This window comes from Helianthus annuus, chromosome 8, assembly GCF_002127325.2.
Source record: "Helianthus annuus cultivar XRQ/B chromosome 8, HanXRQr2.0-SUNRISE, whole genome shotgun sequence".
In the NCBI taxonomy this organism is placed as follows: domain Eukaryota; kingdom Viridiplantae; phylum Streptophyta; class Magnoliopsida; order Asterales; family Asteraceae; genus Helianthus; species Helianthus annuus.
The window spans coordinates 90,960,192-91,032,280 of NC_035440.2; the positions used below are offsets into that span (position 1 = coordinate 90,960,192).

The 72,089-nt window shown below is 37.7% G+C and overlaps 3 protein-coding genes, 1 long non-coding RNA gene and 1 other non-coding gene across 9 annotated transcripts; 1 reads left to right on the forward strand and 4 right to left on the reverse strand.

The window, feature by feature from the left end:
• Nucleotides 1-8,398: 8,398 nt before the first annotated feature.
• LOC110873424 (CBS domain-containing protein CBSX3, mitochondrial) lies at nt 8,399-11,651 on the reverse strand. 4 transcript variants are annotated; one of them, XM_022122346.2, is made up of 6 exons: nt 11,492-11,651; nt 9,885-10,143; nt 9,690-9,771; nt 9,532-9,605; nt 9,381-9,441; nt 8,399-8,753 (listed from the first exon to the last, which is right to left on the reverse strand). In XM_022122346.2, exons 2-6 carry the CDS (start codon nt 10,137-10,139, stop codon nt 8,611-8,613), a joined length of 615 nt encoding a protein of 204 aa, XP_021978038.1. In that variant the 5' UTR covers nt 10,140-10,143; nt 11,492-11,651; the 3' UTR covers nt 8,399-8,610. The 4 variants fall into 4 exon arrangements, with proteins under 4 accessions (XP_021978038.1, XP_021978035.1, XP_021978036.1 ...); XM_022122343.2 differs by having other exon boundaries at nt 9,885-10,148; XM_022122344.2 differs by having other exon boundaries at nt 9,885-10,152; nt 11,492-11,641.
• Nucleotides 11,652-15,794: 4,143 nt separating this feature from the next.
• On the reverse strand, nt 15,795-17,509 carry LOC110871342 (glutathione S-transferase T3-like). Its single transcript, XM_022120153.1, has 2 exons — nt 16,726-17,509; nt 15,795-16,603 (listed from the first exon to the last, which is right to left on the reverse strand). Exons 1-2 carry the CDS (start codon nt 17,210-17,212, stop codon nt 15,828-15,830), a joined length of 1,263 nt encoding a protein of 420 aa, XP_021975845.1. The 5' UTR covers nt 17,213-17,509; the 3' UTR covers nt 15,795-15,827.
• Nucleotides 17,510-20,173: 2,664 nt separating this feature from the next.
• On the reverse strand, nt 20,174-20,246 carry TRNAV-UAC. The gene has a single exon. It is a non-coding gene; the product is annotated as a tRNA-Val (tRNA).
• A 4,485-nt stretch (nt 20,247-24,731) lies between these two features.
• On the forward strand, nt 24,732-30,173 carry LOC110873422. 2 transcript variants are annotated; one of them, XR_002555142.2, is made up of 10 exons: nt 24,732-24,864; nt 25,023-25,151; nt 25,222-25,326; nt 25,413-25,545; nt 25,883-26,295; nt 26,388-26,460; nt 26,831-26,969; nt 28,808-28,927; nt 29,024-29,319; nt 30,031-30,173. It is a non-coding gene; the product is annotated as an uncharacterized LOC110873422 (long non-coding RNA). The 2 variants fall into 2 exon arrangements; XR_002555143.2 differs by lacking the exon at nt 25,883-26,295.
• Nucleotides 30,174-33,300: 3,127 nt separating this feature from the next.
• On the reverse strand, nt 33,301-37,931 carry LOC110873421 (mitochondrial import receptor subunit TOM40-1). Its single transcript, XM_022122342.2, has 11 exons — nt 37,607-37,931; nt 36,827-36,908; nt 36,652-36,751; nt 36,460-36,555; nt 36,317-36,367; nt 36,101-36,166; nt 35,171-35,272; nt 35,024-35,092; nt 34,862-34,945; nt 34,554-34,649; nt 33,301-33,646 (listed from the first exon to the last, which is right to left on the reverse strand). The coding sequence occupies exons 1-11, from the start codon at nt 37,731-37,733 to the stop codon at nt 33,590-33,592; spliced, it is 930 nt and encodes a 309-aa protein (XP_021978034.1). The 5' UTR covers nt 37,734-37,931; the 3' UTR covers nt 33,301-33,589.
• Nucleotides 37,932-72,089: the final 34,158 nt, after the last annotated feature.

Consider the following 72,089-nt stretch of genomic DNA (forward strand, 5'->3'; position numbering starts at 1 on the left):
ATTCGGATCTGACAACCATCGGAGGCTTATACTGAAACAAGTGGTGTGGGGATCGTGATTGTTTTGAGACATCCTTTTGATTTTTGTGAAAACGAATAGTTGGTTGTAATTATGTGAGCTGATCTTTTTGTATTAAATTGATTGTTGAATCAAATTTAATGTGACCAAACTCTGATAGCAATTGTTAGGATCTGAGATTTAACTTATGTGTGTTTTTGTGTGTGAAACAGTGTCGTGTTGATGAAATATGTGACGTATAAACGGAAATGGTATGAAAGGAGCGGAATTAAACAAAAGCTTGGAAAGTTGTCACAATGTTTTCCAATTATAATCAAAAGATAGCAAAACACAAATATGACTATCAATCCCCTCAGCCTAATCACTATGCTTATGTTCCTACAAAAGGAATGGCAAGTGATAAAAGAGATCTCTAATGTGTGAGATCTATTTATACAAAATAAGAACACTTGTTAGCAATCAGGGCTGACATCACCCTGATAGCGACATCTGACATTCCTAATAGAAAAGATTCCTCAGATCTAACATCTGATTAATCATAACAACCTTTCCTTTCCTGAGACTCATAAACACTGATTTATAAACATTGTTCTATTGGTAATATATGTTCTTTAGACCCCTGTTTGTTGATTCTAAACATTTGTTCAAGCCCAAACAGATGTTTAATATTCTTCATCAGTGCTTTAACCTTCAACAGGGTTTTGGCCTTGAACGGACTTTTATATTTCTTCAGCAGAGCTTTTATGTCTTCAAACAGATCTTTGAGTCTTCAAGCAGATCTTTTGTTAGTGTTCAAGATTCACAGTCATTGGTAAGAGTTAATCTTCATTACTTGTATTTATTTCTTGATCATTATTGTATATTTTGGCTTTTGCAATCATTTCTTCTTTTACAAGTTCAACAGTCTGCTCATGGCGGGGCTCAAAGTCATGACCTCAAAGGGAGTAACAGCTTAACTTTAATGGACAATAGGGTAGTAAGGCACAAGCATGAATGAACAACATTTTGAGTTGGGCTTACTTAAATGTAAGTGATAAAACTTTGTGGTAGTGTTCGATTTGCATACTAGTTTTTTTGGGCTAAATTCCACAAGTAGTTAGTTTCCTCGGTTGTAAGGTCACCAAAGCGTTTCACTTTACGCCTTGCGCAAACAAGCACATGTGTTGCAATCATCTATTGTCCATTCATGGTGCGATGAACTTGGCAGGTTGGGTAGGTTGATAATGAGCCGACACGGGCTCAGGTCAAAAAGTGCGTGAGTCGAGCCGGCCCACAAATGGTTTTTTTCTTGACTTCTACAAAATTACTAAAGTGAATACAGGGTGACTTTTAACACTAATCTACTTAACTCGTTCAACTTGTTTTCAAATTAACTAATCATTATAAGTTCACTCATCTGACCCGTTTAGAGGCAATGAATAACTCAAATATCAAATATTAGCAACATAGTTTTCCTATATTTTAATATATGTAACATATGACGGTAGAGGTTCCTGTTAAAAAAGGTTTTTTTTGTGAGAAAGGTAAGAAAGAATCTACACCATTAGATCTTTGATCTAATGGTTGAGATCATAATGACAAAATTGTAAATAATGTTTACTATTAAACATATTAATTTTCTAGATTAAGGGTATATAGGTAAATTTAACATTTTTAAATTAAGAAACTAACATTAATGCACATGTAACTTCTCCCCGTCTTTTTTTTAAACGTCAATAACTTTTTATACGTAACTTTTTAAAAAAAAAATTTACACCATAATAACGAGCGTTTTTTTATCTTTAATATGAGTACCAAATTGCTATGCTTATATAGAGAAAAAATATGTTTCGATCAGATGTTTAGTCCATAAATAGTGTTATATACTTACTGAATGATGTTATATACTTACTGAAATCTGAATGGTGTTATATACTTACTGAAATCTGAATGGTGTTATATACTTACTGAATGGTGTTATATACTTGCTGAATGGTGTTATATACTTACTGAATGGTGTTATATACTTGCTGAATGGTGTTATATACTTTGGTGTTATATACTTGCTGAATGGTGTTATATACTTACTGAATGGTGTTATATACTTGCTGAATGGTGTTATATACTTGCTGAATGATGTTTATAGAGATCTTTTAAAAAAAATCCAGTTCCTATAATTAAGGTGGCAGTTATGGGAAGTTTTTAATTAATTGAATTAATGATAAAATTACTTGTTTACCCTTTTGAATTAATTTAGATTTAGGACACATGTTATCTCCACAATATTTCTCACATTTCTCACACTTTTAACCTTTTTTACAATAACCTTACCCAACATATGACATACTCATTGAAATAGTAATATGATTATTTAAGTTTTACCTTATCTATACTATATTATAATGCATGAGGGAGGGGTGTTTTAAGATACCCAAAAAATAAGAACTTTTCCCCCACTTTATTTATAGAAAGACCCCTAAAATGAGGGTAGTTTAGTCTTTTAAACACTATTTATTTTTTAGCCCCTACACTTGTTACACTTAAATCCCTGAGGTTTTAACAAAATTATAGATAATTAGTTACAATTCACCCATCTACAACAAACTTATAATTTTTTTACATATTCTTGACATATCTTATAAACTATACTGTTTAAAAAAAAAATCTAAAGATAGCATGACGACCTACACATTTTTGTCGACGTTTCGATAGCTGTCTTGTTTAATATCGATGCATAGATTAAAAGGTACAAGTCGATAATGCTTTAATGTACAAGTAATTAATACTTTTGATCTAATGCGCCTAATCTACAAAGATGTGTCCATCTATGCAAACAAAAACAAAAAGAATTAAAAGTACTGTAACATAAAATGAAGATATTATGTGTCACATTTTATTTTATTAAAACTGCATAATATCTGTACTTAGACATATCTTATAAAAACTTAAAACTAACTACAACAAACTTCCTAAATAAAGGGGTGATAAATCTAAAATTAAACCCTAATACACTTCTATAGTTACTACTATAAATACATAGTAGGACACCCTTATATCTATTGCTAAACAAAGTTAAAAAATGGATCCAACTCTGAATTCAATTGTTGCGAAAAGCCAAGCATGCGAGATTGAAAATTCTAAGGTCAGTTCTGTTATATTGCAACAGTGAATAATTGTTTTCTTTTATTTACTTTTATGTGAATGTTAACTTATTTGATTTTTCAGATTTAGTTGCATAATGAACATGCCAATTTAAACAACCCATTTGTGGAAAAAGCTTCTAAGGTATTGATTTTGCTGGTTTTTAAGTATTATTTTTGCGTATATCTTTCTTATTAACATGTTCGTTATGTTATTACATGTGTGTTTTATTGCAGGATGATGGTGATAAAAGTGTTGATATTATTTCTTATGGTGCAATGTTTAGTCCATATAAGTCCAATCTTCAACGTGAATTTAGTGAAGATATAATTTTAAGGTTTATTTAATCTTTTTTTAACTTTTGTATTCAATTTTTGTCCTTTTTAAGGATCGAAAGTTTGAGACTCAAAGGAAGAGATCCAAGAGACTCTCTGAATGGAAAAGGAGTGAGGTTATTAATTTAGACGATTCTAAGGACAATCACAAAGAAAAGGAATTAGAAGATACAGCCGATTTAAGCACAAACCAAAAAACCTGATTAAAAATACCTCGAGTGCCAATTCAGAAGCGGAACAGATTTCATGCAGTCTAATATGAAATCTATCGATTGTTTTTATGTTTTTTTTTTCATTTTCAACTGTTATGTTTGATCAAGACCTATGAATAAAGTTTATTTTATATTTGAACTTTAATTTTGGTGTTAATATAATGCAGTTATTGACCATATTAATAAAGTTCAAAATAAATTTAGTATCCTAAATTTACAAGTCAGCTAAACTTATATAAGTTAATATCCTAAAGTTGCAATAAATAGATATTACAGTTAGATATAGTCAAGATGAAATTATAAAATATTGCAGTTATTCTTGGATATTAATCTAATAATTATATTTCTAAACTAAAAAATAATAAAGTAATAAACTTTAAAGCTAAACAAAAAAAATTGAACTTACTATGATATAAAGTTAACAAAGATATAAACTCTTAACATCCTATTTTTTACAAAAAGTGTTTTTAAAATTCTTTTAAAAATATAAATTTTATATATATATATATATATATAAAGAAATTTAACAATTAAAGTTAAAGGTGTAAAACGTATTTACGAGTCAACTACTATTTTTATTTTTATAAAAACAAAACTTTTAAACTTAAAATTTATTAGATAAGTACCATGTGGATATTTAAAAAAGTTATGAACTTTAAAGAATAAAATTATAAACTTTATCATTTAACCAACAAAATAAACTTACTTTACAACTATAACAATTTATCTTTTATTTTTTGTCATTTGATTATCATTTTTTTCATAAAGGAAAAATTACAAGTTTTGTCCTTTATCTTTATACCACTTTCAAGCGGTGACCTTTTTAACGAATGTTGACAGGCGGTGTCCTTTACTAGGTATTTTGTTGCAAGTTTAGTCCTTTACACGCAACTCAGTTAAAAAAAAACCATGTTAATTGTTGGGTGTAAAGGACTAAACTTGCAACAAAATACCTAGGTAAAGGACTAAACTTGCAGCAAAATACCTAGTAAAGGACACTGTTTGTCAACAATTAACAGGGTTATTTAACTGAGTTGGATGTAAAGGACTAAACTTGCAACAAAATACCTAGTAAAGGACACCGCCTGTCAATATTTGTTAAAAAGGACACCGTTTGAAAAGTGGTATAAAGATAAAGGACAAAACTTGTAATTTTTCCTTTCATAAAAAACAAAACTTTACATGTGTAAAACAGTTTTTACTTTATTAATAAACAAAACATTTTGTTTTTATAGAAAAAAGTAATTCTTTTATAAACATTTTTTGTAACAAGTAATATAAATAAAATACTCCAGAAATTTACAATCTTTACTAAATAAATACTAAAATGTGTTGCAAATTTTTCGGAATTATAAGTTCAACTATATTGTTATAGATAATATTAGTCGGTTTCAAAAGAATTCTTTACCAACTTGACTAGATACATAGTAGATTGTGTTGCATATTTTTAGGGATTATAAGTTAAAAAGTAGACTCATATAGATAAGATTAGTTAGGAACTAAAAATTTGAACTTAGTATGATATAAAGTTAATAAAGATATAAACTCTTAACATCCTATTTATTATAAAAACATTTCTTGAAATTTTATAAAAATATAATTTTTTATATCTGTAAAAAACCGGAAATTAACAATTTAAGTTAAAACTCTAAAACGTACTTACGAGTCAAATACTATTTTTTAATTTTATAGAAACGAAAATTTTAAACTTAAAATTTATTGGATGAGTAGTATGTGGATATTTAAAAAAAGTTATGAACTTTAAAGAATAAAATTATACTTTATAATTTAACCAATTAAATAAACATACTTTACTGATATAACAACTTAATTTTTTTTGTCTTTTGATTATTAATTTTTATAAAAAAAAAAAGAAAAAAAAACTTTACATATGTGTAACACTAATGACATATATCCACCACAATAATGTTATCATAAATATTATACGAATAAGAAAACAATTAGAAACGATTGTCGCAATCCAAAAGGTCGCCCCGCCACATCGCGCGGGCACCCTACTAGTATATTAATATGACTACAAGTATATACAACTAGTTAGAAAAGATCACAAATGAAATGACAATCTAGATAACTTTTTTTTACCCTAAGATTTTAAGTAAAGATAGGAGCATCAATCTCAAAAGAATTCACCTAGTTGTATATTATTAAAAAGGTTCCATAGGTTCATCAAACATGGGTGATTGCAAAGGCAATAGTGATTGCCCAAATGAATAGAAAATTTGCACTCTCCAACGCCTTTATAATTTTTCAAACATTGTTCTATACAATATTCACGGTTACAACTTTCTCGGTTCAACACTGTTCTACACCCATCAACAAATGAAGATCCAACTGCGAAACAAACACAATATATGTTATTTGTTAAAAAAACATAAGATCCATAGGCTATCTATCTATATTGTTTTCCTAAGTTAGTTAATCCATAATTTTTCTAATTTCGCAATATTATTTTACAGTGAACAGTGGCGAAACTTGACCGCGGGGGGGGGGGGGGGGGGGGGGGGGGGGGGCGAAAACGTATATACCAAAAAATTTCTATAAAACCCGGGGGTCGAAAACGTATATACCCAAAAATTTCTATACGAAAACTACATATATAACGCTACTGAGCGAAAAGTTCGGGGGGTCGGGCGTCCCCTTCTATACTTCGCCCCTGATAGTGAAAGTATCAAACAGACTAACAAACCTGTAATTACAGAAATGAGTAGCAACAAGCAAGAGTAGGCAGACTTGCCCATGTTTACAATTTTTATTAAGTTTAAAATAATTTTTCTATGAAGATCAATGATGTTCAATTCGGTTAAATAGGGAAACTATGTCTCTTAATTTAATTCGTAGAGTAACAAAACCGCAGTGTGTTTAATTTAATGAATTAATTCAATGCAACAAAAAAAACTTCCCAATGTAATGTAACATCCCCAATGGAATAATTTCATATATGTCGTCTCACTATAGAACACACAAAATTTCATGTGTATTCAACTCAAATTCTGCGAGTGATCTCTAGATAAAGTGGTGGAAAGACTTGTATTTCTCTTGAGAGATGCAGGTTCAACTCCCACTTGGTGTAGAGTGAGGCACTGGTGGGCAATGATAGAAGAAAACCCTTGAGTCAAACGGGTTTTACCGATAATTTCACTGTCATGCCTACGAACGGGTGGGTTGCCGGGTTTTCCCCGGAATTGGTGGTGGACTCGGGTTACTCTCGAAGTACTCCGTTTGTCAAATAAATACCCCAAAAATGCTCGGGATTGATTCTGTTGGTCGTTCAAAAGAAAAAACGTAAAATTCTATATATCAAACTTATCACATATTATATGTAGCCAAACCAAATTCTTAAATATATCCTCTAAAATAATCAATAATATATCATATATATCCATTTAAAATAATCAAAATATATATCATATATATCCATTTTAACAAATTCCATAAAGACAATCCACGCTATAACAATATCTAAATTCCATAGTCTTCTCAATTTATCTAAATTGTCAAAGAAAATTCTCTTTATTTCATAATACTATCTGATTTTGCACTTGAAATCAACTACAATAAAAGTTTCACACTGTATAATCTATAATTTATGTCACTTTATACGTTCATTTTTACACTATAGTTTTCACAAATATGTCATCCAATTAGTTTTCATATTAACCACAACAAATATACACTTAAATAGAACATTCAAGAAGTTATTCATGCAAGTCAACCGGAAAAAATCAAGTTAATTGGAAAAGCCCCAAGTAATAAATGGAAAAAGCAGTAAAAGTTAAAAATAGTAAAAAAAAATAAAGTTTTAAGATTTTAAAGGGTAAACTTCTCATATTAATAAATGCTTTTTTTTAATTGGTTTGAATATATATGATATCTAGCAATTCTTTAGGTGAGAATGACATTCTGTGCATTACTAAAATTAGTGGCGAAGCTTGACAAGAAGACGGGGGGTCGAAAACGTATATACCCAAAAATTTCTATACGAAAACACACTACTGAGCGAAAAGTTCGGTGCCCCCCCCCCCCACCGCGGCCCCTCTTAAGCTGCGCCCCTGACTAAAATGACGCTTCTTGTCAATGACAGTACGTAAATCTTGGTTTTCGAGTTTCCGAACTAAATGGTGGTTGTGGTTGAGATGGTCAGAAATCGTCTTACATTTGTTGCATCGGAAAGTGTTGTAAAAACATAGGGTTAAATGGTGTTTGGGATTGACATTGAAATTGTTTGGGGTTAAATGGGTTCAGTTATTTAGCTGTGCACCATCCGGTTTTGACGAAAACTTTAAACTGAACCACTAATTACAACTTCGGAAAACGACAAACCAAACCAGCTAGGTCGGGTTGGTCAGCCGGACCGGCCAAATTTACCGGTTATTTGCTTAACCAGTTCAATTGGGCATGTTGCACTTTTAAAATTTTTATTAAAAAACTTTAATTTTTACTAAGTTTTGAAATGAATTAGATGGTTCATGATTATAATAAATTGAAAATAAGTATATAAATAAAAAATGTCAAACTGCTTGCTCGGTTTACATGATCCATGAATCGCCAAACCGCAAAAACCGAACATTTTGTATCTCAAAGCAACCAAACAGGCCGACTTGCTGCGGTTTGAACTGTTTGGTCAGTTTCAACAGTTTTCAAACACCCTAATTTGCACATAACTATAAAGACAATTGTCAACAGGAGAAACCATTTGAAATATAGAAGGAAAAAACAGTAAATAGCTTCAAGCATTTAAAAGGTTCGTTATTATCAGGTATCCCGAGTGACAACATCCTCGATAACAGCAGAAGAAACACGAAAACATCCAGAAAATATTTACACATACCTAAAATGACTACCTCGTTATTAAAACCGAAACATACCCTTCTGGTTAACCACTGTCTGCGGCTCATTAACCAGTTTTAGTAGCCGCCCTGTATGAATGCATTCAAACGGTTGAGTTCTTCTCGATGTTCGCTCACCACAGCACGAACCACGTCTCCTATGGAAACCATGCCCTGCATTCCCTTCTCATCGATCACTGGAATGTGCCTGATACGATTATCTGCCAAACCACAAGAAGTTGTTAAAATGTTCAGTCACAATATTAGATGTGTCAAAACGGGCGGGTTGTGTAGCGGGTCAAAGCATACCAAACAACATTTAAGAACGTAACCTCTCATTAAATGGGTCGATATTTGACGAAGTGACCAATAGATTAGATTATTTCCAATTGTTAAAAATGTTGGATATGCATAACTTTTTTATGATTATATAAAACAATACACATTTGTATTTTGAGCAATTATATTGATGAAGCGGCGGTGTTCACGTCAACAAAAAGTTTTCTACGTAACACATCGTTACATCGTCATAGGTAATGATTGCGTTACTAATCGGAGTTTTTAAAATTTCACAGATACGAATATTTTAAACATGTTCAGTGACGTAATATAAGAAAAATTGTTTTGAGGGATTTTTTATAAAATGAGAAGGTATGTTGGTTTTTCATCGTATTATCATATACCATATTATTATAATCATTATCTATTTAAAAGATTGTAGCCATCTGTATCTAATTCAAGCGGCTTTAGAAATGCTTGATTAATTCCGCTTGATGTGTTTTCTTTGTAGCTATTTTTTTCTATCTAATCCGTTTAACCCGTTTTCATATGAATGGGTTCTGATATACCTGTCATTAGCTGCATTGCTTTCAGAACTTTGGTGTCAGGCGTTACGGTAATAAGTTTGTTCTGCAACCAAAACCATACGCTGAAACTTTTTAACAAGCGGACAAAATATTTAACCGGTTATGTAGTATCAAAGTTTCACCATTTTTATACCTCTTCAGTCATGATATCTCCAACCTTAGTTGACTTTGATGATCTGCCTTGCACAATGATTTTCCTGAGATAATCTAGAAAACAGAGCCCGGTTAAGTAATAAACCTTGGATTATAGTATTTCGGTTAACAATTTTTTTCACTGTTTTCATTTTTTACCTCTTTCTGTGATAATTCCAGCAATAGACGATTTCTCGCCAGGTTTGACCACAACCAAAGCACCAACATTGTGTTGTGTCATCTGCAATACATGTTTCATTAGATCGTCGCATCAGATAAGAAACATTCAAGATTTAAAAAAAAAAAAAAAAAAAAACTTTTTTATGTGTGAAATCAAGAGTGACATCATCATACCGATTTGACAGCATCATACACAGAATCATCAGTGGTGCACCAGAGCCATGAGCCATCTGCACCTTTTCCCTTTGCTTGCAAGACATCTGAGATTTTGGTGCTTTCAAACCCTTGTTCTTCGATACGAGCTGCTGAAGTTGACTCATAGCGTGATATCAACAACGGTTTGAGCGGGTTCACTAGCCGAGCATGTTGCAAAACAGCATTCTTCACAATGCTTCCTTGTGATACGAACGCCCTAATTCCTCCTTGCATATTCCTTAACTATCTCAAAAAGATTATAAAAAAAGTCTTTCATCTATTAGTACAATGTATATCAATGTCAGATTAACTCTAAAGGAAATTAAGTCAATGGGATTAAAAATCACGATTTAACCCTCTAACAAACTAGTATTTTGAATCTTTAAAGAAAACTAAAAGTCAATGTGATTATAAAATCGTGATATAAGACCATGTGTAGTGGGAGGGGGAAGACCCTTGGGCGTTTTGCGCCATGCGGCGGTCCAGTCAGCACGTGGGCATTATGTTTAAAGGGGTGTAGTGGGGCTTGAAATCTTGCGGGGCATTATAATCTAATAGAATTAAATAAAAAATAAAAACACAAACCATAAAAAAATGCTATTGGCCAAAGATAAAGAAGAAGGCATGGAAAAAAGAACGCTCCAGAGGTTTTTTTTGAAAAAAAAAACGCCCAGGGGGCGGTCTAGGGGCGTTGTTGGGTGTTTTTTGGGGGAAAAACGCCAAAAAAAACCCCCACTACGGGTGGTCCAACCATCTAAGAAACTATGTTGACTATTGACTACACCTCACTGATAGATAACTATGGTGCACATAAAGGGACCATAGCTACACCACCTTTTTATCGCAATATAAACCACATCCATCGGTATACAACACGCGTTGTGAATCATTACACCCGTCAACATATACATTAAGAAAAAAAGAACAAGTAAGTTGTAAACTTCTAGTGCAGTTCAAAATTTAAATGGTCATTCTGTTTTTACATAAATTGAGTCATGTTCAAATCACTTCTATAAGTCCTTAGATCCAACTAAACAACAACAAAATAGTATGATCATAGCAGCTTCAATAGATCATGAAACCGCTCAACTATTAGTGAAATATTTTGTACCAAAACCAAAGATGTTCCAATAGTTATGCACTTCAAAAATAAACCAATCTTAAATCTATACTAGATTAAGATTAAGAGATATATCAAATTTCTCGCAATTATAGATAACGAAAAAAGCGAAACATCATAAACAACAGAATAGATAAAGCAACAACCGTACTACTTCACTGTTCTAAAATTTCAAAGATCTAAAATATAGCTTCATTCAAATTAACCACAGAGATTTAATATTTAACTGTATAAGGTCTACGATAACTAGATCTATTAATCATCATCTTCGTGAATCATGATTCCTCGAAGATCTAGGGTTCACATATATTCAATTCAAATAAACCCTAGAATCAACAACTGAATAAATGAAGCAACAAGTAACTGTACTACTTCACTGATTTCATAAGTTTATGAAGAAATATAGATGGAGAGATTAAAGCAGAATGCATGTACAGTAGAAGAAGAAGATGAAGTGATAATATACCTGATTGATTGATTGGAGCAGAGAAGAGAACACACACAGTAGCACACAGAGAGAGAGAAACAGGAGTGAGCACAAAAGGGAGGTTGGTTAAGTTAAATAAATACTAAAATGATAGATATTGGTTCACTTCAGGCAGCCCAAGGTTTATCCGTTTGTTGTTAGTATGTATTTATTTATTTATTTATTTAAATAACGACACTCTGTTACTCTGCATCTCATCTACACGTGTCTTACCATGCTCCTTCGCCTACATTTATCACTTTTTGTGATTACAAAATTACAAAGTTTTTTTTAACGACAAATTTAGATAAGTGACGGAATTACTGAAGTATTATCGTGTCATCAGCGAAATCATTCGATTATATCCATCTCCTTTAGGTAATAGTTTAATTCAGGAGTAAACCCAATAAATTTAGGAAAATCCTCTTGTGAGAATCAAACTTAGGACTTAATGGTCTCTAGGTTTTATCCCACTATCAAAAATGCCACTAGACTGTAATGCTATGGAAAAGAAGTACAAGTTTTAATTGCTAGATAATGCAGCTTGTAATTGTTAAGGGTTGTTTGGCAATTTCTGAATGGTTGCTGAGCCAGTAAGAGGCCTAAATTCTAAATCATTAAGTGCTAAACCAGTAAGAGTTTTGAACCATTAAGAGTCAGTATAATGCTTAACTGTTCAGAGACAAATGTCTGACCAATTCAGATTAGAGGTCTTAACCATTCAAACTTAGTATAATGCTTAACCATTCAGAGGCAAATGTATGAATCATTCAAACATCTGCTCACAAAACAAACAGTCTTAACCATTAAATGTTAAATCAGTAAGAGGTCTGAACTATTAAAATGTAAACAAACAGATTCTTCGTATAGCCATAAAGCGTTACTTCATTATTTGTAACTACTTTACACACAACATAATATACAAAAAGAATATTGGATGGGACTTTTTAAGTGGTGAAAGTTTTTTGTGGTGGATAAAAAAATGTGTAGTTTGATAGTATAAGTATGGAATGTGTGATTCTAATATAAATAAAGGTATCGATCTCTAAAAAAGTAAGATTGGTATCAATGTTTTAAAAAGTTACGTGCTGCTCTGTTGATTCATAAGCTAGAGTGGTTTAAAAATAAGATACCATTATAAATCATAAGTATATGAAATATGAGATAACTAGATTTAGAGTAAATTGTCAAAAAGGTCCCTGAGGTTTGGTCACTTTTGTCATTTTAGTCCAAAACTCAAACCTTTTTAATATGGGTCACTATTATTTCAATTTGGTTACCATTTTCATCCGAAAGCAAAATCTGGTCAGATTTTTCAGTTAACATCAAGCTTGTTTGTCTTTTTACTCCCTTTTAATGAAAGACAAAATGGTCAGATATTTTTAATTTGTTATAATAAAATGTTAAAAAATCATTTTGTCCTTCATTAAAAGAGAAGAAAAAGATAAAAAAGTTGGATGTTAACTCAAAAATTTGACCAGATTTTGATTTTGGATGAAAATGACAACAAAATTAAAACCACAAAAACCCAGATTTAAAAGTTTTGAGTTTTGAACCAAAATAACAAGAGTGATAAAACTTCAAGAACCATTTTTACAGTTTACTCTAGATTTAAGATAGAGTAAAAGTTAGTTATAGAAAAAGAAAAATTAAAGCAAAACAAATTATAAAACTTTAAAAAAAAAATGAGAAACCAAAGTTAACAAATTGGCAAGTAATATTACACCTTAGAAAATCTTCCAAAATTTATAGGCCTTGAACAAATACAAATTATGGGCCCCTAAAATATAATTTTTTTTAAAAGAATTTATAAAAAAAGTTTTAATTATATGAAAATGAATAAAAAAGTTGTGAAATCACCTGCATGTTGTGACGTGTTATTTTTATGTGGAAACGTAGATATAAATCACATCATACATGCATTCTAAGATCGAAATGTAGAAAGAAAACATGTTGTAATTGTATATTCAGAAAATAAGGAAAAGTTATGTCATAACTTTTAAAAATCGTAATTTAAGATCATGTAAAACCACCGTAACGGTCTATGCAAATTTATTTAGAAAGCACAAAATGGAAAGAAAAACAAAATAAGATTTTTTTGATAAAAAATTGAAACAAGAAAAGCTAATTGTAGATTAAATAATAGTTTAAAATTAATTTAAATAATCATTTTTTAACTAAATTTAGGAATTTTAATGATAATACTCATTTTCATTTAATGTAACTTGACAAAATTAGTCAATTAATGTCTTATGCATTTAATGCAGAGGTAACAAACCAAAAGAAAAACAAAACACAAGTAAACAAGAAGACTCTAGGATTAGAAATTGGGTCTTATTCTTGTTAAAGTGATATGCGAACCACCGAACCATGCACTTCATTATGTTATTTTCCAATTCGATACTTATATATATATATATATATATATATTATAAGTTGTTAAAGTTCAACAAAAAGTTTCGGTCTCTGAGCCCTCGCCCCCCATCCTCACCCCTTCCGGGCCGGCCCTGAGTAACAAACGCACTACTACCCGCAAACATCCTTACATTCATAGTCGCTAGCCCTCCTTTGTCTAGATCCAATGACGACGATGAAGTTATTCCGCCCAGTGCCCAGTGCCGATGTCACTCGTTACCTTGGTTAACCATAAACGTGTAGTTTGACCACAAACAGTCCAACTAATACAAACCAAAATAGTGAAAGACATTACCTATTACATATTACATATATATTAAAATTAGAATGGAATGAATAGTAACATCACTAACATATGAGAAAATGGTATCGGGTACCGGTATCAATACCTGATTTACTAAACCGGTGTATTTTTTGTACCGGTTCGGCACCGGTATTCACCTGTTTTTACCCTCAGATACCGGTGTCGTACCAGTACCGACCGGTATCGAACCATACTGTACCGTAACAGGTATATTCGGTACCGGTACCCACTTTTGGGATTTCGGTAACGGTATTTTCGGTACCGGTTGATACCGAGCTCATCAAATCCTGTAGCAACGCAGCAATGCGAGTAATTGCACCGTTTAGATTACTTTTCATACACACAGTAAGTAAATTGTATTTCGTTTGAATGAGGTTTTATATACACAACAACTTATTTTGCTTTCTTTTTTGTCTTTTTCTGTAATGAAAGAATTGTAGCATGTAAAATTAACTTGGATATTTAGAATATTGATGACCAAATCGTATCAAATCCTATAATCAAACCGGTATCGTATCGGTACCAAATTTACTATACCAAATCATTTTCGGTACCAATTTGGTACCCACCTTTTGGCATTTTCAGAATCGTTACTTTCGGTTCGACACCGATCTAGCACCATACCTATATTTATTGATTTTTACCTTCAAATACCATAGCGTAATGATTTTCCGGATCGGTACTTTCGGTGCCGTTACCGATACCGCGCTTATCCATATTTTAACGTGTTAGCGCCGTAATAACTGAACTGAAAACAAATGAATTTCCAACGTGTAGGACGTGTGAGTCCTATTATTATATATTGGGTTATTTAAAATCGTCTTTTTAGGACGGAGTGACTATCTTTACCACGTCATTTTTATTTATATTTTGATTTTCGGTATCTGCTTACCGTTGCTAACACGCCTTTTGTAGTCATTGATCCCCGCCACAACGCACGGGCGAAAAATCAACTAGTATCCTCAGTTTAACTAGTTTGGTTTTTTGTAACCATAAATAGTATTTGCAAAACTTAAAAGTTATTTTATAATGATGAACTATCAATAGAAATGATTCTATTTAATTTCAACATGAATTTTAAAATACACTAAACTTTGTGTTATTCAACTCATTATTCACTATACCATAATGCATACTTTGCTTGTAAACAATATACTTTTTTGTATATTTGGCTAAAAGTTTAAACTTTTAGCCATATAAAAAGAAGAGTGGATCAGATGAGGTACCAATTTAATAAGGTAAGTGGGGGCCACATGAATATAATTATCACACGAAAATTTAGGTTGATGAGGCTGGAAGGTATGGTTTGGCTCATCCCCACGGGGATGAGCCTCCACGTAGGCGCCACGTAGGAAGCTAGGATGGGATGAGCCAAAATGAAGATGGAGGGGGGTGGAGGATGGGGCCCCACCACCTAATTTTTTATTGTTTAATTTAATAACCAAGTTAATAAAGTTTATAAAATTTAAAAAACACAACATAAAACAACATAAATAATTTCATTTCATAACATAAAAAAAAATTACATTCCCTAAAAAAAAGAAACCAAAAATAAAAAAAAAAATTACATTTCCTAAAAAAAAAAAGAAACCGAATACAAAAAATAAACAATAAAATCTACGACGTCCATTTTTTTTTCACCTCTTCTTTCATCCTCCGATAAACCTCGCGTTCATCCTCCGGAACCGAGTCGAGATCCAATCGCATAATCCTAAAATCTTCCGCTCGAGCATAGTCGGACGACACGTTTTTCTTGTGAGAATACTTTTCGGCCGCGAACTGTTTGAACTCACGGAACTCGCTTATCAAGTCGTCCATTTTTGACGATGCCTTTTCGCCCCTACCTCCACTCGAGCCGCCACCTCCACTCGAGCCGCCACCTCCACTCGAGCCGGCCACTTTTCGCTTTGCGGCCGCTTCTTTTTTTGCTTTGTCCCTCCCGGGGGGACGTTCCGACTCGTGAACGGGCAAGACATCCTCGTCATCTTCCGGGTCGTCGTTTATGTCGATTTGACATCGAGCGGTGGAGCCTCCCGCACTATAACTTCCGGACTCGGAAGTTTTAGTGCGTTTGGCCGTTGCGGCCTCATTTGGAATCGGCTTCCATTTTTGTTCTTTACTTACAACTTTCCATGCTCGGAAGTGCGGGAAAGGCGTTGAATTTTCAGAGTCCCACTTGGCGATAGCAAGGTTAAGAATGTCCGCCTCGTTACTCCCGCTTGGAGGATTAAGGTAAATTTGGTTATAAATTTGATTAAAGGCGTTGACGACCTTGATCATTTTTCGCCACTTGGCCGAGACGGATTCGATATCACGAGCCGGACCATGCTCCATAATCGCGTTAAACCTCGCCGTTGTCTTCCTCCAAAAACTAGTACCCGATTGGTTGTTTCCTAAATTTTAAAAAAATAGTGCATTAGTAAAAAAAAAGAAACCGAAAATAAAAATAAAAAAATATAAACCGAAAATAAAAATAAAAAAATAGAAACCGAAAATAAAAATAAAAAAATTATACCGACTATCGGGCAAGTAGAAGCCTTAACATACGCCATAGCTAGCGCCTCCTCTTCTACTTTCGTCCAAGGTCTCCCACTTCGTTTCGGTTTTTCCGCGGTTTCGGGTTCAACAACCTTCTTTCCCTTCCCCTTGTTTTTTTTACGCGTGAGCTCTTGCGGTGGTGATTCGGGGACGACTTCTTCATCATCATCTTCAAGTTGAACCGGGGGTTGCGATTGCGATTGGAGTTGTTCAAACGTGTTGCGTTGCATGAATTGTTGGAGCGCTTGATATTGTTGAAGTTGTTGAAGTTGAGACATTTGTGAGAAGGCGTTGGGTGTTTGTTGAACTTGTTGGAAACCCGAAAACGGAAATTGCGAAGTCCCCCACGAAGGATCCATAGTCGGAGTGTAAGCGGGACTCGAAAAAAAATTAGGTTGGTTCGGATTGGGATTATTCGGGTTGGGGTTGTTTGGGTTGGGGTTGTTTGGGTTGAATGGATTCATGTTTGGTAGAGAATGGTATAAAAAATATAGAGTATTTTTTATAAAAAAGGATTAGAAATGGAGAAGAATGGGAGTAAAATGAGAGAAAATGGTATAAAATGGATTGGGATTATGGTATTTATTAAAAAGGAAATTGAATTTTTTTTTTTTTTTTTAAATCTAGCCGTTACCCAACGGCATTATTTTGGAGGATTGGGGCGGCACACCCGGCTGGAGCTCGCCGGTTGTGATGCTTGCCGGGCCAGGGGGGCGGTGTGGGGGTCCGGCGCCGGGCCAAGCCGGCCCCCATACCTTCTAGTCTAAAACATACCTTTCAATGAACATGATTTTGTACCGACCCGACCCGGCCACTACGCAAGAATTTGGTTTAATTTATTAGGGTGTAAGGGGTGCTCACCTAAGAGGTGAGTCCCCTCTCTTACGCCCAACCAATCCTCGCGTGCCACGTCAACTCCCCTCTTAAACTCCCCTAACACCCTAAATTGATGGCGGCACTCCCCTCTTAGGTGACTTGGTTTTTATTAAAAAAAAAAAAAAAAGATTTGATTGGACGCCGCCTTCCTCTCTCCTCCCTCTCTCTTCGGTGAATCACCACCGGTTTCACTCCCTCTCTCTTGGTCACCGATATGTTGGCGGTGCATCCCCGCTCGGCAAGTGACCTCACCGAAGGGGTCACCGAATTACACCCCGATCACCCTTAGTACCCCTCCAAACGAGCTGAACGAATATGAATATAGGCATGTTTGTGTTTGTTCATTTAACTTTAACCGAACACGAATACGAACATATAATTAAACACATTTTTTTATTCGTGTTCGTTTATTAAAAAACGGGCATGTTTGTGTTCGTTTATGTTCGTTCGTTTAAAGTCTAAACGAACAGTTCATGAAATAAACGAACACAAACGAACATAAACAAAAAAAAACTTAACTGAACATATTTAAATAAACATAAATTAACATGATTGAACAAACATAAACGAATACGTATGAACGTAACTGAACAAATATAAATAAACACAATTTAATATTAGTGAACACAAACAAACAAGTCTAATATATTACAATTAATCTGAAAACATATCTAAATTAGAGCTCATAGATACTAAAATTAAGTAGTTTTTAGATAAATATTCAGTTAGTGATCAATTACGATCTAAGAAAAAAAATAATATTTCATTATTTTATGAGTAAAGTCCTTTTTGAGTCCATGTGGTTTGTGCATTTTAACTATTTGAATCCAAAAATCAAACTTGTCTTGATTTGAGTCCATGTGGTTTGTATTTAACCTTTGAATCCAAAATGAAACCTCATCCAACCCTTTGAGTCCCTGTGGTTTGTATTTTTAACCTTTTGAATCCAACCCTTTTAGTCCATGATTTGGATGAGGTTTGCGTTTTGGATTCAAAGGGTTAAAAATACAAACCACAGGGACTCAAATTAAGAATTAAGAAATGTTTAGTTTTTGGATTCAAATAGTTAAAATGCACAAACCATAGGGACTCAAAAAGGACTTTACTCTTTTTTTATTACTAGAAAACTCAATAACTAATTAGTTATATTTATGTAAGTGGTTAGAAACCTAATATTTATATAAATATAACTATTTATGTATTTGCAAAAACATAAACGAACGTTCACATAAATGAACGAATGTTCACGAACATAAATGAACAAAACAAGGTGTGTTTATGTTCGTTCATTAAACTAAACGAACACAAATTTTTATTCGTGTTCGTTCATTTATTATATAAACGAAACTCTTGTCGAACAAATTTACAAACAGTTTATGAACGGTTCAGGTCTATTTATCAGGCTTCGATAACATGAAAAAGCAACTCATGTGTCTATATTCAATGATCTCAAACCCATCGAAAACTTTTATAATGATAAACTGTAAGATAATATTTATTTATTTAGTACGTATGGTGTATGATATTACTTTTAAAATGTATATTTATAAAAATAAAAATATTCGAGTAACAACTAAATATTTAAAATTATATCTGATAAGATAAAATATGAATTTTTAAACCATCAATAAACATGTTTTTCAAACTTTTAGCTTGTCGTTATTTGAATATAGATGTTCGTATGAATATTAACTCTTTTTTTAATGGAACGATGTGTCAATCACTGTGACACCGAACGTTGTGATTGACCGCCGCCAGCCCCTTGGCTTTTCCAGATGCGCGGAAACCCGACTTCCACCTGTCCGAAGGCACGACAGTGGAATAATCGGTAAAACCTCGCCTCTCATCCAAGACGAACCGGCACATTTCACCTGGATGCCGTAGAAAATAATGGGGATAGTGAGAGTCGAACCTGGGTCACAAGGAACACCAACTTTTTCCCCAACCACTCCACCACTACCTCATTGGCTGAATATTAAAACCGTGGGGTATGGTGGGGCGGGGGTTTGGGGCATGGGTTGACACGTGGCTTGGGGGGAAAATAAAAATATATACAAAAAAAAACGGGTATGTGGTTTCGGATACTTGGGCCGGATATCACTTGAGCTCATTTCCGTGGAATTTTTTTAAAACTAATCACATACATGTCGGGCTTCAGGTATACCCGTCCCATACTTTTTGGGTTTCTGATATACCCGTTAGACTCAGATTTTTTTGTCATCCCCATGTAAATTAAATCATTAGTTATGATGATAAGAACCATAGCAATAATTATATGATAATAATTACTATATTTTTACATTTTTAACTTTAGAATCAATGTTTTGAAACAGGTCTAGATCGGTCGATCTAATGACTGATTCTGACTCGAATTGGCTTAGCTTGTTCATAACCCCTAGTTATTCAATTAATTCACACTAAAATTTCAAAAGGAAAACAATAAACAAGTTTTGCTGACCCCCAAAACCAAAGAAATATAAACTGTTGCTGCCAGGGATCAAAAGAAAAACAATAACAAGTGTTTTGCCCAGAAATAAAAATAAATACAATGCTGCTGCCCGGGATCGAACCGGAGACCTTTTGCGTGTAAAGCAAACGTGATAACCACTACACCACAGCAACTAAGTTGCAACGTTTCGTGTTCTACTCATATTAATAAAAACTTTTATGTGTAATGGAATGAAATTTGTTTTGTATTTTCTTAATCAATGAAGTAGACGTATTCCATGGAAGAATTACCATAAATAAACAACATTCTTTCCTTACTTTAATATCAAAACTAGTATTAGGACCCCGCGTTCCTACGAAGACATAAAACCGTGAAAAAACTAACATGGAGATGTCGTGAATAAACTACTTCAACATCAAAACATACATTTATTCTACCCCTAAATTCAAAGTAAATTAAGATGAATAAGAACCAAAGAAAAGACCAGCAACCTAATTGCTCTTAAGGTTCATACATACTCTCTTTCCTCACCAGAGTAAATAATTGAAAATTGTTAATCGGTTTGCTGCCTTCTTGTAAGCTACAAAGTCTTTTTGATCGTCTTTTTTCATCCTTCCTCTTCTACAAACACTTAAGGTGTCACCATGGCCGGCCCTGGGGGTGGGCGGGGAGGACCACCGGTCAGCGCCTGATATTTTGAGAGGCACGTTTTTTATGAAAAAAACCCGATATGTATATGTAAAATATTTTTTTGAATCAGTTACATCCATACAAACACCAACATAGGCCCCCTTATGGTTTAGATTAGTTAGTAACCTCTTTGACATTAGGTTTAGACCTTTAGTGAGCCAAATACCCAATTTCGTTAAGGCCTATGGACACATTTTTTCAAACTCGAACAGGGTACACGAATTCTCAGAGTCGGTCCTGGGTGTCACTACAATTTTATTCATGGAAACCTTTTTATATTATGTATATCACATAATCTATCTACCAGAACAAAAGTGCCAAATTTGAAGTTCCAAATAATATTTTAAATACCATCACACTTTAAACTCATGAAAACCTTTTTAGCAGCTATTCAGTTTATCTATCTATTATACTAAATGAATTCTCTTAGGCCACAAGGGCTATTATTAGCCAATCATTTTGATGATGTGGACATGCTCTAAAGGCTGATAATTCCTTTTGAGCGGGATTTTGATTTCTCCTCTTTTTCATTCACACGGTCGTCCTTTTGAGTTTCCTTTTTTATTCTCCTATTTAATTGAAATTGAAGCTTCTTCTAAACAAGAACCCTATATCCCTCTGTATTGTGCTTCTCACGTACGTTTCTTCTTCGCACAATATCTCTCTCCTCAACCTTTTCCCTATCTTATTTTGAAAATCACAAAATTAGGTGTCTAAAGCAAGGATTGAAAGCATCGATTGAAGGCAACACAGTAAGTTATTTTCGATCCTTAATCTGATCCACATATGATTTTTTCATAACCCTAATTCTCAGCGAGGCAATTCTCATATATCTCTGATTCATCCTAAATCGTTACCCTCTGAACTGGATCTCGGTATGTTAAATTTTAATCTTATAATCCTACGTTTCTACAAAACCCTAATTGTGATATGTGCGATTTTCAGACCTTCTGATGCGTGGTTGAAAACCGGTGTTCGTTAATGCTTAAGTTGATGTTTTTACTTGACTTTTAATCGGGAATAGCCTACTTTTAATTAGATTTGTGTTTTGCAGGTTTAATGAAGTTTAAGGAGCTTTTCGGGAGCTTTACGGATCACCAGGTCGAAAACCGAAGCACCAGAACGCGTCATGGATCAACCGGGAGAGTTAGGAGCGGAAAACGGAGGATTCACAAAGGAGAGCCCGTCGCCGACGGGGTCCAGACCGTCGGCGACGCCTTCCAGATAAACCCGTAGGCACTTTTTTCCCGTAACCAGTCACTTAGCCCGTCGGAGGCATTTGTGCTTTTGGGGACCCGTCGGCGACGGGGTCAGGCCCGTCGGCGACGGGTGATGGTCTTTCAAAACGCGAAATTTGATGATTAAAGGGTTAATCTCGAATTTTATTGGCTCTCACTCATTGAATTCGGGGGTTACACTCTATTTTGAGTTTTGAACTTGATCTTGGAGCCTAATTCATCTACCACTTCATCTCCATTCTATCATCATCATTATCATCAATCTGAATCATCCACAATCACGAATCGATACAAACCCTAATCATCACCATCAATTCTTCCACCCATTATTCTTCACCAAACCTTCAACATCCATCATTGCTCCATCCAATCAAGCTTCAAAGATGAATCCTTCCGTGTTCCAAACATCCGGTGATCAAGCTTCTTCAACCATGAGCGGCTAATCATCTCGGTTTCACCCCGGTGTAGGTAGTTGTTAATTCTAGGGTTTCGAATTGTTCTTGTTTTAACTTAGTGACAATTTGTATTTGGTTTTTGAAACTTTTGACAATAGTATTACATTTGTTACGAATTCGTGAATTGTCGAGCGATGTTAAAAGTTATGACTTTGCGAAACGGTGATATGTAATTGTACATTGTCATTGTTAGGATTTACTTGTGTTGATTACAAAGTGTCTTTTTGTCCGTTCTTCGGAGCGTTGATAGTTAGTAGCACCTAAGTTACGGTACACTAAATCCGTTAATCAAATGCATTTGAGTTGAAACTAGAACTTGTAGAAATCCTAGGTTAATAATTACCGAAACCGGGCGTGAATCCTTTTTATTATTATTGTTCTAGCAACCAATTTTCTTGCAATTGTTAAGTAGTAATTGTTAATTAAGTAATTCAATTTTAGTAGTCCAAATTCACATCCTTCTTCTAAATAAAAATACAAAAATATTTGGCAAGCTTCATAATTGTGACAATTGTTTATAATTCATTCGAATCCATACACAAACCACATACTCTTCGTGGATCGACCCCTTACTACCACTAACACATTGTTAAGGGTAATCTGGGCTTATAAATATTATCTTTGACCGGAGCGCGACACTCCGATCACCTTCAAACTTCAAAGATCCAGAAAGAATTTGAGGGCTACGGTATGAATCGGATTCTGATCGTGTGAAAGGTAATCGTTTTTTGTTCAGATCTGGTTTTAGTTCATTGAATAAATTGCATGTTTCTAATACCCTAATTCCCTCAATCCGTATGATTAGTGTTATAAAACTTTTGTGATGTAGACAGTATGTTCGTTCGTTTGTTTATGTTCCGATTTTGTTTTGAAGTTCCAGTATGCTTTTCAATTTTTCTTTCTTTTGCTTATTATTTTTGCATTAACAATTACAATCTGGGCGTTTAGATCTTTAATCGGGGTGTCTAGGTCTTTATTTTGGTTTTTTGTTGTTATAAAGCAATGGTTTTGTTTCATTTTTTTCTCGATTGGCGTTGTCATCATTGTGGATTTTTTAATCGAGTTGTTCAATTGGGGGGGGGGGTTTAGATCTCTGCATCTGTTTTAGATTTTGTGTATAAGAATTGTTTTTGTCGGATTGTTCTGCTTGGATTAATGTCCGTCTGCGAATTTGCAACATTATTACTAAGGTTGGTGGTCGCAGGCGAGAGGTTTTGTGAATAGGGCTGGAAGTCACTGGTTAGAACATGATTTTTTTTATGAAATTAATTGGGTTTTTTCTTATGTTTTAATGAATTTGAGTTTTTGGTTCTTCATTGCTGATTCTTGGTTAAATTGAGTTTTTTTGTTTCACTTTCATAACCTCTTCAATGTCAGTTTAACCTCTTTTGTTTTAAATCATTAGTTTGTAAAACCCTATGTTTTTGTTATTGAGGAAGTTGGATAGGGAATTTGGTTATGTTGGTGTTTTATAACAGTTTTTTGGAGGTTTTGATCCTCTGCCGCATGATTCTTGGAGAGTGTGCATAGTGGTTTTAGTTTAACTTTCTTAATTTTGACTTTTGGTGTAGAGGAAGGTCAAGAATACATTTGAAACTTTTTTATATAACTAATGCAAATAGTGCTATCAGTTTAATCTATTTGTGTATTTTATTCTTTTAGTTAATTTTGCAAATTTTATCAATTGCCAAGTATACGTATTTAACTAAATGATATAAACCGCTAAGAAAATAAAAGGTTGAAATAGATAGAAGGGCAATGAAGACTGTTTTATTTGTTGTTATAGGTGCCAATGTTGTTGGTGCAGTTGTCTGTCGACTACATCTTCGTTCGAGTCTTAGGGTAGGGCAGATCGTATTGTGAACAGAAAACGAGATTGTATAGATATTAGGCTTAGGATCGCTTATATGACCCAATTAGAAGTTAGGACCGCTCGAACGACAGGATAATGGACCGCTCGAGTGACATTATGTTGGACCGCTCGAGTGGCAATTGTCTGGTTCACTCATATGGACTTGTCCATATAAGCGAACCCAAATGCTTATAAATAGGGGTTCATTTGAGCGGTTCATGTGTGTGTTTTTCAAGGTGTAACGGCGAAGCCCTGCTCGTTTGTCTCCAAGAACTTGTAAATTGGCAGATTATCAATAAAGGAGACATTAAGTAGTGAAATCAAGCTTTACGAAGACTAATTCAATGAATTCCGCCTCTGAATTAGTCTAAGTGCTCTTCTGAACAACTCGTCAGGTCAAAAAACATTCCTACAAATGTACATACTAAAAAATACTCTATGAAAAGGCATGGGCTTGAACTTCTTGAAACATGACCAGAGACGTTTGATGGAGATCACAAGAAACAAGCATGGCTTCAATGCAAATATGCATCCCTGGTGGTTCACGGTGAATGAGGTATAGTTAGCACCTGCTGAAACTTTTATATTTTATTTTAACTAAGTTTATTTATGAGTTGTTGTTTTCATTATAATAATAATAATAATAATAATAATAATAATAATAATAATAATAATAATAATAATTATTATTATTATTATTATTATTATTTACAGATTTTGCAGGTCTTAAGAGGCTTTGCTTGCAAACTATATGATTGTCCCTTCTTCCTTTGAGACTTTGGGCATATCATCCACCTGAACTTGAGGGATGAACATCTTCCACATAAGAATTTTATAGCCAAGGTATTTAATTTAAGACAACAAGAAAAAATGTTTTTGAAGACATTTGCTGAGTGTTGCCTATGTTTGTCAGATTGTTTTGGACAATAACATGTCAAAGATACAAAGAGTTATCAGTAAGATTGATGCCATCAATAATGATAGGACATGCTATCATGTTGCATCTACAAACACAAAGGTTAAAATAATGTGTGGTTATTGGAATTAGGCACAGTTTATGTTCTATCATATCTGGTTTCATAAAGTAAAATTTTTATTGTGTAGGATTTTTATAATTTGGTAGATGTATATCTGGATGCTGTTTTCTTTCCCAAATGTGTGGAGGACATTCAAACTTTTCAACAAGAGGGTTGGCATTATGAGTTGAACAACCCTGAAGAAGAAATAACTTATAAAGGTCAATATGATTTTCGCCAAGTAATCCTTAGTGATCTTGAGTTTTTAGTTTTTATTATAAATATATATTCTATTGTTATTTATATGATTACATGCTCGCATAGACTTCTCCTATTAATCAAATTCCTTTATTAAATGAGCTCAAATTAAATTTTTAGTTGGCTTGAACACATATAAACTCGGCTTGATATTAACTTGCTAAACCGAAGATTTTCGTTTTTAACTTTCATCAATTTCATAATACGTCTTATTTCAAACTGACTTCAAAATATAGTTCTATACAAATGGTTGAGCTGAGATCATTCTATTGTTTTATTTGAAAAGTTTTATTTCTACAGGAAACAATTGACGGATTCATGTATACGACTTAACTTTGCACATGATAAAGATTTACTTGGCACGTAGCTTTTAAGGAAACTTTTTGAACCAACTAACAAATTGGGCGGGTCGGGCAGGTGTGGGTCACCTGTTAAAGTGACTTTGGGTCAGAATGAGTTCAGGTCAATATGGTTTAGGATTAAAATGAGTTTGGGTTAAGACGGGCTCAGAGCAAAATGAGTTCGGTTCATTTAAAAAACTTATTAATTAAGATCGGGTAAACATGAGTTTGGAGCAAAATTAATTCGGGTCAAACAGGTAGTTTAAAAGAAAAACTTTCAAACTTTTGGAATCTCTTGAAAAAAGTAAAGACCGGAAAATAGTGCGCGTTGGGTAATGGTGAAACAGGTGGTTTGAGATACGGGTTAAAAAGGTGAGTCAACTCAGTTAACCTCTTACACCATTACCATTTATTATAGTTTTATAGTTGTTGAATACATGGTAACTGAGTTTGTGCTTATGCAGTCTAGAAACCACAAGGCATGTTTCAGTGATTATAATAACTCTCTACAAACGAACTGAATACATCATCTATTGGGTGAGTTGGTTTATTACATTTGCTATGTTTTTGTTTAGTTAAACGTATGATCTTCCGGTAGGTGTTAATTCGACCATTTACATGTGAATGGGTCTAATTTGGTTAGGTTTTACATCAGATGGGTCAAATAAAGGGTTAGTGAAAAGGGACAAACGAGTTTAACGTTGGCTCAAAGCCAGTATTTATTTCAAATAGGTCGAACAAAATAAATCTGAAAGGCAGCCATTGTAACGGGTCAAATGGGTTGAAAGTGGCTGAAAGTATGTTTTTAATGCAAACGCCCTTTTTCATTGTTTAATTCAAATATATAGATGATCATTGTAATTATATTGTTTCTGAAATCATACATATTGAAATAATTGTTTTGCAGATATCATCCCACATTATCAGCTAATCAGATGAAAGTGGCAACTGAGTTTGAGTATCATGGAGGTATGTCTTTCTAGGCATTTGTTTATCAAGCATTAATGATGAAGAGTGCACGTGTAGCTAAGGAAGTCGATCACAAGGTATTGCTTCTTTGTTCTGTGTGTAGTGATTTGTGTACACTTCGGATTTGGTTTGGGTAAAAAGGAAACTGGGTTGATTTGGGTAAAGATGAAATTTCATTTGGGTGTTTTTGGGTCCACTAAATTAAACAATGGCTCAATTTGGGTCTTCTAAAACGGATCAATACGGGCTATTCTTATAAAACCCGCTAACTTAAAACGGGTTCAAATGGGTTTGCACTACCCATGACCCATTTTGACATGACTCATTCACGATTCCATTTTGGCCAGAACCTGTTTTGACCCAAAACAATTTTGAAACCTTTAAAAACGGATTGTTTTGACCTGTTGGCTGACCTGACCCGACCCGACCTGACCTGTTGGTTGAGTTGAGCTATACTTGCTTCACCCCTGCAAAAGAACAATTAATCCATGCTATTTAATATTTATCATGCAACTTTTCGCCAAGTAATCCTTACCGATCTTGAGTTTTTAGTTTTTATTATAAATATATATTCTATTGTTATTTATATGATAACATGCTCGCATAGACTTCTACTATTAATAAAATTCCTTTATTAAATGACCTCAAATTTAAGTTTGAGTTGGCTTGAACACATATAAACTCGGCTCGATATTAACTTGCTAAACCGAAGATTTTCGTTTTTAACTTTCATCAATTTCATAAATACGTCTTATTTCAAACTGACTTCAAAATATAGTTCTATACAAATGGTTGAGCTGAGATAGTTCTGTTGTTTTATTTGAAAAGTTTTATTAAATTATCAGACATGTAAAAGTAAATCATCCTATCTTATTTAGTAATAATATTCAAAATATAGCTCTATATTACAGGACTAATTTGTCGTTCTAAAGATCGGAATCAAATACTAAAAAACTACATATAATTATATTTTCTGTTTTTGGTTATTATATTTTTGATGTAGTCCAACAACTGCAGTAGTTGGCATCTCCAATACCTTTGTTCCAAAGAATTTAGTTTGGAATATAATCAAATGAACCCCTTTCATACCACAACAAATGAAGATGATGGCTACAAGTAAAACCATTGATTGTAGAAAACTTAAAGTTAATTGTAGCAATTCATCAAACATCTGGTGTGCGGGTCATAATCATCAGAAATGATAATGAGAAATGATAATGATCTGCATATTATGAATAGTTTAAATTCTTGTGGATAGTTTTTTTAACCGTTTTGTTAGATCGTAATTATTTTCTTAGTTAAATATTTGGATCAGTAGTTTAATTTAATGATAAATATTTGGATTAGTAGGTGAATGCTTAAACTTATTGTACATAAATTACAATGATAAGTTCACGGGTTTGCTTGCTTATGGCTGGGAAGTTTTTAGCTCTAAAGAAAGCTTTATTATTCATATCAAGTTGTCTTCAAGAAACATGCATGCAACTCTAGCGGTAACGGACCTATGGGAATGGTGTATACTTTTTATTTAACATTTGGGTTTTAAAGCTACAATGACCATCTAATCTTATTAGTGATTATTTGTCAATGAGAACTATGTGGTTCTTTACATATTCATTCGTTTTTTTTTTTTTTTTTTTTTTTTTTTTTTTTTTGCAGTTTTGTTTAGGTTGGATTTAACAAAAAGGATACTTTAAAGTTGTTTTGTGAACCCAAATTTATTTGGATTAAAGTGGAATTCGGTTGAAGCATTCATCTATTCAGATTCAATGGACTGTTTTCCTATCTAAATTCCACATTTGATTGGAACTGAAACAAAAAAAATGTAACTTTATCCTACGAGTTTTTAAGAAGAGTAACTTTATCTCAGTTCCCATTGTTTATATTATGATGCTTATAAGGTTTTATCTTGCAGATTCCTTTATACAACACAAGTTCCACAGTATCTTGAGGGTGAGAATTACGTCTTTTCGGGCGGTCGTGAGGTCATCAATGTCTTCTCAATTCTTTGCATAATAGAGCATTTTTCGTACAGGTTAGTTTAAATTTAAAATAATATGTACGCTCTAGACGGCCTTGCATGTAATTTCAAATAATGTGGTGTTTGTGATGGTGATTTGATCTGTGACAGTTGTTCTCAATGAAAAGGACACGCTTTAGAGAAACAACAAGACATGGGTGTCGGAAATGTAGGTTTCGCTCCAGTGGTGATCGATTGTGAAGAAAGGTTGTTGCTTGGTCGGAGAAGAAGACTCAAAGGGTAACGCCTCTGCTTCTTTGGGCGTGAAGGATGGTTGACGTTGAGTTTTTTCGTATTGGAGCACGTCGGAGATGAGGGGGGCTTTGGCCGGATAAGAAAAAGGGTGGGGTGGCACAAGAATTTGTTGTTCTCTGAGTCTCAATTTCATCCCCAACAACTCAAAAAAGGTAGGAGGAAGCTTCATATTAAGATTCATCTTTATCTTTTACATTAATTAGCGTTCGTATTAGTTTAAGCGGAATGTCATCATTTGAAAAAAAAAAGAAGATTGAAATAACTACTTATACTGCATAAAGAAGTCTCAACATAATAAAGGGAAGCTGGTGATGTTATTAGTTGGGTTGACTAATATTGTTCCAAATAAATGTTTATAACTTATAATGTGTTTAGACCTTTGATAATTCAACCAAGAATGATTAAATTAGAAATTTTGAGTTTTATACATATTGGGTAGTAACAACTGGTAATGAACTCTAGAGTTGCTTTTAGGTGCCTTAGCAAAATCAAATAAGCCCCAGGTATAAATAAGAGTAATTAGATAATGTTTGGTGAAGAATTTGGTAAAAATAACCAAAAGAGAATTAATAATTGCTAGCTCAAACTAATAAAAATGAGAAAAAACCATATCGTTACAATGACAAGTCAAGATATGATGATAAAAGATAATATTTCTAATTGCTTTATTTGAACTCAGTGTGAGATTAATGTTTAACTTCTGCAGTTTTAGTCTATGAAACTCGCTACTGTTAATCCACGAATGGATTTTAGCCTTGAAGGACTCATGCAAAATATTTAAGACATATTTTAAGAAAATGTTAGTAGCATTTTTCCTATAAAAATATTTTATGATTATTCTAAAGGGGGTATATTTTAACCAGGCATTGAATTGCCCTTAAGACCTTCCTGTTCACTTGGCGCTGACATGGCAATGACTTATATTGTTAACCGATCGCAACTGGCAGTTATGCAAGGGGGATTTCTGGAGTTGAAAGTTCTTCAGATGCAGTAAGAACAGTTAATTCCAATTTGGTGTATATTAACAGAGGATTTAAAGATCCTGCCTCCTAGGAAATTTGTTTTTTTTATTTTAATAAGTTGTTTGTTTATTGTTTTCTAAGTTAGAATATTATTTACATAATCTTTGTTTCTTGACGAAGGTAACATGGTATAAGTTAAATGTAATGTAAGTTAGTTGATTTAATGGTAAATAATAATAAAACTTAGCGTTGCAACTTCGAATTAAGTGATTTTGTTTTGATCTCCCTGCATAAATTTAATTGTATGTTCTTGACATATAATGTACAAGTACAACGCTATGCCGGTACCGTATCCATATCGTAATGAAACGTACCAATAACGTTCGTATTCCTGTTGCAACATGCATGGGAATTTTACTAGATACAGAAAAGAAAGGCATGAGATAATCTTAGACAAAAGTACACAAAACACAGATTAAAGATTTCGCTTCAGAGACTGTCAAATTGTGTTTTTTGTGAGTGATTCGACACCCAAACAGATCTTCTCGCTGCCGCAGCTTTAGAAGAAGATCACCCGAACAAATCTTCTCGCTTCCAGAGCTTTAGAAGATAAAAGGTGACCGGCGGATTAGCGGATTCCGATAGTGTCTTGAAGGTCCAACCAAATTTCAACAATGTGATGTTGGGTGTTTTTTTTTGTTTTTGCCATTGACAAATAAGATGACTGTATGAGAATTGTTGGATTCACAAATAAAAAGCTGAGATTTGTATAGGGGAGATAGTCCTTTAGTTTTTGTTTTCTGAGCGATGTGGGACAAGAAAATGAAGGATGTAAACCTTATCGAGCCGGCTCACGAGCCGAGCCATTATGTTAGCACGTCATTTAAGGTTTGTTTAGATTTTAAATAGCACGTCATTAAAATTAAATTCATTGTGGTTTTTATATCCCCATTATGTTAGTTGATAACTCTAAAATCTTATTCTAAATGCCATTATTACATGATGTAAATGTAAACAAAAGTACTTTATTTGCGATGTTTGATCATGATCCATATAATATTCTTATATAGATTTTGTTTTTTGGTTAGAAGATTGTTGAAGTAACTTCAACAGAATGTAACTTACAAGTTAGGTATTTTAATAAATACTTTATAGTGGCGTAGTTTACAATTTGATTAATATTCTGCTGTTTGATTGATTATATGCGATTCGACTGACGTATTATATTAGTTTTGTAGAATTAGGGCTCAATTTGTAAGAGTTATTTTACTACAAAATCAATAATAGCTAGGTTTTTTGCAATGATATTTAATTTTGTAGCCTTATGGGTTTGATGAAAATTGCAATCTTCATTTGTTTATTCTGATGATATGATAAAAAAATATACGTTTAGGAGTGTTCGAGTATCATGAATGATTAATGACACTTTGTTATTGCATTCTAGCTTTTTTAATATATGTTTTTGAACTCTTTTCATTGAATTTACGGGTCAAATGGGTTCATACTTGAAAGTTGTCTGAAGTCTATTTTTAAAGCATATAATCTTCTAAATCGGTTTTATTTATAGATTTATATGGTTAGTGTAATAACATTGTTTTGAGTTTGGTAAAAAAATTATATCGGGCCATTTCAACTTAACCCATTTCGGCCCATACTAAATGATGGTCAATTTCAACATGGTCTGGCTTTGACCCGTTACCGGCCGCACACATCTTGCCCCGCATTAAAGTTTAGTCTCCTTGGTTTCTGAACATGGTTTAAAAAACCCAACAAAGACACCTTGCAAAGAAAAGATATTATCGTCTCTTTTGAAATGACGAAAAGATTCTTAAGCCATGTATGTTTAATATCATTTCTCTAAAAGACAATTGATACACTTTGTAGTTTTCTGAACGCTTATCATTTTTTGCCCATTTTTTTCAGCTTGAGCTTGAGTAGTCAAACTAACTGGGCGCTATACTGTAAAGCTTTACTAAAACTAATATGCAAGTGAATTGTATTGGTTTTGACCTGACCCGTTTCAATAGGTAGAATTTTAAAAGGTTGGTTCTAAATAAGTGTATAAAGAAGTCTTTTAACGACTTGTGGTGTATATAGCAGTATTTAACGTAGGACGTTAACACTACATATAAAACAACTAATGTGTTTTTAAGGAGATTTTCAACGAATTGTGATCGTTGCATATTCATGTATTTCAATTTGTCGTGGTAATCTTAGAAATTCGTTTGTGTTTTAACGTGTATTCAATCATAACATTTATGTAAACGATGATGATGATAAGATATTATCTTTAATCAACCCGTATAACACACGGGGTCTTAAGCTAGTTAATTAATATTTAATTAGTTTACATGTCAATTCAAAACTTTATTTCCTTTGCAAGACGAGTAACATACTAACCATATATTAAATTCTACCTATTATTATAAATTAGTTGTTTTATTATTATATAATAATAAAATAGAATCTGCAACTTTTGGTATAACTTGCAACTTTTAAACACATGTGCTATCAAATATGGCAAGCTTTAACATACTTGAGAATTTAGAAAGCTATGTTCATGGTACCTTTGTTTAAAAACCGAACCGGATCCACGGATTTGGATTTTTAGAGTCTGGCCCCTACCCAGTTTCCGTTCAAGCTCCGCCACTGTTTGGGATGGATTCAAAGAACAGACGTGTGCGTTTTAATATCATAATTAAGATAGCTTTCCAAGCGTTCTATCAACCATTTCATGTTTTATATGTACATTATTTTCTTAATAAAAGGTGTTTAACTTGCTACTTTTGACTCGAAAACCAATATTTTAACCTTTAATCCGGATTTTGAAACATTACACACAGCACTCTTGTTATTCCGGCATTAAGGATTAAGCTAACAGAAAATGACAAGTCTGTTTAGACCAATCTTACGAAAACCAAAACAAAACCAGTCTAATCGATGGAAAACTGCGAATGCTTTGTTCTTTGCCGACTAGGTATAGTCTGGTTTCCAAAACATTGGTTTCGACATTTTATTATAAACTAATGACCCGACACAAAACCATGTTTTGGGACCAGTCCAACTTGTGTGTTGTGTTTGGATCGACATGTCATAATCGTTTTGGATTCATATCGAGTCAGAATCAAACACGCCAACCCGTCAACTTTTACAGACCTCAACATTTAACAATGTGTCGAAATAAATAATGTATTGTCAAATCGCATTCTACAGCTTCAAGTAGGAATTCAAAGTGATTACATGTCCAAGCTGCAAAACTTGACAACTGAATTTTATGTTATGCTCTAAACGGTCTGCGCAGCTTTAATAGCCGCTAGAAATAATGCTGCTTCAAAAAGAGTACAAAACTGACACTGTCCATCATAAAATAAAACAAAAAGATCACACTCGGTATGACAGACCGTTACTCAGAAACAAATTTAAATCCTAAAAGCTTGCATCCCGGCTCATGGTTTTTGATCTATTCTCCAACTGTCAACCCGAACCCAAACTTGTAGTCTTTCTTCTTGTGGTCTATCTGCATGACATAATCCATAAAAAGCGTCATAAAACTTGTCAAAATAAAACACTCTTTGCACAAATTTTGTGAAGCACAATACATAAATAGTGACAGATTTGATGGAAAGAAAACACATTACAAAAATTAAATTACTCTTTAAATAATATGATCATGAAGGTTTATCCATTATAAAGGCGACTTTAGACCTACCTGACATGTTTCATTTTAGAAACTTTACCATTAGAGCAGTTAGAGATAAAATGCAACCCGAATTAGCCCATTTATAAATACGTAAATGACCGAAATTGCCACCTAGGGGTTTTCTTCGGGTTTTGGATTTTACGGGTCGGGTTGTTCGGTTTTTTTTGCTGGATAAAAGTACCAACCCATTTAAAGTTCAGGTTACTTCGGGCCGGGTTGTCCGGCTTTAGATGTAAAATGAAGATAAATGGTTTTTTTACAAAATATTATCAAAATTATATAGCTACTGCCTACTAGAAAAATAATTAAAATTCAAACATCAATTGACAATAAGATATTATAATGTTCAAAAGTCCAAAAACTCAATGTTCCAAATACTAGAGACTCCAAAACAAAACACGTTTATAAAAGAAGAAAATAAATGTTCGGGTTCTTTTTCGGGTTTCGTGTTTCAAGTTTTCCGGATCGGGTTTTCGGCTGGGAAAAGGTAACCCGATAACCGACCCATAGAAAGTTCGGGTTGGTCGGGTTCAGGTTTTTCAAGTAATATTTAATTCGGGTTCGGGTGGCTGTGAATTCGAGTCGGGTTTTGGGTTTCGGATAAAAATGGACAGCCCTATTGCCACCTGTAGCAGGCACCAATCGAAGATGGTGCCTTTGGATATAGTGCATGTTGTATTTCTATAAAAAATTCAAAAGTGAGTGAAAATTTAAATGTACTCACCTCAGCTGACAGAATGAAATTTAGACCCATATTCAACCTTTCTTCAAGAAATGCAGACGTACAACCATTTGAGTCGATCTTCCCTCTAAGGCGACACTGTCAACATGAAATCATGTTAATAATATGACAAAAAGGTTGAGCAATATTTACTAACAAGTCAAACTAAAAACATACAATACCACAGTTAAAATTATTATATTTAATTGGATTTATAAAAAGTATATTATTTTGTAGTTTAAAAATGAAACTAGATAGCAAGGGGCACGATTTATTGACAGCGACTGTTGATGAAGAATTTGTTGAATTACCTGACGGAGTATATAATCATAGCCAAAGCTAGCAGTGACATCTCTTGACATGTAATTGTACATCATATCGGTTGCCAGCGAAACCTGTGCAAAAAAAAAAATAGTATTATGACCCACTTAATAATGGTGGATAATAAACTATTAAAATATTTAGTTAATTACCTTTTCAGACACTTTCTGAACATAACCAAGAACCACCATTCCAGTGCTAGCAATTTGTCCTGATGCAACCTGCATAAAAAAATTCAATTAATTACCATGCAAGAAAAAATTCAAATAAAAAACTAGAAAAACAGAACGACAATTTACCATTTTATCAGTGTTGTATCGTGCAGCATAACCAAGACCAGACTTCCTGTGCTGACCAGCCCAAAACACTTCGCCACCTAAAGACAGGTGAGGTGTCACACTCTGCAAAAACAACATATCACCCAAAAATATAATGATACTAGAAAAATGCGTAAAATAAAAATAACATGTCTATGAGTGAGTTTCAAATCAATAACAAATACAACAATCCTTTTTCTATTAATTTTCTCCACGCAGTCACGCATAGGCCGGTAAATGAACCGAACGAACATGAACAGAGGCGGGTTTGTGTTCGTACATTTAACTTTAACTAAAAAAGAACAAAAACATTTAATCAAACACATTTTTTTGTTTGTGTTCGTTTATTAAGAAAACGATCATGTTCGTGTTCAATTATCTTCGTTTGTTTGAAACACAAACGAACAATTCACAAACGTAAACAAACAAACTTAAACGAACATAATTTAACTAAACATAAAGTGACTTTTTGTATTTAAATTAGTAATTAATTATAATATTCTTGATTGAAAACCCCGATGTTATTACTAGAAAGCCCACTTACCAATTAGTTATATTTATATAAGTAGTAGAAAGTTCCTTTTATGTTTAATATTTATATAAAAATAACTACTTATGTATTTAAATTGAAACAAACATAAACAAACGAACATAAACAAACGAACATAAACAAATGTAAATAAACGAAACGAACAAAACACATGTTCATGTTCGTTAGTTTAGTTAAATGAACAAAAAGTTGTGTTCATGCTCATTCATTTATTAAATAAACGAACTTCCCACCAAACAAGCTCACAAACAGTTCATGAACGTTCGGTTCATTTACTGGCCTAGTCACGCACACACCTGAACTTATTACTAACTATATTTCTGCCACTATAAATCAGAGTTACAGATGTACTGATCTTTTACCTGAATATAACTAGCTCCGATCAGGCCACCATTTCCTAGTTGTAACTGAGTCCTGTAGTCCGAACCCTGAATCAAAAAAAAAAAAGAAAGTTAGCCCATAACAGAAATAATAGCTGCAATATAAGTGTGTTTTAAGGTAAAATTTATTGAGTTACACGAAATTACAAAATTAAAAGAACAATGTCCATATCGAGTCAAACAAGATGAGCAACTTACCTTATAGTCAAAGTTGAACATTCCATGTGACATGTGAGGCTCATTTGTAAGCTGATAACAAAATCAAACTAGATTAATGAAACAAATCTTAAAACCAACACTCGATTGATAATACTATAATAGTGTATCGTTCATTCTTAAACCTGAGCATTGGCCTTCATAGTAAGATTCTCAGACAAGTCGCATTTCACTCGCGCACTTAGCCGCCCATCAGTCAAAATCCTTCCGAAAAGCATCAACTTTGACAAACAAAAGACCACTATCAAATTAAAATTGCTAGCTATTTACAAAAATAATAAAACTATTACAATGATTGTAAATATGATTTAACAAACCTTTGGGTCTATAAAGTTAGCACCAAACTCATAGTTTGCAGTAGGAATCTTAATCGTTTCAGCAGATTGAGAAGGGACTTCAGTAGGTCCCATAACAATACTGGTAATTCAAAAGCATGTGATCATTATACCAAAAAAAAATCATACAAACTCAAAAAACAAGTTCAATGTGTACCTGTGACTTAGAGAAAACTTTTGATTTAGACCCTTGGTAAAATCAAAACGCATACCCTCAAAATGTTCTGGCTTCAAGGACACTGCATACAATTCAGCGTGTTCAATACAAGAGATAATAACACATAAGTTATGTTTTTCGGTTATGTTTAAACTCCAAAAGTGATTAATGTCTTAGATTAACTTAAAATCACACCGTCAACAACCCTGATTAGTGCTAAACAATAAACAAACACAAAACTATAAACAATCGATACTTCTTTATCTTCAAATCCACATAGATATGACATAACACAATGCTATACACACCATATTTTCTGCTAAATTAATTCTCAATCATATTCCACCTTTAAGTGTCACACATAACTAACTTATACCAATCTTTTCCAATGGTAATTAATTTCAAATCTAAAGCTAGGGTTTATAAACAGAGTTCAACAGCACTCACAAAATCACATAAACACAACAATTTCAAATAACTTATAACAAATAACCAATCTTTTCAATACTAATTTTAAAAATCTAAGTTCCCCAATAATATTTGCTCTTAAATACACAAATTAAACTAAACTGTTCACAATAACAAGTAACATTATACTTATCCCTTTATCAAAACAAAAACCAATGTGTTCACAACATAAAGTATGTTTTAATCCACCTAGGGTTTAAAACTAGGGTTTAACAACACTCGCTAAGATCACACAATCACAGACTAGATAACCAATAAACAAAGTGAAAACAAACGAGTGATCTATGTTAAGGAAATTATGGAGATTCTAACTCATGGCTTCACGGTGGATCTCCTCGTACGGAATAGGGCACGGCAGGTCCATGTAGTCAACTTTCTCCGGCTTGACGGGTTCCGCCGCCGGTGAGGGTGCTGCGGGTGGAGGAATATGAGTTGCCATTGGTGTTAACGTCGATTTTGAGTGGATTTTGATCGGATTTGAGTGGTGAGAAGATGTGAAATGGTTGTTGTTTTATGTGGTGATTATTACGGGCATTGATGATGTAAGAAGGGTTTGTGTGTGTGTGTGTGTGTGTTGCTGAGAATGGAAGGATTATGGTGAGGCGCCTCCTATTCTACAAGAAGACTACAACTTAACAAAACCCTTGCTTGCAAGCTGGGTTGGTATAAGAAGTCGGCTTAGTGTAACTCACACGGCTTCTGGGTCGGCTTAGCCCCGTATAAGTTTATCATTCTAACCTAAAATGGGCTGTTATTATTACCGGTATGTCCACGCGATGTGGTGGGAGCTAGGGTTGTTCTTTTTTATCCGAAATCCGAAATCAACTTGAATTCAAAGTCGTCCGAATTAGAGACTAACCGAAAAAACCCGAACAACTTGAACTTTAAATTGGTCGGTTATCGGGTCACTTTTTCATAACAAAAAACCTGAATAACCCGAAACTTGAAACCCGAATAAAAACTCGAACATTAGTTGTCTTTATTTTATAGATGAGATTTGATTTGAAGTGTTTTGTATTTGAAACATTAAGTTTTCAGACTTTTGAATATTATCATACCATATTGTTAAATGATGTTTGAATTGTGATGATATTTTTTTAACAACAAGATATATTTGATGATATTTTGTGAAAAAAAACATTATTTTTTTTTTATTTTACATCTAAACCCGAAAACTGAATAGCCCGAACTGAACTAACCCGAACCCGAATAACCCATACATGAATAACCCGAACTTTAAATGGGTTGGTTATTGGGTTACTTTTTCCTAGCCAAAAACCCGAACAACCCGACCCGAAACCCGAAAAAATAACCCAAAGAACACCCCCAGCGGGAGTGAAACATCGTGTTGCGATACTCGTTTTTGCTAGTTTTTTATTCATATAATATTTATTGTAGCATCATTATATAGATATACATCAAAAACGAAGTAATCGAGTAATCCATTTCATTTTTTTGTGCATGGTTCGGTCGGTTCAATTAACATTCTCAACCGAATCCGAAACCAAAGTCATCAATTAATCTATTTTAATAACCAATCGGTTTTGAGTTAATCACTTTGGTTTATTCAGTTAGATTGACTGTTTTTTGGTTAGGTTCATTTAATTTCAGTTAATAGCAAAAACCAAATTTGGGCTAAAACTTTTGATTAGAAATATATGAAATGGAGATATAAAATATGAAATATATGAACCGAAGGTATAAAAGCTAGAAATATATGAAAATATGAATGATTCGGTTCGGTTCAGCTAATTTTGGTTAAACGAGAGTACAAAAAATGATAACCGGTTTTTGGTTAATTCGGTTTTCAGTTAATTTAGTTTTCAGTTCGGTTTCGTCTATTTTTAGTTAGGTTTAGGTTAACGATTTAGTTATTGCTCACCGATAACCGGTTTTGGTTAATAACCAATAATAGAGCGCGATGTGGCAGGAAACACAAACATTGTCACGGTGTGCATCGTTCAGTTGGTTGGATTATTATTCTCTACCAAAATTGAGGTCACCGATTAGTCTATTTTATTAACCAATCTGTTTTTAGTTAATCAGCGTGGTTTACTGAGTTAGATTGACGGTTTTTGGTTTGATTCATTTAATTTTGGTTAATAACCAAAATCAAACTTGGGCTAAAACTTTTGATTAGAAATATATGAAATTTAGGTATAAATACCTGCAATTGATGTATAGGTGCATGAAACGGAGGTATAAATACATAAAACGGGTGTATACATATGAAATACATGAAATGAAGGTATAAAAGCTATAAATATATGAAAATATAAATGGTTACGTTCAATTAATTTTGGTTAAATAAAGGTACAAAAAATCGATAATTGTTTTTGGTTAATTCGGGTTTCGGTAAATCAATTTTTGGTTGATTTTGGTTCAATTACTATGACAACCCGCAACTTCAGGTTGCTACTTTAACCTAACCACAATTAAATTAGACATACATTCATAGCATGGCATTTAACTAGGATTAGTTAAATGAGTCTACGTTGGTAATTGGAGGAATTACCGGAACACACACATGATAACTCTCGAACGTGTTGATACGAAACTTATGTGTTGCATGACAAATACGTGAACTACATGCTTTAAATGTAAATTACATATTAATATGTGCCTGATGTAAAATTTGCATAATTAGGGGTGCTTTGTGAATAAGTTAGAAAATCTTATAACCACTCAAAACCCTAAAGTCCCCACAACTTCACTATATGACAGTTTGTTTTCTCAATCATTTCTCCCATCTTTTGGCTACTTCAAGTTCCCAAGCAAATCATTGATCTTTGGTGTCATGGCCCTCGGCCCCGGTTTGACCCGGTCCAGAGCCGCGAGGCAGGAAATCCCGTGGTATCTAATTAAGTGACAGCGGAAGTCTTTTTAAGCAGGATCGTTAAATTTTAAAACTACTCGTTTATATATATAATATAGGGATAAATCCCATAATTTACAATAGAGTGATTTCACTGGGAAATCTTTATTCTCAAAACATGTTTCTTTATTTATTTACATTGAGCCACTTTTCTAAGCTGGTAGTGCTTCACGGTACTTTTCTTTGCTCACAACAGATCACCTGAAACATGTTTAAAAATTTTGTCAGCGGGGAAATATTGAGTGAATCATTCATTTTACTAAAACGACTCGTTTGTTATAATTCATAGTATTAAGAGCGATTACAATGTTTCTGATATCAATCCAACTACCCACAGTATTTGTCACTCGACCATCCATTGGCTAGCCCATTTGTCCAATGGTGTTTGTGACTGTGGCCAGATCACCCCTTGGCCACTCGTTTGTCCAAGTGTGACGGGAACTAAGTAATGTATACAAAACCCCACATACTGGCTGTAATTTGGTGATTACAAAGACTTAATCCCTGTGACTATAACTTTGAAATAAATAGGGTTTTGGAATTAATTTGATAAAAAGAGAATGACTCACATTGCAGATTTTACGAGCAGAGTATAAGCCTACTGACTAGCCTTTGATTAACCTTAATTTAATTCACAATACACACAAACGGGGTTAGTAACTAATACAGCAGTTACGTCAATTCACGAGATTAAACCCTCACAATGATTAACAAGTGCAATACTTAACAATTCAGCGGATTCACAACGAATGACAGAGTATAGTCCGAATTCGAACAGCACTCAAACATTCAAGTCGAAATCACGATGAATAACAAAGTATAAACTCAATTTGAGCGGCACTTAAACAATCGTTGGATAGTTACAATCGATCGGACGTTGAATCGTAATAGCGATCGAGTTAATACCCTGATTGCGGCAGCACTTCGTGAATCGTGTGTGTTAATTGTACTCTTTCTGCTATAACTCGTCCTACGTAAAGTGAATTTACGTCGTTCCAAAGACAGAATTCAAGTCCCAATGTCGGCTATTTATACAAATTTTTGGGACTAGGGTAGCCAAGTCTGGGACTAGGGTAGACAGAATCCAAGTCCCAATGCCTTATCCCTTACGGTCCGTAAGGGAAGCAGTCTATTTATAGGGTAGCCAAGTCTGGGACTAGGCCTGCTGACTTGACAATTTTAAAGATTTCGAATTTGACAGCGAATATTGTTGATAATCGTTAACTAGGTTTTACCCCCCCCCCCCGAGTTTTAGGGGCCCTGATCCTGATTCCGATTATTAGGAAAATTTTAGGGTTTATGCAGAATCACTTGGGTGTTTCAATTAGGGTTTCCTTATTGATTAATTATCATACTAAGTATTAATTTTAATGAGAGTTGTTATATCCTCCCCACCTTAAGAAAAATCTCGTCCTCGAGATTTACTGAAATAGATGAGGATATTTTCGCTTCATTTCTGATTCTAGCTCCCAAGTGTATTCTGGTCCTCTCCTTGAATCCCATTTGACCTTCACTAGTACGAGTCGCTTGTGTTTGAGAAACTTGACTTTCCTGTCTTCTATTTGTAGGGGTTTTTCTACGAATTTCAGCTTTTCATTTACCTCTATGTCTTGAAGAGGTACTACCAGGGATTCGTCTGATAGACATTTCTTGAGATTGGATACATGAAATACATCATGTACTCCAGCTAATTCTTCTGGTAATTGTAAACGATAAGCTACTGGCCCTATTTGTTGGATTACTGGGAATGGTCCAACATATCTTGGACTCAGTTTTCCTTTCTTACCGAATCGTACCACTCCTTTCCAAGGAGAAACTTTTAAAAGCACTTTGTCTCCTACCTGAAATTCTAGTGGCTTGCGGCGATTGTCTGCGTAGCTTTTCTGGCGATCTCTAGCCGTCTTTAGTCTTTCCTTGATTTGTGTTATCTTGTCAGTGGTTTCTTGTACAATTTCTGGACCTGATAATTGACTTTCTCCTATTTCTGCCCAACAAACTGGAGTTCTGCACTTGCGTCCATACAGTGCTTCGAATGGAGCAGCTTCGATGCTTGAATGATAACTATTGTTATAGGAGAATTCAATTAAAGGTAAGTGGTTATCCCAATTACCACCAAAATCAATTACACATGCTCGGAGCATGTCTTCCAAGGTTTTGATCGTCCTTTCACTTTGTCCGTCTGTTTGAGGATGATATGCAGTACTCAAATTGAGTCGGGTTCCCATTGCTTCCTGGAAACTAGTCCAGAAATGGGAAGTGGAATGACTATCTCTATCTGATACAATGGAGAGTGGGACTCCATGTAAAGATACCACTTCGTCTACGTATAACTTGGCTAGCCTTTCCATGCTAAAGGTTTCCTTCATTGGTAGAAAATGAGCTGATTTGGTTAATCGATCCACAATTACCCAAATAGCATCATTACCTTTTCTGGTTTTGGGTAACTTAGTAACAAATTCCATTGTTATTAGTTCCCATTTCCATACAGGCATTTCTGACTGTTGTAGTAGTCCTGAAGGTTTCTGGTGTTCTGCCTTAACTTGTGAACAAGTAAGACACTTAGTTACGTATTCAGCTATGTCCTTTTTAATTCCTATCCACCAGAAATTGTTTCTTAAATCTTGGTACATCTTATTGTTTCCTGGATGTACGGTATACCTAGATTTATGAGCTTCTTCTAAAATCTTATTTCTTAATTCTCCCTGCTTAGGTACCCAAATTCGTTTCTTGTGGAATCTACAAATTCCATCATTTCCTTGTTCTAGTTCCTTTATGTAACCTTTCATTCCTTCGGCATCGTCCTTGATTGCCGCTTCCTGAACTTTCTTCAATTGTTCCATTAAATCTAATTGTAGATTTAACCTAAGAGCACGGACTCGTTTTTGCTTCTCATGATACTTACGACTTAAGGCGTCTGCGACTACGTTCGCCTTTCCTTCGTGATACTGAATATCACAGTCGTAATCACTTAGGATTTCCATCCACCTTCTTTGCCTCATATTTAACTCTTTTTGCCCAAATATGTACCTTAAACTTTTATGATCTGTATAAATAGTAAACTTACTTCCATACAGATAATGTCTCCAGATTTTAAGGGCAAAAATTATGGCTCCTAATTCTAAGTCATGAGTCGTGTAATTTTCCTCGTGCTTTTTCAACTGCCTAGAGGCATACGCAATTACCTTCTTGCGTTGCATCAACACACATCCGAATCCTAATTTGGAAGCATCACAATATACTTCAAAATCTTATGTTCCTTCGGGTAAAGCTAAAATTGGAGCATTCGTCAATCTATGCTTTAGAATCTTAAAAGCTTCTTCTTGTCTAGGTCCCCATTCAAACTTAACTGCTTTACAAGTTAGCTTAGTCAAAGGTACAGCTATTTTAGAGAAATCCTTAATAAATCGTCTATAGTATCCAGCTAAGCCTAGAAAACTTCTAACTTCCATAGCCGTTTATGGAATCTTCCAATTGGTGATTGCTTCTATTTTAGCAGGATCTACGTGAATTCCTTCATGATTCACCATGTGCCCTAAAAATTGTACTTCCTGCAGCCAGAATTCACACTTCGAGAATTTGGCATAAAGCCTTTCTTTTCTTAACAAAGTTAAGAGTGCATGTAGATGCTCACAATGTTCTTCCTGGCTTTTGGAATAAATAAGTATATCGTTGATGCGTGTTAGTGTATATATGTTTTTAGATATATATTTAAGCCCTTTTTACACTTTTAGCCAAGTTTTAAATTTATAAAACACGATATTTACTAACACTAAACACACATATGGGCAAGTGCACCCATCGTGGACGTAGTATAGTGTTGGTAAGATACCGAGGTCGTCCAAGGACACAAGAGCTTTTAATACCGGTTTATCCTCAACGTCTAATCAAATCAAAAAGGTTAGAAAAATGTTTTAAACTAAGAAAAATAAAAACTAACTAAATGCTGAAAATAAAAATAAAATAAAAACAGATAGACAAGATGAATCACTTGGATCCGACACGTGTATTAGTATAACCTTTGATTATTTTCGCACTTTTGCACTTGTTTAAGAGATTATCTTAGTTATTGTAGTAGGCCCCTCTTTTGAAGGCGACGTTACCCTCAACCCAGTAGTTTGAGTCAGCAAGGATACAATCCTAAAGGGTCGGATTATTGAAAGATAATGAATTAAGTTATTAATGCAAATTGTGGTAGGCCCCGCTTCTGGCGGTGACGTTACCCTCGGCTAAGTAGTCTGAGTCAGCAGGGATACAGTCCTAAATAGCCGGGTTATAGTATTAATAGTAGTTAACTTATGAGGGGGTCAAAGAGTTTGGATCCCCGCCATCCAATACCTATGGGCATTGAAGGAGATCCTACTAAATTTGACCCAGGTCCCAAGCAGGACCTCTAAACGCTGAACAAGGGCAAGACCCTTACCAAACCGTTCCCTTAACCCCCGACCAGGTAGCCAACATACCTCCATATAGACCGTGGAGATATGAATGGTGAAAATCTTTTATTTTATATAGACAGTAAAATAACGCCAAGACACCACGGACAAACGATAAGGAAAGATCACCTTCAACATAAGTAACTAGTTATCAAAGTCATTAATACAAAACCAAATAAAAAGTGCAAAAGATTAAAAATAAAAAGTATTATACTAAACACTTGTCTTCACCAAGTGATGTAAGAGACTTAGGCAAACATGGCCTTGATTGTCAAGAACTCTTACGATCAATCTTGGATCCCGAGACGACTCACACACTCTACGATGGACAATGGATGATGGTGGTGGATGATGGTGTTATGGTGGTGGTGGGTGGTGGATGAAGTGTGAGAGAGGTGGTGTGCCAAGGGATGAGAGAGAATGAAGCCAAGCTCCTCTATTTATAGGCTGAACAGAAGGCTGGACACGGCCCCGTGTCCGCTGGACACGGCCCCGTGCCCGCCTGACACTCTCTCTCCTCATTAATTGTAATTGCGAATTACAATTAATGCGCCTGCTGTACTTTCACCACGCCCCCGTGCTCGCTGGACACGGCCCCGTGGTGGGCAATGGAAGCTTCTACTGGTTTGTCTTTTCTGCTGCTTCCTGGGCACGCCCCCGTGTTCGCTGGACACGGGGCGTGTTCAGACTCTGTTTCTTCCTTTTTGCTTTGGGAGGTGCCGTTGAGGGTCCGGGCAGTCTACTTTTGTTCCTTTTCTTGTATTTATGGTAGAATTAGTGGTCTTTTTGCTTCTTTTGTGATTTTGAGCTCATTTCATCCTGAAAATACAAAAGGAAGACAAAAACACTCTTTTTCCAACATTAGTACTTAAAAAGGGTTAGTTTTATGCCTTAATTGATGTGTTTTATATGTTGCATTTTACACACATCAAATACCCCCACACTTGAACTTTTGCTTGTCCTCAAGCAAAACTCTTTAAATGTGGCTTACACTCCCAAATGGAATAGGTAGAAGAGAAGTTTTTAGTTTGTCCTAGAGTGTCGGGAATCCAAGGTTTTTATAGGCTTTATTTTTATTTATTTACAATCCTATTCGTTATGATTTATTTTGAACTTTTCATAAGATAAACTACTTAGTTGGGCATAACATGCTTTATTAAAATTCCATTTATATACAAGTTCACATACCTCACGGGAGATCACTCAACACTCGGCCGAAGGTGTATATTTTAGTGAATCACTCGAGAGCGGCACGGAACTTACGTATTTCCATAGGCTTGCCAAGCAATCAATCCTCCTCCTTTTTAACTTTTTACCTTTGTAAATATCAAGAGGACTTTTTGGGTGAAGGCTTGGGTTTAAAGGTGGGTGGTTGGTTAGTGGTTAGTAAAAAGGCGAAAATCGTAGCAAGCGTCGGTTTTCGTAAAATACCTTGTTTTTAGTGACTTATTATTTTTGAAGTATTTCTCCAAACAAGCTTTTTATAGCTTTTGTTTTTTTTTTTGTTTTTTTTTTGATGTTACATGAAAGGGCAAGTTGACGAAAAACCGAGCTTGTTACTAAAATAAAGGGTGAAAAAGGTTTTTGGTGGGTAAAAATGGTTTTTTTTTTTTTTTTTTGGGTAATGAAATGAAAGGTTTAGGCTCAAAAGGGGTTTTCTAGGGGATTTTGGGTAGGTAAAAAAAATGAAAAATAATGGTTTTAAAAGAAAAATGGTTAGTCCTAATGCCTCCATCATTTACTTACTTGGGTTTAAGTTGGTAAGGACCGGGAATGTATCGTCGTGGCAAGTTCTAGAGTTGTAAGGACCGAGCGGCTATTCACACAAGAAACGAAAAATGAGCATTTGATCTAAATATGTGTATTTTTATGCTCAATAAAGGCTCAAAACTCACTTTTGTGGGAATGGGTTTTTAAATGTGACCAAGCATATATAATCGAATTTTAAACTAGACTTGTTATGCCGTTTCATAATTTTCTTATGTTGGTTCCTTTTTTTTATCACGACGCTATCGGTTGTAAACTTGTAAAAATATAACCTTTTTAGAACTTGTTCTTCCCAACTTAAACTAAGACAAGTAAATAAAAAATGAAAAAGTTTTTGAAAAAATTTGGGGTGTTTAGCGGTTCCAATAGAGTTTTGTGTAAGGCTTGTGTTTAGGATTTTGCAAAATTTCAAGGTTTTAGCATCCCCCCCACACTTAAATTACACATTGTCCTCAATGTGTCCAAAAACAATATTTTTGGTTGATTAAAATGTATAAAAGTGTGTTAAAAAGCAAATATTTATGTTACTGGCACTCTGGACACGGCCCCGTCTTCACCGGGCACGACCCCGTGGTCAAGTGCCAGTAACAAAAATTTCAGAATTGAAACAGAAGCCTGGACACGGGGGCGTGTCCGCTGAACACGGCCCGTGTCCAGTTACCTGAACTGGGTGATTTTTCTGCAGGGGCTCGGCACGGGGCCGTGTTGGTTGGGCACGGCCCGTGTTGAGCCTTCTGTGATGGAGATTTTTGTCGGGTTGCTCTGTTCTTCATGCATGGTTCCATTTTTTCTCGTTCCCTTTTTCATCCATTACCACCATGAGTGTGTTTTATGACCGTCAATCATAAAAACCATCATAACATTGCAAATCATAGAGAGATATTACATAAAGATAAAAACTACAAAGATATTAAGCTTATGGAGTTCTAGCCCTATGTTTTATTTTAATTTAGCAAAATTTCCAAGAAGATACTAGTCTTGGTTAGATAAGGCTTTGTAGAACTCCTCCTTTCGGGTACGGTTCTCCTCATATGTCGGCAAGCCACTCCTCTACCTCCCTTGGGAGGAGAAAAGAGGGCTCATTTGCATTGGTTTGAGGAGTTTCAACTTCCGCTGGGACCTCTTGTGGGTTTTCCATAGGAGGTTCTGCGGGAAAGTCTCCCCACCCGGTAGGGTTGTTAACACCGAGTGCCAAGTTCCAGTCTTGTTGTGGAAGGACTGGTTCCATAGGGGGTGCTACCAAAATGTTTAACCTTTGGTGCAAAAGGTTAATTTCTTGGAAGCTGCTTTCAAGTCCCATTGTAAGATCGTTAATACGGTCAATAAGGACCTCCTCCACTGACGTCATTTCGTCGAGAGCTTCCCTTAGCGCTATAACGTAGTGCACAAGTGTAGCTTCAACGGAAGGCCTCCTTCCCCTTCGGCTGTTTGAGGAATGAACGGATGATGTTTCGCTGTTTTCACTCGCCATTCTACGAAAAATAAACCAAAAGCAGTTTATATGACGAAACAGTTTCTGGACACGCCCCGTGCTCATTGAGCACGGCCCCGTGTTCATCTTTCTGCAGAATTTTGGAGCAAGGAATCTTGGATTTTTAAGTTATTTTCTGAATTTATGCAAGCTTTTTGTCAGTAAATAACTCTAAACAATGTTACATAACATGTTTTTACCAAGATTCTATGATCAAAACTCATTGTTCCCTACCACAAAGATTGAAAATCCAAGCTTTTCATGGTAGTTCTTGAAGAAAGATGAAGAAGAAGGAAATGTCTAGAAGAGGAAAGGACAAGATGGGTTGTTGGAAACTTCTTTTAGACTTACCTAGGATTGTTTGAGAGAAGATTCCTTCAAATCTCTGTCCCCAAGTTGGTCCAAATGTGCAGGATTTTTGGCTGCATTTATAGAAAACGACAGCCTGCTGGACACGGCCCCGTGTCCGCTGGACACGGCCCCGTGTGCAGATAAAATTCTGACACAGTTTGTCCGTATTCTGACATTCTGATCAGAGGGAAACTTTTGGTGGACACGGGGGCGTGTTGGCCGGGCACGGCCCCGTGTCGGAAAGCTGTCTTATGAAGTTTTGTCTTTACTAAGGAGCTAATCTATATCGGGTGGCTCTTGACTTGTTGGAACAACCCCATAGTGCCTAAGATACCTTAATTGTCCTATACTAAGGCGAGAACGCAAGAGGTTGTCGGTGAGGGTAATTCCTATTTTCATTCTAGGTGGACAAGTCCAACCCTTTCCCGGGCTCTCGTTAAAGAAGGTGTATGCCGAATCGCTCAGGTCTATGTATGCACCGAACGAAGTCGATAGGGAGTCCTTCACGGCACAGGGACGACTATCGTCCGCGTCTTGTCTAGGTAAGAAGGTATTTTCGGGAGCAACGAGGTTGTCGGAATGCGGTTCCAACATTTCCTCATGGTCATCATCTTGGGATGGATCTAAAAAATCCTTCCTAAGTTCTTTTGACCAATTGAGAAGTAGTTCTTCTAGTTGAAATAGCTCGTCAAGGAGCATTTCTCCTAGAATATCTGGCTGGGCGCATTCGAGGGAGAAATAGTGCTTATTTTTACTTTCGCCCCTCTTAAGGTTACAAGGAATCGGTGGGTCTATATAGTGGGGCCTATAAGTGAGGAAGAAACATTTTAATTCCTCATGTTCGCCTCCACATATTCGACACCACAAACCATAAGAGTGCCGAAAGTAAAAAGAATTACTATCACTCATGTTTGTATCAGAAATTACCAACCGCCGGGATCTAACGGTTCTGTTTTCAGCAACTGAATCTTGGGCACGGGGGCGTGTTGAGTGGACACGGCCCCGTGTTCAGCCTACTGTCTGACTTAAAACAGGATTGCCAGTTCCAATGATTGAGCACGGGGCGTGTTCAGCAAGCACGGCCCCGTGTTGAGCTCTGCAGAAGCTAAAAATCTAAGAAAAAATCCTAAAAAAATTAAAGAAAAATAAAAATATGATTAGGCCGTTGATTCCTAACTTTCTTAAAATCCTTGTGTCCCCGGCAACGGTGCCAAAAACTTGATGCGTGTTAGTGTATATATGTTTTTAGATATATATTTAAGCCCTTTTTTACACTTTTAGCCAAGTTTTAAATTTATAAAACACGATATTTACTAACACTAAACACACATATGGGCAAGTGCACCCATCGTGGACGTAGTATAGTGTTGGTAAGATACCGAGGTCGTCCAAGGACACAAGAGCTTTTAATACCGGTTTATCCTCAACGTCTAATCAAATCAAAAAGGTTAGAAAAATGTTTTAAACTAAGAAAAATAAAAACTAACTAAATGCTGAAAATAAAAATAAAATAAAAACAGATAGACAAGATGAATCACTTGGATCCGACATGTGTATTAGTATAACCTTTGATTATTTTCGCACTTTTGCACTTGTTTAAGAGATTATCTTAGTTATTGTAGTAGGCCCCTCTTTTGAAGGCGACGTTACCCTCAACCCAGTAGTTTGAGTCAGCAAGGATACAATCCTAAAGGGTCGGATTATTGAAAGATAATGAATTAAGTTATTAATGCAAATTGTGGTAGGCCCCGCTTCTGGCGGTGACGTTACCCTCGGCTAAGTAGTCTGAGTCAGCAGGGATACAGTCCTAAATAGCCGGGTTATAGTATTAATAGTAGTTAACTTATGAGGGGGTCAAAGAGTTTGGATCCCCGCCATCCAATACCTATGGGCATTGAAGGAGATCCTACTAAATTTGACCCAGGTCCCAAGCAGGACCTCTAAACGCTGAACAAGGGCAAGACCCTTACCAAACCGTTCCATTAACCCCCGACCAGGTAGCCAACATACCTCCATATAGACCGTGGAGATATGAATGGTGAAAATCTTTTATTTTATATAGACAGTAAAATAACGCCAAGACACCACGGACAAACGATAAGGAAAGATCACCTTCAACATAAGTAACTAGTTATTAAAGTCATTAATACAAAACCAAATAAAAAGTGCAAAAGATTAAAAATAAAAAGTATTATACTAAACACTTGTCTTCACCAAGTGATGTAAGAGACTTAGACAAACATGGCCTTGATTGTCAAGAACTCTTACGATCAATCTTGGATCCCGAGACGACTCACACACTCTACGATGGACAATGGATGATGGTGGTGGATGATGGTGTTATGGTGGTGGTGGGTGGTGGATGAAGTGTGAGAGAGGTGATGTGCCAAGGGATGAGAGAGAATGAAGCCAAGCTCCTCTATTTATAGGCTGAACAGAAGGCTGGACACGGCCCCGTGTCCGCTGGACACGGCCCCGTGCCCGCCTGACACTCTCTCTCCTCATTAATTGTAATTGCGAATTACAATTAATGCGCCTGCTGTACTTTCACCACGCCCCCGTGCTCGCTGGACACGGCCCCGTGGTGGGCAATGGAAGCTTCTACTGGTTTGTCTTTTCTGCTGCTTCCTGGGACGCCCCCGTGTTCGCTGGACACGGGGCGTGTTCAGACTCTGTTTCTTCCTTTTTGCTTTGGGAGGTGCCGTTGAGGGTCCGGGCAGTCTACTTTTGTTCCTTTTCTTGTATTTATGGTAGAATTAGTGGTCTTTTTGCTTCTTTTGTGATTTTGAGCTCATTTCATCCTGAAAATACAAAAGGAAGACAAAAACACTCTTTTTCCAACATTAGTACTTAAAAAGGGTTAGTTTTATGCCTTAATTGATGTGTTTTATATGTTTCATTTTACACACATCAATCGTCAATGAAGACAATTACGAATTTATCCAAGTATGGTTTACAGATTCTATTCATCATGTCCATAAATGCTGCTGGAGCATTTGTTAGTCCAAAGGGCATGACTGTAAACTCATAATGACCATACCTGGTTATGAAAGCAGTTTTAGGTATGTCTTCCTCTTGTACTTTCAGCTGGTGATATCCAGAGCACAAGTCTATCTTAGAAAAATACCCAGCACCTTGAAGTTGATCAAAAAGATCGTCAATCCTAGGTAATGGGTATCGATTCTTAATTGTAACCTTATTCAGTTCCCTATAATCGATACACATTCTCATTGATCCGTCTTTCTTTTTCACAAACAATACTGGTGCACCCCAAGGGGATGAACTAGGTTGTATAAATCCTTTGCTTAGTAATTCGTCTAACTGTTTTTTTCAATTCTAGCATTTCGGTGGGTGCTAATCGATACGGTGCCTTGGCAATTGGTGTAGTACCCGGAATTAGATGAATTCTAAACTCTACTTCCCTATCGGGTGGTAACCCAGGTAATTATTCTGGAAAGACATCTGGGTATTCTGAAACTATAGAGATGTCCTGGAGTTCCTTACTTTTAGTGTTAATGATTACAGAAATCATATACACCGTTTCTTGTTTCCTTGAATAACTAGCCAATTTCATTACTGAAATGAATTTCAGTGGCTTTCGAGGTCTATCTCCTGTAATTAAAATTACCTTTCCTGTGGGGGTACGAGTTTCTACGGAATTCTTATCACATAGGATTCGAGCATGGTTGGCTACTAACCAATCCATTCCTAATACTACATCGAATCCGGCTAATTTCATAGGTAACAGGTTTGCAGAAAACTTATGGCCTAAAAGTTCTATTTTTCCTTCTTATAAAACCTTATCTATGTTAACAGAATTCCCTTCTGCTGTTTCGACTGTAAAGATCTGCCTAAGGGTGGTTAAGGGTAAATTAAGAGCTTGGCAAAACGAAGTATTGATAAAACTTTGGTTTGCACCAGAGTCAAATAATACTTTCGCATAAATGTCGTGAACCAAAAACGTACCAGCTATGACATCAGGAATCAGTTCGGCTTCCTGAGTAGTCAATTGAAATGCTCGGGCATTCTTCTTGGTTATTCCGTCGGGCGTTTTAGCTTTATTGTCTGCTGGTTTGGCTAACTTAGGACATTTAGATTGGAAATGTCCCGTTTCTCTGCAGTTATAACAGATTCTTGTTTTCCTTCTGCAGTCTTCTTCACGATGTCCTCTTGCAAAAGGTGCAGATTATATTGCATTGTCCATAGTGTTTCTTCTTGCAATTTCTGCAGAAAGGAGGTGATGAGGATTGCCCTGTTCCTCTTTTCTTAGTATTACCCACACGAAATCCTTGGGTAATCTTCTGAGCCAATTCCTTCTTTCGATCTTCTTCTCTTGTGCATACCAGTTCATTGGTTAAGGTATTAGCTAACTCCACAGCATCGTCAATAGTGCGTGGTCTTGCAGCTTTAACGATATTACGGATTTCTCCGATTAATCCCCAAATATAACGGGAAATGAGTACCGGTTCCGGTGAAGCCAGGGTAGGTACCAATCTCGCATATTCGAAGAATGTCGAAGTATATCCCCGACAATCTACGCCTATCATACGATGATTTAGGAACTTGTTTGCCATTTGTTCCTTTTCGTATTCGGGACAAAATTTTCTTTCTACAAGACTCTTAAATTCTTCCCAGTTCATCGCATAGGCCATCCTTCTTCCTTTTGCTTGTAGCACTGTGTTCCACCATTCTAGCGCTCCTTCTTTGAATAGGTTTGACGCATACATCACTTGATCTTCTTCAGCACATTTACTTATTGCAATTACTGCTTCGGTTTTCTCTAACCAACGCAGTGTTGCAGTTGCCCCTTCATTACCTGCAAATTCTGCTGGTTTACAGGCAAGAAATTCTTTGTAAGTGCAACCAGGTGTTGCAGCTTTCATTTTCTTAGGAAGTGGGGACTGTCGTGGTTCATGATTGCCGCCTCCATTTATGCTGTTACTACCGTTATCTTCCGTAGTACGTTTACTAGGAATTAATTGTTGTGGTTCAACAGGTTTTTGAGCAGCAGCCATAATTTCTGGAATAGCATTGGCTATCCCTTGAGCAACAATGTTCTCAATATCTTGCCTAGTCATATACTGATTTTCCTAATTTTGCTCAGATTGATTCACTTCATTAACTGGTTCATTATTAGCGTTTTCCATCTGCTAATTAATATGGATATGAATTATTAGTATCTAATTATTGATAACAAAATAAGCACACATAACACATAATTTCTTACAACACATAACTATAACCAAAATTGTCGATGCCTCGACTTCTATTTTGTTTTATAGATTGTATGCTTCCATACACACTTTTATGTTACAATGTTTTATTTCCCATTTTACAGAGTTAGATTTACTATTATGGTTATGATACAAACATACTTCCCGACCCCCCCTATTCTTTGATCAACTGGCAGTTTAGTAGTGACGCTCCCTCTCGTCATATTTCCAGGAAATTTGTTCCCCTATTTCCCGAATCCTATTCCCGATGCCTATCAGTTCTTCATCAAACTGACGAAGTTCGGCTAAGTTTTCATAGCTCATTGGCGGATTGGGGATAGGTTCTGGATCAAACTGTGGAAGAAAAGTATAAGGACTATTGATCATATTTTGGAATTGCCAGTCATTTTTCCACCATTCTTCCATTTGGCCCAAAGGTCGTGTGTGGATTAGTGGGTCTGGAATAGCTGGTTCTAAGTTTGTTGGGAGTTGGGCTGTGGCAGGGTAAGAGTAGAGATTATTGTTGACAGGTTCTATGACATCACAATTTTCCAGTAGACGGTCTATTTCGTCTTGGAATGTGATTTCCTCAGGTTGTTTAGAGCTCTCTCCGATCTCTATTCCCTTTTTGCTTAATATCTTCCCTTATTTCTATCTCTGCTTGTTTGGAACTCTCTCCGGTCTCTATTTCTTTTCCTTTGCTTACAGGATTTTCTATTTTAGGAAGTCCCCTAGTTGCGGGTTTTCTCCTGCGCACTTTCCTCCATCCTACATATCTTCTCCTCTTTTTAGGTTTTGCTTTCTCCGGAGGTGGAGCTTTGAATTCCATGGGTTCCTCCAAGTCAGCAATGTAACCAGTGAAGTTGTGGGAGACTTCAATTGGTACTGGGTAGAGGTTGAGATTCTGAAATGCTTCAGATAGCTCACTCATGCTGGGTAGCATATATGCAAAATGCACAAAAATGCTAAGTTAAAACTTTGGAACAAAGTTTTACAAGTAAATATTAAAGTTTTATTGCATACTAATTTGTACAAAAGACAACAGGAAAGAGAACACACTAGGATTTATTTATTTACTGGGTAGTAGTTTTTTTTTTTTTTTTTGACTAGACCAGGCTTATTAATAATTTAGAGGTTTGCATTCTCTGCTACGGTAGCTAGCATATAAAGATTTGCCCATTTTTCATCTAATTTGTCTTCCCAATGGGGATTATTGCCTAATTCCTGGACTTCTGTATTAAATCTCACTTTCTTGACTTGGGGTTTCTTTTTCTCCTGACCCTTCCTAATAATCGAATTTCTTTTCTCTGGGGTAAGAGGATTTTCATAGTTTGCCTTACGGACAAAAATCCCTTCTTCTAGTTCTGCTGGATATTTGGAGGAAGAGGTTCCCTTTTCTTTAGGTGTACTATCTAATTTGTGGTAGGGGCCCTGATCCTGATTCCGATTGTTCGGAAAATTTTAGGGTTTATGCAGAATCACTTGGGTGTTTCAATTAGGGTTTCCTTATTGATTAATTATCATACTAAGTATTAATTTTAATGAGAGTTGTTACATTTGGTCCTTCAATTCTTCAAGAACCAATCCTAAATCAATCCAAGGTAAGGTTTATATCACACTTGTTATGTTATTTCTTTTTTTATTCCAATGCAAAACCCTAGACATCCAAACAATGTGTGTTTTCTTCATGATTGATGAATGTGTGATAATTACTATAGAATGAATGAATGTGTAATGATTGTTTGATGGTTGTGATATTAGGGACATGATAGAACTGTTGGATTGATTGATTTGATTCCTGACACTGTTGATTTCTGGGGGTTTCTGTTCATGGAAACCTTGAAGAATGGAATTTATGATTGTCAAACTTTGTGAAGTCACACAGTTTGTCGGTATTTGTTAAATATAACTTATGTCTGCACTTAATTAAAAACACATGATCCGCACTTGTGATTTATTTAAAGTGGTTCGCACTTGATGATGATATACAGTCCGCACTTGTGATCCTTGAAAGATGTCCGCACTCATGATGTTTGAACCTGTCCGCACTTGTGAATTCTTTAACATGTCTGAACTTACAACCTTTTAATATGTCCGCACCTATAACCCTCTTAAAATCTCCGCACTTATAATTTTAAAAAGGTTCGCACATATATAATTAAGTACATGATCAGCATTTGTTAAATCATAATCTGCACTTGTTGAAGATACAATGGTTCGCACATATTATGATACAATGGTCGGCACATATGATTCAATGGTGTCCGCACATATGACTTTTCAAGTTGTCCGCACATGTGACGTATAAAGAGTCTGCGCATTTGTTGAATTTGTAAGTTGTCCGCACTTAAACAAGGTTCGCACTTAGTGAATGGACATGGTCCACACATGTTGACGTCTATAATTGTCCGCACTTAAACAAGGTTGTCGGCACTTATAGTTGTCAGCACATAACCTAAGGTATCCGCACTTAAGAACTTATAAATTCTGAATAATATGATGTCCGAACATGTTTATAAATTTGTCAGGGTTTATATTGTACATCAAGTTCAAATTTGTCCGAGGTTGTATTGTACATCATGTTCAAATTTGTCCGAGTTTATATTGTACATCATGTTCAAATTTGTCCGAGGTTATATTGTACATCACGTTCAAATTTGTCCGAGTTTATATTGTACATCATGTTCAAATTTGTCCGGGTTTATATTGTACATCATGTTCAAATACTTCAGAACTTAAATTATGATTCAATATGTATCAGGTTTACATGTAATAGCATTGTGATGATATGTGATAATAATTGTTCTGAGCTTGCATGTTATGTCAGAGTTTCACAAAAGCATACTTCATGACATCAACTAGAGAATCTACTGTACTTACTGTATGACAAACTTGATAACATGATCACATTAAACACTTGTCGCTTGGACACTTACGGTATTGCAAACTCTACTTGTATACTTACCAACATTTAACCATTAAGTCGTGTGTAACGGACCTAACACTTACTTAAAGCGTAGACACGTTAACAATTACCGAGCAAACGAAGGTGAGTTCACTACTCTTTCACAAGCATGCGTCCCGAGGGGACAAACAAACTAATATTCCTGGGAGGAATACTTTTAAACGCTTTGGTTTAATTTCGATGTTAGTTAAAAACTCAACTCTATCACGAAAGTCCCAACTTACATACCGAGCTAGTTGCCTGGTGTCACACCCCAACCGATGGCGGAATTATCGGGGCGTGGCACTGAGCGAAACAGATTGTTCAAGAGAATCCACAACAACTATTAAATTACCAAATCTTTAATGTTAATATCCCATACTACTAACAGATAAAGTAAAAACAGTCATTACAGATAATGGTCTCAAAAACAAGTAAACTGTTCCAACAACTCGGATTTATTTAGCGTATTTCTAGACTTCGTACTTCGTTTCAGCAAGCATAACATCCTATCAACCTGTCACATACATTAAAATAAAGTCAATACATAAAATTTAAAGGTGAGTACATAAGTTTGAGTAGCATATAGTATAGCGAAAGCGTTTACGCATAACCAGCATGTAACACGTAGAAATGTGAATCAAGTAAGCTCTCGACAATGACGCATGCAACCGACATGATTGCGAGTTGTAGAATGCGCAACACATTTTCACCACCTTGAACATGTGAAGTAAGGCCCTTAACAACCCCTGAACAAACAGGTGCTGAGTCCAAACTATAGTATTCATCGAGTCACATATAACATGCGAGAGCGTTTAGCACTTATAAAAGAATTTGAGTATTGTGTGCGTTGTGGGTTGATATAGAGAACGTATGTAACACCCAAAAGTGCGTTAAGCGAAAAAGGGTTCGAGTATACTCACAGTGCATGTTTAAATAAGTAAACACAGACTTGAATTAGATTGAAGGGAACGCGTTGGAGTTAGCCTGAGCATAGAACAGTAGCATGAGCGTTGAACAGTGCGTAAACAGCGTGTCGGATGAGATAAGTGTCGAATGGTGGGTCGAACGGATGAATATCCATTCGAGCGGATGGTCATCCGGGAGGATGCTCATCCGGGCGGATGACAATTCGAATGGATGGCCATTCGAATGAGGCATGGGTGCTTGTAAATTGTTTCAAAAACTTTTGAAGTTTTCGTTTTAGTATTTAAACAAGTCATCCGGTCGGATGGTCATCCGGACGGATGACCATTCAACCGGATGGCTGTTCGATTGAGAGTTTGGTAGTTTGAAGTTTTGGTCAAAACGTTTTGAAAAAGGATTAGTTTAAGGGACATGTCACCTGGTCGAATAGTCATTCGATCGGATGTTCATACGATCGGATGGCCACTCGAGTGGGCGATCTGATTGTTTGAAAAATTCACAAAAGTTTTCTAAGTTCAAAAGTTTGAGTTTTAACAGAGACGGCATAACGACGTGTCAAAACAACGGAAACACTCCAAGTCCAGCTCACTCGATCGGATGGGAATCACCCCATCCGTTCAGATTCGCTGTTCTTGATGGAGTTTCATGTTCAACCCGTAAATTGGTCATCTCTTCGGTGGGAATCCATTCTCAGACCGGTTCTCAACTAGTGAATGAGAAGAGAGCCTGAATGAGCCTAGATTCCACCGGTTTTGTGAAGAAAGTGAAGAAAGGTTTGAAATAAGTTGAAAATGTTTAGATCTTGTTGAGATTAATGTTGATTAGTGTGGAAATCCTTTAGATCTGAACCAATCTTGATGAGATGACGTCACACAACCGATTGCATAAGCAACTGAGATGATGTCACCTTCAAGGGGTCCAAATCAGGTGATTTCAAGATGAAAACCAGTGATTTTGATGGAGAAGATGATGAAGAAGTGTGTAGCGATGATGAAAGTACAAGATTTAGAGAGAAATACTTAGGAAATAGCCTTGAATCAAGAGAAAAGTGTCTGAGAATGACTTGGGAGCGAGTTGGTCGAATGGAGCTGTCACATCAGTGAACAGTGGCGTGTACGGACACTATTTATAGGCTGAGAGAGAGATTAAGACGGTGGAGATGAGTGTTGAATGGGCGTCCGGTCGGATGGCCATCCGATCAGATGGTCATCCGGACGGATGTCCATTCGGTCGGATGTCCAGTCGGACAACCGTGATGTATGAGTTAGTTTTCCAACTTTTGTTTCGTATATTAAGCGTTGCGTTGCATTTAAGCGAGTTGCGAGTAAGCGTTGTGTTGAGATAACCACATAACATTGAAAAAGTAATCACACAAATAACACACATAATAACAAAGATGCATAAAAGTAAATCTGCGTGTCGAGTTTGCGTTGAGATAGCGTTGCGATAACATTTAGTATAAACAAATGATGTAATATGCGATAAAATGCGTTTAAATAGTATGCGTTGTAAGTAGCGTTAAAATGCGATAACTGCGTTTTGAATGCGTTGTAAAACATAGTTTAAAATAGTCAACCTATGGCGATAATCGAAGTCTCGAGAGTACAAGTCAATTTAGCAAGAAATATGGTATCTGTCATTTCTTATTATAATGACCTGAAAAGTCGGGTTGTTATAGCTCCCCCATACTTTAGGAAATTTCGTCCCGAAATTAAGGCGCAGGCGTAACAAAGAGATGTGGATATTTAGCTTTCATATCACTTTCGAGTTCCCAAGTGAACTCAGCGCCGCGTTTGCCTTCCCAGCGAACCTTCACTATAGGAATGTGAGAGCGTCGAAGTTTCTCGATCTCTTGGTCCATGATTTCTACTGGCTTTTCCACAAAGTGTAGAGTTTCGTTAACTTGCAAATCCTCGAGAGGGACATGCAGATTTTCTTCGGCTAGGCCTTTTTTGAGGTTCGAGACGTAGAAAGTTGGATGTACGTTGCTGAGTTCCTCCGGTAATTCGAGTCGGTAGGCCACTTTGCCAATTCTTTCCAGAATCTTAAAGGGTCCAACGTATCGTGGTGCTAGCTTTCCTTTCTTGCCGAATCGGATCACCCCTTCCAAGGTGATCCTTCGGTCGCTTTGGGATTCTTCTTAGTAGCTCCTTCGGTCGCTTTGGGTTTGTTGTCTACTGGCTTGACTAGCTTAGGACATTCTGTCTTGAAATGTCCAGCTTCTCCACAATTGTAACAAATTATGGATTTCTTTCTGCAGTTCTCTTCACGATGTCCTATCGTTTTGCAAAAATTGCAAAGTTTGTTACATTTTCCAAAATGTTTCTTTTTGCAAATTTTGCAGAATGGCAAAGTTGAAGATTGCCCTGCACCTCTTTTCTTGAAACTACTATTACCCACCCTATATCCTTGGGTAATTTTCTGAGCTAGTTCCTTCTTCCTGTCTTCATCTCTTGTGCGTATCAATTCATCAGTCAGAGTGTTAGCTAATTCTACAACATCGTCAATAGTGCGAGGTCTCGCAGCCTTAACGATATTGCGAATTTCGCTAATTAATCCCCTAATATAACGAGAAATGAGTACCGGTTCTGGCGAAGCCAGGGTAGGTACCACTCTCGCATATTCGAAGAATGTCGAAGTATAACCACGACAATCTACACCTAACATCCGATGAGTTAGGAACTTATTTGCCATTTGTTCCTTTTCGTATTCGGGACAGAATTTTCTTTCGACAAGACTCTTAAATTCTTCCCAATTCATCGCATAGGCCACCATTCTTCCTTTTGCTTGTAGCACTGTGTTCGTCTACAGAGATTTTGTACGTCGTTTTCAACACAGAAATCAATTGCCAATGTCTGCTATTTAAACTGATTTTTGGACAGGCTTACGGACCGTATGGCATTTCCCCTTACGGTCCGTAAGGGGTGCAGTCTAATTACGTAGACTAGCTGGAAACGGGACTAGCTTGCATGAATCATCTAAAAATCGAAATTCAATCTGTACAACACATTTTTAAGATAATTATCAATAGGTGATGAAAGAATGGTTAACCGGGCAGGGTTAACTCACTGATCTCGTCAAGAAGGGTTAATCCCTTCCTCTCGAGGATCACTGGCTGGATCACCGGTGGGTTGATCTCCTGCACAAGGAAACAAACCGTGACTCGTAACAAGGAGGATGGGGTGGGGGGTGCTCCTTGTTACCACTCTCCGGCGTGAGAATCAGTAATTTGCTTGGGAAGCAAAGTAAGATAGTAGTAGTAGTGAGAGAGTTGTGAAGAGATACCTCAAACCTGGTTTGGGGTTGGTATTTATAGCCGAGGAGTGAAGGAGGAGGTGGATGGATAGACTGACGGCATGCTGCACCTTTGCAGGTGTGTCAGACATGTCGGCCGGGGAGACGACGCCACGTCAGTCTGTCGCTTACGTAGACCTGACAGGTGACTGCCATTGGTTCCACTTGCACTGTGGTGTCAGTCCCACTTGTTGAGCGTATAGGATGCGGTGCGAGCCGCATCGCTGCCTGCGGTAACATCTGATGTTATCGCGTCTCTTGCTTGTGATCAAGAAATACGCGAGATGCGGTGCTGGCCGCATCGTCGCCTGTGGTGACTGTTGCTGTTATCCAGCTTCCTTGTATTGATAGAAGTGTTCACTGGACGCGGTGCGAGGCCGCATCGCTGTGAATACTTCCGTTTTCATACACCAGATGTGATGCTATGTCGCATCACTCTACTGTTCTCATGTTCCAGGTAAGTCCTCCTTCATCACTAGATAGATTGGATTCAACCCTTTTGTCGACGCATTCTCGCATGGGCACAAGTAGGTTGTTGGCTGGTGGGGGTTTTGATAAGGGTCATGGTCACTCGCGGTCGATGCTGACGCGAGATCTGGGACCATACCCCTTCAAGTCCCCCCAGTCTAGTGTTGCTGCCACATGCAAGGTGTATGTGGGAGGAGTACTGGACTATGGTGTTTAGAAGGTAGTTTGGAGTCTGGAGAAGATCCTAGACCATGTGGATGGTATTCTCTGTTTGTAAATCAAGCTGGAGGTCTGGAAGGGTCATTTGACGCCTCTTTCGTACCGGTGAAAATGTTTCGTCTGATGCGAAATTCTCAGCCGTTGGCTGGTTGCCACCTGTTGGTGTGCCGAACCAAGTGTGGGAATTAGTTGGAGGAAGTGTACAAACTTCGAACCAATCTCTGAGATGGTGGTTGAAGGTGTGCACAAACTTCGAACCAACCTTTGAGGTGGTGAACGAAGAAGAGAGCGTGTTGCTCCCATGATTGGATATCTAATGATGATTCCTTTCGTGGGGTGTTCATGTTCTTCCCATTAGCTCTCAAGTAACCGCGCGTCCTTTGCGGTTACCTCGTTGCTTGACATTGTTGGCCACGGTTGTGGGAACAATGTTGGGTACTTGCGTCATTGTTGGCCATGTTTGGTCGAACAATGTGATTCTGGATAATGGTCAAATAAACATGGTCATAGGCATGGTAATGCCTACCATTGTTTATTCTATCCAACTTACAAGTAGGGTAACAAAGTCATAAGCAGACTTCTTACCGCTTGTTCGATCGCTTGTTGTTCGACAAGGGCTCGTATGATCATTGGGGATCTCGTCCACATCTCTTCCTTAGGCACCTTCCTTCATGCTCCAATACCGAGGAGTTTTCCTTGGAGTAGTTTCGTTCCTCGATGTGGAGTTAGTTGTGGCTCTTCCGTAGCAACCATTTGCGGAAGCTATGGTTATGTCTGCAGCGGCTCATGAGTGTCTGCGGTTTTGCATTCCCATATTTGCTCGAAACGGGTGTGTTGCTCGGATGTGGCTCTTGAAGGTTCAGGAGTCAGGGTTGCTGATGTGCGTGCGCGTACATTCCCTTCCTTCTTCTTGTTAAAGAAGGTGTTCATGCACCCTCTGTGGTTGTGAACCGGACAGGAGGGATTTGAAGCTTGAAGAGAATGAAGGCAATGCGGTTTACCTGTTTCTGAGATGCGGTTCAGTCCAAAGAACAACGCTGGTTCTGAGTATCTGACACACCTGAACGGGCTCGTGTGTGTCATTTCCGCATATTCCACGTGTGCTCGTGGGTAGTGCGGATAGGTATTATACCCCTTTATAGTGTGGAGATATATATTTTTGCCTATTTTTAGGGGTATGTAAAAAAACGACATGCGGTATGGGTTATGGTGCGGGAACCAGAGAAACCGCATGCCGCTTATAGTTGGATAATGTAGTCGCTTTTTGTTGCATACGTGGCTGATCTCACGTGTGAGTTGGTGGAAGTTGGTGAGATCATTCTGGCATGTGCTGAAATGAAAGGACATTTGCACTGCCCGAGGCATTAAATGCACTGTAGCAAGGAGTGTAAAGGTCTCTCTTGTCAGGCGCGTGGGCGGCCACGCGCGCGTGATAACTGTCAGCGGAAACGACGCTTGACACGTGGTGTCGCGTAATTCGTTCTTTTTGAACATGATGATTCGTTTTCTCCCTCCGCATTAATTGCGATGGGTATATAAGGGGAAACCGTTCGTGGTTTCCCCTCACTTGTTCGAAATTTCAAAAATTTTCCAGTGAGAGAAAACATTTCCTTTGTCTTCTCCGACGATATTTCTGAACTTCCGGTGAGGTTGAGTCGAGTGTTTCCACTCACTTTCTTCCGTTTCTTCGATATTTCTGATGGCTGAACCATCAAATCCACATAATGTGGAAGGTGAAAACCCTGAACAGCCGGTTGTGGCGGCTGATGAAGATGAAGATGATGATGGTGGTGCCGTCGGTGGTGGGTTACCGGTGTTGAAGTGGTCAAAGGGTAGTTTTAAAAACCTGATGACCACCGTTCATATGGCCGACGAGTGGGAGGCTACTTACCCACAAGAGGGGGATACCGGTGCCGATGCTCCGGCCGGTTATATTACTTTGTGGGCAGATTTTTTCACCGAAGGCAACCTTCGGTTGCCGGTGACGGTGTTTGTTGCGGATGTGTTGGAGTACTACCATCTCCATATCTCCCAACTTAGTCCCTTTGGGATGTTCCGAATCAGGAACTTTGAGTATACCTTCCGTGCCCATGGCTTGCCCATTAGTGTTGAAAATTTCCGGCGATTTTACCAGTTGACGGTGAACACTGGTTTTTTCTCTTTTACTCAACGTCATGGGAGTTTGAAGTTGATGACACCTCCGAAGGGTGTGACCCATTGGAAGATGAAGTTCTTCTATGTTAAAGCCTGTGCGGTATATGCCAATATGACTTTCCGGGATGTCAATATTGGTGTTACTGATGAGGACATTCCTGTTGCCACCGCGAAGACTGTGGATTGGTTTTCTAGGCTGCGGCCTATTGAACTCAAGAAGTTAGACAATAACCAGCTGTGGGTGTTGCGGATGATGCTTACGAGGCCGGATAGGAAGGCAAGACCCGTTCTGCGGGAAAAGAGTGGTGGTAAGCCTGTTGCTTTTTATTGTTTTTCTTGCTTCGTTATCCTTGTAGTAATATGCATGCATGTGTTGTATCAGTGGATGCGGTTGGCTTGTGGAGGATGTTTGAGCCTGATTTCAAGGGCCAAGTTGATCTGATTCCGGTTGAGTTACGGGAAGGTTTCAATCTAGAAATTGTTGGTAACTTCCATGTACCCAAACGTGATGTGTTGAGGGCACCCGTGCCAGAATGCGAAAAAGGTATTTTCCAAGTTGTACTTGTTTTCCAAGTTTACCCTCGTAATTTATTTGCTTGATTTCTCCCATGCAGCTATCCTTGCGGACTTGGGGAAGTTTGAAAAGCGCATCCCTAAGAAGCATGTGGAGAAGAAGCAGGTGAAGAAAACCACGCGGGGTCGTGGTAAGGGGAGGGCTGAAGGCTCAGATGCCCCTTCTTTGGTGTCTCAGGCCGCAGGTACCTATCGATCTTGTTATCGCAGATATACCGATTACGTGGTAGTATCTGATACCCTTGAGGGTTTGGGTGTTCTAGGTAGTGGTGCGGCTGTGGGCGGAACTGCTACGGGTCCCCCCGTTGTTGGTGATAAGAGAGAACCAGAGCAAAAGGCTGCTGGTGGTGGTGAACCAAAACGTCGGAAACTGCAGTCTAAAAGGGCTGTTTCGGCGCAAAAGAAACCTGCGGTTGCTGCTGGTAAGTGTAACTTTTTGCATTGTTTGCATGCACAATGTGTTAGATTAACAATTATTGTTCTTTGCATTGCAGAATCCCAAGATGCAGGTTTTTCATTTTTTGATTTTCCTTCGTCTCCCACGCATACCGCTGCTGCGGACTCGGGGGTGCCGAAGGAGCCTGTGGTGCCCAAGGAGCCTGCGGCACCTTTTGTTGGGCCGGTTCGCGATCCCACCGTGCAGGTGGAGAAGACGGTGGAGAAGACTGCTTCCCAGATTTTTGATACTGTGGATTCCTCCGACAATCTGATCTCTCCCAATGAGGGTGATGGATTGGACTTGAGGTTTTCAGATGCTGGGAAACAGAAGTCTGATGCTGAGGTGCGGCAGCATGGTGCTGAGCCACAGAAACCTTCTGCTGGAGAGAAGGTTACCAGTTCTACTTCCGGTGGTGCGGGTTATGACGGACCTACGATTCAGCCTGGAGAGTCTGAATTAGAGTATTATTACCGCACCTATACGCAGGATCGAAGTACAGCGTATCATCGACCCCCCTGGACTGTTATGCAGGGGGATGATATTTCTAACGATCCTTCGGCCCTGCAAGGAGATTCTGGGTGGTCTGGGCACCCCCTTTGAAACTGAGCGTGCCCGTGCCGCACCCCGTGAGCTGCGCATCAACCAACTTTCTACAATGCTAGTAGGAAGTTCCATTGTGGCGAATGCCATTTTGGAAGACTACAAAGTATTGGGCCGCAGGGAAGAAGAAACTGCTTGTTTGCGGGCTGAAGCGGAAGAGTTGGTGAAAGCTGCTCGTGAGGGTGCGGAGCAGCTTGAAAGGGATAGAGCTGCTTTTGAGAAGCAGAAACAGACCTCGGAGTGGGCTGCCACTGCGCAGCTGAAACAGGTTCGTACTCTTGCCAAACTCCTTTCTGATGAACGCAAGAGTTGGAACGAAAAGTTTTCCAATGAGCGCAAGAAGTGGAATGATTCTTGGGCTAAGCAGAATGACACTTTGTTTCGTACTCGTCAGGAGCTGACAAATGCCAAGGCAGCGAATGCTGCTTTGATCAAAGAGAAGGCTGCAGCCGAGGCGGTTGCGGTTAAATCGCAACAAGCAGAGGCCCGGGCTGTTAAGGTGCTAGGAGAGGCCAAGGAAGCGGGGGCTCATGCTGCAAAGGCCCTTGAGGAGGCCAAAGAGAGGGAGAGCCGTTCTTCTAAGGCTCTTGAAGAGGCGAATGCTGAGCGCACCCGTTTGGATAAAGTTGTTGCCAGCCTTCAGGTATGATTCGTTACCTCTGTTGTATATTTCTCTGCCTTTTGAGAATGTTTACTGAGTAAACTGTTTTCTGCTCTTTGAAAGGCTGAAGTTCAGGCCCGGGAGATCGCGGTTACAGACCTCACAGCCCGCGTGACTGCAGCGGAAGAACGAGCTAATGCTGCTGTTGAGGCCAGAGATGCTCTGACCTCTTCGTTTAACCAACTGGAGGCTGACCGTGAATGGATGCGGAGTTACGGTATCGCGCATGTAAGTATCCTTTGCCTTTATATTTGCTTGGATTAGTATCCGAGTCTTATCATCCTGTTATTGCAGATTGTTCAGGCTATCATGGATGCACCTGAGACCGCAACTGGTTTGGACTTGGTCAAGGAACGTGCCCGCGATGCCGGTTTTAAAGCTGGTTATAGCCACTGTGTCAGTCATATGAACGTCATGTCTGAAGGCGGTTTTACCGCAGAGCGATCCAGGTTTCGTGATGTGGACACCGAAGGTCGCCTTAACGCGGCTGTAGCCTCCTTTTATGATACGTCCCTCTCTTGTGTGGAGAAGTTGGACGAATGTTTAGAGGCTGCGGATTACGTTGACCGGTTGCGGATGCTGTATGCCGATGCAGAAGAGGAAAATCCCGCTGGTGGCGGCCAAGATGGCGCGGGTATCAGTGGTACAAAATAGGGTTTAGGTTGGCTAGTGTGCCCCATTTTTTGCTTTCCTTTTGTAAATGTGGGAAACTTTATGTAAATCCATTAAGCATCGCGTGGGTGCTTGAATTTTTTGAATATAAAGTTTGTTGTTCAATTTGTACAAGTGTTTTTAATTCTTGCATGTATGAACGTATATATGCGGAACTTTACCCATTTGTGAATGGGGTCAAATATACTCCATACCTTTGTCGTATGAGTACGCGTTAATTCCATTGTTTACCTTTTTAGGGTTTAGGAATTAAGTTTTGTAAAACGTGTATGTCCGGAACTCTACCCATTTGTGAATGGGGTCAAGTATACTCCATACATTTTTCGTATGAATACGCGTCAATTCCATTATTTACCTTTTTAGGGTTTAGGAATTGTGTAAGTTTTGTAAAAACTTGTCTATCCAGCCGGATAGACAGTTGATATTCTGCCTTTTGGTGGCCTATTACAATATTTGTGTGTGGTTGACACTTTGTGTGGGTATCGCGAATGAAGATTTTGCCAATCTGTTTTTGCGGATACCGCAAAGTGGAACACGCATTTGTAATAGTAGTAACAAACAATATTGCATTGAATCGTTCGTTTATTTAATTGCAAATGGCCTGCGGCCCGATAGGTTACATGAAAATGTAAAAACATGGCTTACATGTAACAACGTCTGAGCTGTTGTGCGTTCCATGTACGTGCGATAAGTTCGCCTTCTAACGTTTGCAATTTGTACGCGCCTTTTCCCAAGACCTCATTGATGAGGTAGGGTCCTTCCCACTTGGGGGCAAGTTTCCCTGGGCGTTCAGCATTAGATGCTTCATTGTCACGGAGGACGTAGTCTCCCGGGTTGAAAGTACAAGCGTGGACACGCGAGTTGTAGTACTTTTCTAGTTTGGATTTGTACTTAGCCTCATTGATGGCAGCGTTTTCACGCCTTTCTTCCAAAAGGTCTAAGTCGATCCTGCATTCCATACTGTTGTCTATTTTTTCAATAGCCAACATTCTGGGTGAAGGGAGGCCTACTTCCGCGGGGATCACCGCTTCTGAGCCATAGACTAGGCTGAAGGGTGTTTCCCCATTGCTTGTTTTTGGGCTTGTGCGGTGAGCCCATAGGATACTTGGGAGTTCATCGACCCAGCCACGCCTGGCTGTTCCCAACCTTGCTTTGATGCCCTCGACCAGACTTTTGTTGATACTCTCAACTTGGCCGTTTCCTTGCGGATGTGCCACGGATGAGAATATATGTTCAATGTGTAGTTCTTCTAGCCATTTTGAAATTCGTCAGCAGCAAAGTTGGTGCCATTATCGGTAACGATGCACATTGGTAGACCGAAACGGCAGATGATGTGTTCCCATATGAATTTTCTTGTTATCATAGCAGTGGTTGAGGCGAGCGGTTTTGCCTCTGCCCATTTTGTGAAGTAATCGACCGCTACTATGATAAATTTGACTGCACCTGGTGCGTCAGGGAAAGGTCCCACAACGTCGATTGCCCATTTCTGGAAGGGCCATGCGGTGGTGACCAGGACCAGGTTGTTTTTGAGGCGCAAAGTTTTTGGAGCATGTCGTTGACAGTTGATACATTTGCGCAGCTCTTTGACGGCGTCCAGGTGCATGCCGGGCCAGTAATACCCAGCATTCATGATTTTGGCCACTACCATGCGTGGTCCTGCGTGTATGCCGCACATACCCTCGTGTATCTCTCTTATGAGGTATGTGGCATCCTGGGGGTTGACGCATCGTAGTAGTGGCCCTAGGTATGATTTGCGGTATAAGATACCGTCTCCCATTTGATAATGGCACGCTTTGTATTGTAGCTTGCGTGCCTCCGATTTACTTTCGGGAGTCACACCTGATTGCAAATATGCAATTATTGGTGTCATCCACGACGTTGTCCCGTATTGGATGACGTTGACCTGGCGCAGGGGTACTGAAGGATTTTGTAGAATTTCGATACGTATTTCCTTTGCCATGTGTTGGAAGCTGGTGGATGCAAGTTTGGAGAGTGCATCTGCGGATTTGTTTTCACTCCTGTTAATATGTCGGATATTAAACGAAGTGAACTTTGATGTTAGTTGCAGGGCTTGCTCGAGGTAGAGGATCATGATATCCCCATTTGCGGCATAGTCGCCGCGTATCTGTCCTGCAACTAACAAAGAGTCGACGTGTTCTTCCAGATGTTGCACGCCGAGTTTAACTGCTAAACGTAGTCCTGCCAGTAGGGCTTCATATTCGGCCTCGTTGTTTGTGCTTTTGAAATCGAGGCGGATTGCATACGTAAGCTCTTGACCATCGGGGCTGACGAGTCGCAGACCTGCGCCCGCTCCTTCCTCGTTGGAGGCACCATCGGTGAATAGTGCCCAGGTTTCTGAGGAAGATGGCGTTGGTGCAGGGTTTTGTGCTTCTTCGCATTCTTGGATGCGATTCACCGGTACTTCGGCGGCGAAATCAGCTAAGATTTGGCCTTTAATTGCGGGGCGCGGTTTGTAGTTCAGCGTGTGTGCGCCCAGCTCTATTGCCCATTTTGCTAATCTCCCAGAGATGTCAGGTTTGGATAGGATCGGGCCGATCCTGTAATTGGTTAGCACTGTGATGACGTGATTTGCGAAGTAGCGTCGCAACCGCCTTGAAGCGTGCACCAATGCTAATACCAATTTTTCCATTATTGAGTACCTTGTTTCTGGGTCGTTGAGCATCTTGCTGATATAATAGATGGGTGTTTGAACCCCCTCCCGCTCCACTATCAACACCGCACCCACCGCGTTGTCCGCGGCGGATAGGTATAATATGAGTGGCTCATCTTTGCGTGGTGCGGTTAAGGTTGGGAGTTGTATCAAACACTCCTTCATTTCCCGGAAAGCGTTTTCAGCCTCTGCGGTCCGCTAGAATTGTTCTTTCTTTAAACAGTTCCGCAGGGTTTTGATGAAAGGATATGACTTAGCTGCGTGGTTGGCTAAGAATCTGTTGAGTGCTGCTAGCCTGCCGGCTAGTCGTTGCATATCTTTCATCGTTGAAGGCGATGGCATGCGCTCGATCGCTTGAACTTTCTCCGGGTTTACCTTGAATCCATCTTTAGTCACAATGAATCCAAGGAATTTGCCTTCTTCCATTCCAAACGAGCATTTCCCTGGATTAAGCTTTATGTTAACGCTTCGCAGAGTCTGGAGTGTTCTGTCAATGTCTGTGAGCATGGTATCCTCCTCCATGCTCATGATGACTAGGTCGTCCATGTAGATTTCGACACTTTTGCTTATTTGCCCGCGGAAAGTGTCATTCATCAGTTTTTGATAAGTCGCGCCCGCGTTGCGCAACCCAAATGACATTTTTGTATAACAGTAATTCCCGGTAGGAGTCCGGAATGCCGTTTTGTCTTCATCCTCGATTGCCATTTGTACCTGATGGTACCCTTTGTAGCAATCGAGGAAACACTTCCATCTGAATGGTGCGAGATTATCGACTTTTTCGTCGATTTCTGGAAGCGCGTAACAATCCTTGGGGCAGGCTTTGTTAAGGTCTTTGTAATCGACGCACATTCGCCAGCCCCCGGATGGTTTTTCTACCATGACCGGGTTGGATAACCAAGTCTGGTATTTTACTTCCCGCAGGATGCCTGCGGAGAGCAGTTCTTCGACCTGCTCTTGCATCGCCTGATTTTTAGCGGACCCAAGGTGGCGTTGGCCTTGGATCACCGGCTTGATACCTGGTAAGGTATTCAAGTGATGTTGCGCGATATCACGTGGGACCCCTGTCATGTCTGCGGGTGTCCACGCGAAAATGTCTTGGTTCCTGAAGAGAAGTTGCTTCAGGTGCGCTTTGGTGGTTGGGGACAAGGCATGACCCAATGTAACCTTTTGTTCTGGGTATCTCGCGTTGAGAACCCATTTTTCTGGTTGGTTGTTGGGGGTGGGCCTTGCGACCTTGGTCGGACGTAGCTCGTCCGACATCATGACGTCTTTTCGAGCGTAGATTATCGCGACCCCCGATTCGGTTGGGAAACCAACAGCAGAGTGGGGGACGGATGTAATCATATTGAAATCTCCTTGGGATTCTCTCCCAAGGAGTACGTCATATCTGGAGGTGTGAGGTAAAACCATGAAGTTTACCTCTTCTATTCTTGTGTGTCTTCCGCTGGTAAGACGCACAGGAAAAGTGATCTGGCCCAGGGGAAAGACAGTTTCCCCTGCAAACCCGGCCAATGGGTAATCTACGGCTTGCAACCAGTCTTTGTCCTCCTGGTCAAACTGGTTGAAGCATTGTTCGTAGATTATGTCAGAAGTACTGCCCGGGTCGATGAACAGACGCTCGGTGCAGTAGTGTGCCAGTTGGCCTGTGATAACGACGGCGCGCCTATCGCGCGGTCCGCCTCGGACTTTTGGAAAGACGACTGCTCGTCTTTCCAGTCATTGTCCGGCCTTCTCGCCGCTTTGTGCGGCCTACCTTTACCTCCGTTGATCATGTGGGTTGAGGCCACATACATGGTCCTCTTCCCTGAGGAGGTGCCTTCGCCATGAGGGGTGATGCGCTTGGTGGGTTTTTGTTCACCTGGCAGAAGGTGTTGCAGTTTCCCCTCTTTTAAGGCCCGCTCAATCTCCAGCCGGAGACTGATGCAGTTGTTTGTAGCGTGGCCCGAGTCCTTGTGATACTCACAATAGAGAGAGAGATCTTGGTTTTTCTTGGACTTCATTGGTTGGGCCGGTCGCAAGAATTGTGCGTCCGTAAGAAGGACTTCGCTTGGCGACACAGTGATCTCGGTCCAGTTTCGGTCCCGAGAATCTTTCTTTGGTGCCCGGTTGTCCCGTTGAGGACTGCGTTTCCTCGGGTCAAACGGGTTGGTTCGCGGGACGTATGGTTTGGAAATATCGCTATTCCCTACGTCCCGGTTGCGTTTATTGTTACGCTTGTACCCTTGGTTGGAAGTTTCGGCCTGGGGCTCCGCCTTTGCCATATGCGGTTCGAGGGGCCGCTGTGTCTGGGCATATGTCTTGACTGCGGCCATGACATCTTCCCATTTTTTAGGCAAACCTTATTTGCCAGAGATGGTCATAACCATCTGCTTATCCTTCACGGCCCTGATGAAATGGTTCCGTGCCATTTGATCTGCTACGTCGCCTATCTCTAGGCACTCTTTTTTGTATCGGACAACGAATGCTTCTAGGGATTCGTTGTCTCTGCGCCAGATATTCATGACGTCCAACGAGTCACGTGCGTGACGTCGTTGCTGGCTGAAATGAGCGAGGAACTTTGCATGAAAGTCCTCGAATAAGGCCAGTGATCCCACTGGCAAAGAATCGAACCAAGCCCTGGCCAGACCCGTAAGGGTCTGGGGGAAAAAATTGCACCAAGTGGGTTCATCCCACTGGCCATTGCACCCTGCGCCTATGAAAATGTTCATGTGGTCGTCCGGGTCGGATGAACCACTGTATTTCCCAACGTTGAATGGGAACTTTGTTGTGGTGACATGGGCGTGGGCTATTCGCGGGGCGAATTTGGAGTTTTCGGCCACAGCTTTCGGCCTATAGGGCTGGTTCTCAGGGCGTTTTGCAGCCCTGAGGTATGTGTTGCGTGGATGAGTGGGAGGTATATAGTTGTGTCCTCCCGGTCTGCTGCCAGTGTCGTGTGAATCCGCGTAATATGTATGATCGTCCGGGTCGGTACGATCATACCCTTTAGTATATGGTTGCGGGCCCAAGCGGCTCTGAATTCCAGAGCCATGTCGGGATGCGGACCGTCGCCTGTCCTCGTTGTAA

What these genes read in the sequence shown, in the direction of transcription:
- LOC110873424 (XM_022122346.2), bottom strand. Translation starts at nt 10,139, where the DNA reads ATGCAAGGAGGAATTAGGGCGTTCGTATCACAAGGAAGCATTGTGAAG. An exon ending in TGTATGATGCTGTCAAATCG is followed by an intron (nt 9,772 to 9,884) that starts GTATGATGATGT and finishes CATGTATTGCAG; the next exon opens with ATGACACAACACAATGTTGG. An exon ending in AGCAATGCAGCTAATGACAG is followed by an intron (nt 8,754 to 9,380) that starts GTATATCAGAAC and finishes GTGGTTTGGCAG; the next exon opens with ATAATCGTATCAGGCACATT.
- LOC110871342 (XM_022120153.1), bottom strand. Translation starts at nt 17,212, where the DNA reads ATGAATCCATTCAACCCAAACAACCCCAACCCAAACAACCCCAACCCG. An exon ending in TTCTACTTGCCCGATAGTCG is followed by an intron (nt 16,604 to 16,725) that starts GTATAATTTTTT and finishes TTTAAAATTTAG; the next exon opens with GAAACAACCAATCGGGTACT.
- LOC110873421 (XM_022122342.2), bottom strand. Translation starts at nt 37,733, where the DNA reads ATGGCAACTCATATTCCTCCACCCGCAGCACCCTCACCGGCGGCGGAA. An exon ending in CTATGAAGGCCAATGCTCAG is followed by an intron (nt 36,368 to 36,459) that starts GTTTAAGAATGA and finishes TTTTGTTATCAG; the next exon opens with CTTACAAATGAGCCTCACAT. An exon ending in TTCAGAAAGTGTCTGAAAAG is followed by an intron (nt 34,946 to 35,023) that starts GTAATTAACTAA and finishes TTTTTTGCACAG; the next exon opens with GTTTCGCTGGCAACCGATAT.